General features: G+C 39.5%; 1 long non-coding RNA gene across 2 annotated transcripts; it reads right to left on the minus strand.

The window, feature by feature from the left end:
- Window positions 1–9510: 9510 nt before the first annotated feature.
- Window positions 9511–47682, minus strand: LOC126262782 (uncharacterized). 2 transcript variants are annotated; one of them, XR_007546759.1, is made up of 3 exons: window positions 47434–47682; window positions 23179–23225; window positions 9511–9780 (listed from the first exon to the last, which is right to left on the minus strand). It is a non-coding gene; the product is annotated as an uncharacterized LOC126262782 (long non-coding RNA). The 2 variants fall into 2 exon arrangements; XR_007546758.1 differs by lacking the exon at window positions 9511–9780 and adding an exon at window positions 21866–22515.
- Between the last annotated feature and the right edge of the window lie 24407 nt (window positions 47683–72089).

Genomic DNA, 72089 nt, shown 5'->3' on the forward strand with positions numbered 1-72089 from the left:
ATTTTATCCAGTTCCAGACAACCCACAAAAACCCAAAAGAAATAGTTATCACACAGAATGATCAGATGATAAAGCAAGTGTACTTATCAAAATTACTAGGCGTTTACGTGGACAGTAGGCTGAACTGGGAACATCACGTTCTGCAAACACTAAAACGGCTGACGTCGGCAACATTTGCTTTACGAATTTTGTCACGCTTCAATGACATTACCATCTCAAAGTCAGCTTACTTTGGCTATTTTCATTCAGTCATGTGTTATGGAATCATCTTCTGGGGCAATACACCTGCCGCAAAGAAAATCCTCACAGCACAAAAAAGAGCAATAAGAATCATTTGTGGTGTACCCCCACGAACCTCATGTCGAAATCTTTTTAAACGACTTGAAATACTGACAGCAACATCTCAGTACATATATTCACTGATGTGCTTCATAATAAATAACCCCACTCTGTATGAAACGAATTGCCTACATCATGAACATAACACCAGAAGAAAAGAGGATTTCCACTGTGAGTTAAAGAACTTGACACTTATTCAGAACGGGGTAAAGTACGCTGGAACGAAAATTTTCAATTCCCTACCCAACAGCATCAAAAGTATAAGGAGTAGTACATCAGTATTTAAACGTAGCTTGAAAAATTATTTACTTGAGACCTCACTTTATTCACTAGAGGAATTCTTTCAGAGAAATAAGTAAAACCCAGATTGGAAAGATGTTTTTAAATTTTTTGACACTGTTTACTGTTAAACTAATGTAATAATGCCCTAATGTAAAAATTCCTGTTTTTCTCATTTCCATTTTTGGGTCACTTTTAAACCCAAAGTGGGAAGTTTTGATTACTGTTCAAGGTTAAAATAGATGCAATAATGCCCTAAATATGAAACTGCTATCTTCACATTTATGTTGACTAGTTTTTAAGCTAATAAGTATGACTTTTGTGCACTGTTATTAATACTATAACAATGTCTTTATTCTATGTATTTTATTATGTACATTGACACGTTCCACATCTGAGTGACTTGCTCACATGTACAGATCTATGGAACAAGTATATAAATAAATAATAAATACCAGTTTCCATGTTGCAGGAGATGGAAAACCCGCAGGTTTTAAAAATAGTGTTTTAATGGTATAAAATTAATATTAAATTTGTACATAACATCCAGTAGAGTCGTATTAAGGGATCAGTTGTGTTCTCGGCTTGTTACAGGGTGAAGAGGTTGGGAGTGGAGGGTAGAAACAAGAGGGAAGATAGTCGTCAGATAGTGGTCGTGCACTTCCCTCCTTCGTAGATCTGCAAACTGAAGAGTGAGTAGGTGGTTCTCCACTATCTATCCCATTTCGTCACAAGAAGCAACTACAAAGTGTTTCACAAAGTTATACCGACACTCCGCAGCAATTCTTATCAATCACTTGTGCCGCACTATGGACAGGTCCAGAGCGGGGGTTATTTTCTACAAAGTGCATTGACACTACGTGCTGTGCAGGTTCAGTAATAATACTATTCCATGAAAGGCACATGGGCAGAAGCTACATAAATATCTGTAGGGATGGGCTATGATTGCGCTCGAGAAACGTGCGACGCGAAGGCAATTTCTCGAGTGCGCTCGAGAAGTTGAAAGTGCTGCGTTCGCTGAGAAATTGCGCAAACCTTCAGTACACGAAGCACTGAGTCGCAGCGGTCGTACTCGTCATACGTACGTGCACGGAAAACTTTGAAATTCTATGATTGACATCAACTGTACTACCGTTATTAATGTGTACTGAAGTATTAGTATGTGTCTCACAAGACAAAAATCATAGAATTGTTGTTTAAAACAAAGCACAGAAGCTTTATTCTACAAAATAAATTACGTTGTACATTCTGCATGCATGCTTAAAAGTAAAAGAGAAGTGCTATAGCCATTTATATACAGAAACTGCATACATGCGTTTACTTACTGAAGAAAGAAAGGAAACAAAAGTTGTTCAGCAGAAGGCATTTTTACATCCCATCGCTGCACTGCCGTCGATTTTTGTTTAGAAATATGATTTTAATAATCAATTGGCCTTTTAGTCTGCTTCTTTGTTTGTTTATAAGTAGTCCTGTTTTCGAAAATATTCTTTCACTGGGAACAGAAGTTGCAAGTATTGCAAGATATTTTTTTGCCACGACAGCTAGACCTGGGTAACTGTTTTCATTTTTTTTTTTTTTTTTTTTCCGGTAGTGTAAAGTATTATCCGTGCGTTGTAGGTACGGTTATTCCAAACATTGTTGTACCTCCAGATCTATGCTATCACAACCGCTTTTCATTAGATTTTTATTGGAAACCTCTTCATCGAAAGAAGCCCATAAGGAACTACTGGCGTTTTGTACGAAATGGTACTCGTGGCTAGTGTCGTTAGCAGCCGAATGAGTAGATCGTACGGTCTCTACCACGTTTGTGCACTCTGCAGTTAGGCTTACAACGGCATGTTTTGAATGAATGGGATTCGTAAATGGTAACGTTCTGAATCTTGGGTTGAGAACTGTGGCAACGGCATGTACTTTGTTTGTTTCTATTAAACCTAGCCGGGATATTAGTGAGTTGTGCAGATGTTGCTGTAGCTCTTGCGCTGTCATGGTAGCCCACTTCCCATTGCATACGGTTAGGATTAGCTGTCTGATTATTAGAATAGATTTCGAAAGAGAGGTATAGTTTTCAGTTGAGATTTCACTTGTTACCACTTCAAATGGCTCCAGCACACATAAACATTCGCTCAAAATTCGCCACTCGTCAGATGTGAGGTTCTCTACACCTGAATACAAAGATGATGAATAGGCTGCAATGCATTCCTTTCGCTCCACTAGACGTTGTAGCACATAAAACGTACTATTCCATCGGTTATCGGTTTCCTGACTCAGTTTATGAACAGGTTTTTTCATTAGATCCTGGATCTCATTGAGTTTTTCATTAGCGTTGCAACTTGTTTTAAAATAGCTAACAATTTTTCTGGCCTTTTCCCGGATTTTGCAGAGCTCACTGTTGCTTTTCAAAGAACTTTTCACAACTTAACTGATGGTGTGCACTAAACAAGCCACGTGTTACATATCTATGTTGCCACTGTGAATAAGTTGTACTGCTGCCGTCATGTTACTGGCGTCGTCAGTTATGATGCTTACAACTTGGTTTTCAATGTTCCATTTTGAAATCACGTTATCTAACGCCTCACTAATATTTAGCGCTGTATGCTTTTCCGGGAAACGGAATGCCTCGAGAGCTAAAGCTTTCAGGCACCAATTAGTGTTAATGAAATGACCAGTTACAGCAATATATGCCTCACTATTGAGTGAGGTCCAAATATCGGTCGTCAAAGAAACAGAAGTAGAGTCTTCCGCGGCCAAGTTTACAGCCTCTTTCTGTTTATGGTAATCGTCCTCGTCCCCAATCATGATGCGCAACTTTTTTCGATTTGGTATCGAGTATTGTGGGTCCAACAAAACGTCGAAAACCAGTGTCCTCGACGATTGAAAGCGGTTGAAAATCGTCTGTTATCATGGCCACTAGTGCTTCATCAAGCTGTTGTTGCCGTTTACTTCCCTCTATGAAGAGAAACATAAGATTTAGATCAGTGCTTCTGCAAGGGGGATACGTTAGGCTCGACAACTAGTCCAATACAATTACATATCGTATCGTGCAAAAGCTAGGATGGTATATGTTTGATTTTGGGGTATGTTGTATGTTATCGGAGTGCGATTAAAAAAATCAATGTTTTTTAAGCGTGGCGGACCGCTTCGGACACTACCCGAGCTTTTGCATGGAATTCACCTTTTGTACCATACGTACCTGGATATTTTGTCTGCCTCGCACTATTGGAAGAATGAGCCTCTGTATCCACGAACGTCGCTGTTTTATTGCTCGATAAATTGCGCAGTTTAAGGTGTCTAATCATGCCTGTTGTATTTTTTGATACATTACGGAAATTTTTACGACAAATGATGCAAGTAACGTTATCTCCATCCTCCGTAAAGTATTGCCAGCACCATGATGTTCGTTCTCGAGTGTCCACATTGATTTGAACAACAATTTTACTCGAATGAGACCTGAGACATACTAGTTGCGAGCGTGTTTGTCTAGCGGCGGCATTCAATTCATAAAACAACAGCGGCGAGGCGTATGTTGTCGCAGCAAACTGGCGCGCAGCGGCACACGCCGCCGAGCCGTTTCTCGTGAGCTTCTCGAGAATTGCTTGAGAACTAGAGGCTCGAGGAATTCTCGGTGCGCTCGAGTCGCCGCGCCTCGCCATCCCATCATTAAATATCTGCACACTTTCGTGCACTGCTACAAGAGAATTGATTCTGACTCGTCCTATACAGCAGCCACAGTGTTCTTTCAGCATTTCCCTCACCACTGGTGCTCCTCGCGTTTTGGTTTGCAGACAGATTATTGCTCCCCAGCATTTCCTGTTCAGTTGGTTCAAATGGCTCTGAGCACTATGGGACTTAATATCTATGGTCATCAGTACCGTAGAACTTAGAACTACTTAAACCTAACTAACCTAAGGACAGCACACAACACCCAGTCATCACGAGGCAGAGAAAATCCCTGACCCCGCTGGGAATTGAACCCGGGCGTGGGAAGCGAGAACGCTACCGCACGACCACGAGCTGCGGACTCCTGGTCAGGACTCTTATGTTAGCAGACGAAATAATTTCACAGAATTCTTACTTATGTAGCTGAGTTATTTTCAGTATAATAAATCACTAGTTATTTCCAGTAGTTTACTGTATAATTTGTACATGTGATGTTGTCCGTGACCTTTTAATGTAGATAAATGTGGTATCTTCCTACTATCTATCATTGACAGCATATTGTAAAGCCCTGCAATTGTTTTGTAGTCACATGGTGGTGAATTAATGAATGACCACTAAGTTACTGCACTTCTCTCACCATTTATTGTGTTACTGGTTGTTGTTGTTGTGGTCTTCAGTCCTGAGACTGATTTGATGCAGCTCTCCATGCTACTCTATCCTGTGCAAGCTCCTTCATCTCCCAGTACCCACTGCAACCTACATCCTTCTGAATCTGCCAAGTGTATTCATCTCTTGGTCTCCCTCTACAATTTTTACCCTCCACGCTGCCCTACAATGCTAAATTTGTGATCCCCTGATGCCTCAGAACATGTCCTACCAACCAATCCCTTCTTCTAGGCAAGTTGTACCACAAACTTCTCTTCTTTCCAATCCTATTCAATACCTCCTCATTAGTTACGTGATCTACCCACCTAATCTTCAACATTCCTCTGCAGCACCACATTTCGAAAGCTTCTACTCTCTTCTTGTCCAAACTATTTATTGTCCATGTTTCACTTCCATACATGGCTACACTCCATACAAATACTTTCAGAAACGACTTCCTGACACTTAAATCTATACTCGATGTTAACAAATTTCTCTTCTTCAGAAACGCCTTCCTTGCCATTGCCAGTCTACATTTTATATCCTCTCTACTTTGACCACCATCAGTTATTTTGCTCCCCAAATAGCAAAACTCCTTTACTACTTTAAGTGTCTCATTTCCTAATCTAATTCCCTCAGCATCACCCGACTTAACTCGACTACATTCCATTATCCTCGTTTTGCTTTTGTTGATGTTCATCTTATATCCTCCTTTCAAGATGCCATCCATTCCGTTCAACTGCTCTTCCAAGTCCTTTGCTGTCTCTGACAGAATTACAATGTCATTGGCGAACCTCAAGGTTTTTATTTCTTCTCCTTTACTGCTTGCTCAATATACAGATTGAATAACATCGGGGAGAGGCTACAACCCTGTCTCACTCCCTTCCCAACCACTGCTTCCCTTTCATGCCCCTCAACTCTTATAACTGCCGTTTGGTTTCAGTACAAATTGTAAATAGCCTTTTGCTCTCTGTATTTTACCCCTGCCACCTTCAGAATCTGAAAGAGAGTATTCCAGTCAACATTGTCAAAAGCTTTCTCTAAGTCTACAAATGCTAGAAACGTATGTTTGCCTTTCCTTAATCTAACTTCCAAGATAAGTCGTAGGGTCAGTATTGCCTCACGTGTTCCAATATTTCTACGGAATCCTTACTTATCTTCCCCGAGGTCGGCTTCTACTAGTTTTTCCATTCGTCTGTAAAGAATTCGCGTTAGTATTTTGCAGCCGTGACTTATTAAACTGATAGTTCGGTAATTTTCACATCTGTCAACACCTGCTTTCTTTGGGATTGGAATTATTATATTCTTCTAGAATTCTGAGGGTATTTCGCCTGTCTCATACATCTTGCTCACCAGATGGTAGAGTTTTGTCAGGACTGGCTCTCCCAAGGCTGTCATTAGTTCTAATGGGATGTTGGTTACTCCCGGGGCCTTGTTTCGACTTAGGTCTTTCAGTGCTCTGTCAAACTCTTCACGCAGTATCGTATCTCCCATTTCATCTTCATCTGCATCCTCTTCCATTTCCATAATATTGTCCTCAAGTACATCGCCCTTGTATAGACCCTCTATATACTCCTTCCACCTATCTACTTTCCCTTCTTTGCTTAGAACTGGGTTTCCATCTGAGCTCTTGATATTCATACAAGTGGTTCTCTTTTCTCCAAAGGTCTCTTTAATTTTGCTGTAGGCAGTATCTATCTTACCCCTAGTGAGATAAGCCTCTACATCCTTACATTTGTCCTCTAGCCATGCCTGCTTAGCCATTTTGCACTTCCTGTCGATCTCATTTTTGAGACGTTTGTATTCCTTTTTGCTTGCTTCATTTACTGCATTTTTATATTTTCTCCTTTCATCAATTAAATTCAATATTTCTTCTGTTACCCAAGGATTTCTACTAGCCCTCATCTTTTTACCTACTGGATCCTCCGCTGCCTTCACTACTTCATCCCTCAAAGCTACCCATTCTTCTTCTACTGTATTTCTTTCCCCCATTCCTGTCTATCGTTCCCTTATGCTCTCCCTGAAACTCTCTACAACCTCTGGTTTAGTCAGTTTATCCATGTCCCATCTCCTTAAATTCCCACCTTTTTGCAGTTTCTTCAGTTTTAATCTATAGTTCATAACCAATAGAATGTGGTCAGAGTCCACATCTGCCCCTGGAAATGTCTTACAATTTAAAACCTGGTTCCTAAATCTCTGTCTTACCATTATATAATCTATCTGATACCTTTTAGTATCTGGTAGATTGTGTAAATCTCTCCTATTCACTAAGGTGTGTATGTTTGACTGAATGGGACTGATCACATTCATTTCTAGAATAGTAATCTGCTGTAATACATTACTTGACTTATGTTGAAATATCTGAAGTTTCGTAATAGCTAGTGACTTACTTCTGTTGAAGAGGAAGTAAATTAAGCCTCTGGGCCTCTTCAGATGTTGGGAGAGCTGAGACTGGGATAACCGTCATCCCGTGAAAAAGTATTTAAATAGTCAGCGATAGTGGACAGAATGAAGTTGACATTGTTGAATACATATTGATTGCATGTTCCACTTGGGGCAGGCTCTTCAGTACAGTAAACAGCTGACAGTTAGATGAACTTTTTTACATAGTAGCCCACTTAATAACTGCAAATAATTATTTTTTTAATATACTGAAAATTACTATGTAATTATGAGCTGAGTGAAGTTATTTGTGTGTTAACATAAGAGAAATAGACAGGAAACACTAGGAAGGAATAGGCTACCTCTAAAGTGAAAAGCTAGAAGTGCTCATGGTGAACCAGTAGAGTGCTACAGCTGCCATTCAGGGCAACCAAGAATCCATTATCCCTCTATCAACATGGAAAAGTATGCAGAGATTTACATCATTAGTGATTCATAAGGTGCACTTACGATGGTCAGTATAATTTTGTGATGACCATGTAGTTGCTCCTTGTTATCTAGTGGGATAGATAGAGTGAGGAACCATCTGTACGCTCTTCAGTTTGCAGATCTGTGAAGGAGGGAAGTGCACGGCCACAATCTGATGACTACTTCCCCTTGTATTTCTACTCTCCACTCCCAACCCCTGCAACTTGTTAAACCTCAGAACTCAATATCCCTTAATGTGGTTCTACTACACACAATTTAAAAGGTAACATTAATTTGATATCATTAAAAGACTATTTTTAATACCCTATGACTTTTCCATCCCTTGCAAAGCAGAAACTATTAGTCCCAGAGAATAAAATGAATAGGACCTTCTTTGTAGGTGATGTAATGTAGTTTGATTTTGTGCTAGGAAACATTTTTGATAAACACCATGATTTTCGAATTATTCAAGAAAAATGTAAAAATGGTGACATTTAAATGCCCCACCACTAGCCCCCTCCCCCACTCTCACACCACACTAGTCACGATTTTTATGTTGTTCATGACATTGCTTCCTACCACAGTACAAAAATTTGTGACTACACCATTTCTTCACTTACTCGACCTTTTTTGGTCTTCAATGACTGGACTAGTTGTAAAGGAGTGATATGGAACAAATTTGGTTCTGTATTATTTGCCAGAAACTCCCTCAATACTTTTTCAAAATATGCTCATATCTGTTACAACTGGAACTAAGCTACTCACAGTGATATAATTATTGAACTTATTTATGGACTAATGTATTAGGAGCACACAAACTGCTTTAAAAAATACACTGTTAAATCTACAAAAGTTGCTTTTATACTACATTAGTCATATTTCATGGAGAGTAGTCTGGGATGTGGAAAGAACTCAAAGATGGACATTTAATTTAAGTGGAAGTTACATTTCTGTTTTACAGTGCTAATTCTAATTATACATTAATGTAAAACATTAAATTTGAGTGTTTCTGTGAAGATATTCTTCAGTAGAGTAGAAGAAGATGCCCTATAGAAAGTTCTTTAATTCCTTATTGAACTTCACTACATTATCTGTATGGTATTTAAGGAAGGTACTCTTAGTGTTCACTTATGCCGAATGGATTGCTTCCCTCATTTGGGCTACACTGCCTGATAAGATAACAAGGTATGATAGTATGGAAATTAAACCAGCACTCTGATATGTAAGTCAGCATAGTTAGCAGCACTACATAATTTCATCTCAGATATTACCATCCTTCCTACCTGAACCTGTCAAATTAAATACTCACAGCTTTTAAGAAAAATCAAGTGTCAGATTGGTGAAGGAATGTACAGTGTAACTTTTTGTATGGATGGCTGGATTTAATTTTTGGTGCTAAACACAGAGATCATCAGCATCTGAAACTTACTACCTATGGAAATAATCTGAATTAAATTTGGTCTTTTATTTAAGTATCATACTGAGAAGTATGATAACCTTGAACTCTGTGTGTTTGAGTCATGGGAATAATTACATTGTTTTTCTGTAAAAAAAAAAAGAAGTTCCTGTAGAATCCTCCTTGTTATCTTTGCTTCCTTCTTGCTTTCTTCTGTCTTGATGAATATAAGAATGCTGTTTTTTGTAGCTTTAAGATAACAGTGAATAATAAGATTACTATTAGTTAAAATTACTTTCTGTGTTATTGAATATGTATCTTAATCACTATTTTCTGTACAGGTTTGTTTTATGTTTAGCAGCTTAATTCCTCTTGGAAGCAAAAGTTTGACAGTAAAACTATTACACGCCATCAGTGTGCTTTCGTATGCATATTTGCATCCTTTGTCGTAGAACCTACAGTCTAAATCATTTGTTATACAAAGTCTGATTACCCTTGCTGCACACCGTGATGTACATTATGTGGTTTTGCTGCACTTTAATACGGTCAGCCATCACTCAACTTATCACTCTCCTACAGTGATCACTGTGCCTGGTTTCAGTGTAACAGGAAATCTGAAAGGTAACAAAAGTGCAGATTCAGGTTCACGAGAGAGCTTTGCTTAAATCCTATCTTAAGTATAGACTAAACGTGATCGTTTTCACTCTCGCTTTACCTTTTGTGGTCCTTTTCATCTCACAGTAAGCAATAAACTTCAATCTAGCATTCCAGCTTTATCCTGATCACCACATCTTTTTAAAGAGCCACAATAAGTCATTACTTTTAATAGTGTTGCATATTATTATTATTATTTCTTCCCTTTCTCAGATGTTATGTCTGGTTAGAAATGGAAAGTGACGCGGACCTTGATCAAGTGTGACTTCCTTTTAACTGTACGGTATATGTTACATTGTATTTAGGAACTTTCGGGTAATTGAACATGTATCAATAATTACAGATTTCTGTAGCTGTATATATACGTTTGGATGTAGCTGTATTGCGTTGAGGTACTGGTGGATATTGTGTGGTATGACTCCTGTAGTTGATAGTATAATTGGTATAATGTCAACTTTAACCTGATGCCACATGTCCTTGACTTCCTCAGCCAGTTGGTTGTATTTTTCAATTTTTTCTCCTGTTTTCTTCTGTATATTTGTTGTATTGGGTATGGATATTTCGATCAGTTGTGTTAATTTCTTCTTTTTATTGGTGAGTATGATGTCAGGTTTGTTATGTGGTGTTGTTTTATCTGTTATAATGGTTCTGTTCCAGTATAATTTGTATTCATCATTCTCCAGTACATTTTGTGGTGCATATTTGTATGTGGGAGCGTGTTGTTTTATTAGTTTATGTTGTATGGCAAGCTGTTGATGTATTATTTTTGCTGCATTGTCATGTCTTCTGGTGTATTCTGTATTTGCTAGTATTGTACATCCGCTTGTGATGTGATCTACTGTTTCTATTTGTTGTTTGCAAAGTCTGCATTTATCTGTTGTGGTATTGGGATCTTTAATAATATGCTTGCTGTAATATCTGGTGTTTATTGTTTGATCCTGTATTGCTATCATGAATCCTTCCATCTCACTGTATATATTGCCTTTTCTTAGCCATTTGTTGGATGCGTCTTGATCGATGTGTGGCTGTGTTAGATGATATGGGTGCTTGCCATGTAGTGTTTTCTTTTTCTGATTTACTTTCCTCGTATCTGTTGATGTTATGTGATCTAAAGGGATGTAGAACTGGTTATGAAATTGCAATGGTGTAGCCGATGTATTTATATGAGTGATTGCTTTGTGTATTTTGCTAGTTTCTGCTCGTTCTATAAAGAATTTTCTTAAATTGTCTACCTGTTCATAAGGTAGGTTTTTTTATGTCGATAAATCCCCTTCCTCCTTCCTTTCTGCTTAATGTGAATCTTTCTGTTGCTGAATGTATGTGATGTATTCTATATTTGTGGCATTGTGATTGTGTAAGTGTATTGAGTGCTTCTAGGTCTGTGTTACTCCATTTCATACTCCAAATGAGTAGGTCAATATTGGTATAGCATAAGTATTTATAGCTTTTGTCTTGTTTCTTGCTGTCAATTCTGTTTTCACTATTTTTGTTAGTCTTTGTCTATATTTTTCTTTTAGTTCTTCTTTAATATTTGTATTGTCTATTCCTATTTTTTGTCTGTATCCTAGATATTTATAGGCAACTGTTTTTTCCATCACTTCTATGCAGTCGCTGTGGTTATCCAATATGTAATCTTCTTGTTTAGTGTGTTTTCCCTTGACTATGCTATTTTTCTTACATTTGTCTGTTCCAAAAGCCATATTTATATCATTGTTTAATACTTCTGTTATCTTTAGTAATTGGTTGAGTTGTTGATTTGTTGCTGCCAGTAGTTTTAGATCATCCATGTATAGCAAATGTGTGATTTTGTGTTGGTATGTTCCAGTAATATTATATCCATAATTTGTATTATTTAGCATGTTGGATAATGGGTTCAGAGCAAGGCAGAACCAGAAAGGGCTTAATGAGTCTCCTTGGTATATTCCACGCTTAATCTGTATTGGCTGTGATGTGATATTATTTGAATTTGTTTGGATATTAAGTGTGGTTTTCCAATTTTTAATTACTATGTTTATGAACTGTATCAATTTAGGATCTACTTTGTATATTTCCAATATTTGTAGTAACCATGAGTGAGGTACACTATCAAAAGCTTTTTGGTAATCAATGTATGCATAGTGCAGTGACCTTTGTTTAGTTTTAGCTTGGTATGTCACCTCTGCATCTATTATCAGTTGCTCTTTACACCATCGTGCTCCTTTGCAACAGCCTTTTTGATCTTCATTTATAATTTTGTTCTGTGTTGGATGTGTCATTAATTTCTGTGTAATGACTAACGTTAATATTTTGTATATTGTTGGTAGGCATGTTATGGGGCGATATTTAGCTGGGTTTGCTGTGTCTGCTTGATCTTTAGGTTTCAGATAAGTTATTCCATGTGTAAGTGTATCAGGGAATGTGTATGGGTCTGCAATATAACTGTTAAATAATTTAAACAAACACAAACATACACACAAAATTCTAGCTTTCGCAACCAACGGTTGCCTCATCAGGAAAGAGGGAAGGAGAGGGAAAGATGAAAGGATGTGGGTTTTAAGGGAGAGGGTAAGGAGTCATTCCAATCCCGGGAGCGGAAAGACTTACCTTAGGGGGAAAAAAGGACAGGTATGCACTCGCACACACACACATATCCATCCACACATACAGACACAAGCAGACATATTTAAAGACAAAGAGTTTGGGCAGAGATGTCAGTCGAGGTGGAGGTGTAGAGGCAAAGAAGTTGTTGAAAGACAGGTGAGGTGTGAGTGGCGGCAACTTGAAATTAAAAATTAGCGGAGATTGAGGCCTGGCGGATAACGAGAGGAGAGGATATACTGAAGGGCAAGTTCCCATCTCCGGAGTTCGGATAGGTTGGTGTTGGTGGGAAGTATCCAGATAACCCAGACGGTGTATGACCAGCAACAAACTGTCCATTCGCATGAATGGACACAGGCAGACAGTGTTTGTTGGTAATGAGGATCACCCAGTGGCTAAACATGCCTTGGTGCACAGCCAGTACATCTTGGCACAGTGTTACACCGTCCGGGTTATCTGGATACTTCCCACCAACACCAACCTATCTGAACTCCGGAGATGGGAACTTGCCCTTCAGTATATCCTCTCCTCTCGTTATCCGCCAGGCCTCAATCTCCGCTAATTTTTAATTTCAAGTTGCCGCCACTCATACCTCACCTGTCTTTCAACAACTTCTTTGCCTCTACACGTCCACCTCGACTGACATCTCTGCCCAAACTCTTTGTCTTTAAATATGTCTGCTTGTGTCTGTATGTGTGGATGGATATGTGTGTGTGTGCGAGTGTATACCTGTCCTTTTTTCCCCCTAAGGTAAGTCTTTCCGCTCCCGGGATTGGAATGACTCCTTACCCTCTCCCTTAAAACCCACATCCTTTCATCTTTCCCTCTCCTTCCCTCTTTCCTGATGAGGCAACCGTTGGTTGTGAAAGCTAGAATTTTGTGTGTATGTTTGTGTTTGTTTGTATGTCTATCGACCTGCCAGCTCTTTCGTTCGGTAAGTCACCTCATCTTTGTTTTTATATATAATTTTTCCCACGTGGAATGTTTCCCTCTATTATATTGTTAAATAATTTAGTTAGATGTGAATGTGTTGAGGTGAACTTCTTTCGCCAGAAATTTGCTATTTTATCTTTTCCAGGGGCTTTCCAATTGTGCATAGAATTAATTGCTCGGGTGACTTCATGTTGCAAAATTATCACTTCAGGCATTTGTGGTATCATCTTATATGTGTCTGTTTCTGCTTATATCCACCGTGCATGTCTGTTATGTTGTACCGGGTTTGACCATATGTTGCTCCAAAAGTGTTCCATGTCTGTTATGTTTGGTGGATTGTCTATTTTAATGTGTGTTATCTACTGTCTGGTAAAATTTCTTTTGGTTTGTGTTGAATGTTTGGTTTTGCTTCCTTCTGTTTTCACTTTTTTTGTATCTTCTAAGTCATTTGGCCAATGTTTGTAATTTCTGCTTCTTTTCATCTAATTGCTCTATCGCTTCTTGTTGTGAGATTTTACCTAACCTTTTTCATTTTTTGTCTGATATTTCTTTTCTTATAAACTGTGTTAGCTGTCCGATGTCTTTTCTCAGTTTTTCTATTCTGATCTGTAGTCTGTGTTGCCATGCTGGTTTTGTGGGTTTCTTCTGTGTGTTGGTTGGTTCTGACCTCTGCCTAGTGTGTATATTTAGTGTAGTGAGTGCTCCTATATAAACCAGTAGTTGTAACTCTTCCATCATTGTGTTTTCATTTATCTTGTTGAGTATTATTGTGTTTATAGTTTTTATTGTTGTTTCGACTTGTGGGTTATTTGGCAGTCTATGCAAGAATGGTCTAATGTCTGTATTTGTGTCTTTATATTCTGTATATGTCAGCTGAAGTTTTTCTACTAAATCTAACATGTGTGTCACTTCATGTTCTATTTGTGCTTGTTCTGGTTGCTGTCTTAAGATTTCATTTTCCTCTGATTGTTTAATTGATGCATGTTGTTCTTTGTTTGTTTGCTCTGGGATGTTTGAGTCCATTACTGTATTTTCCTCTTCTTCTGATTGCACATTATTTTGTTCCAGTATTTGCTGTACTTGTTGTTTGATGTTTTCTAATTCTGACTGGGGTATCCTGTTATTTTTTATTATTACACGGATCTGATCAGCCAGTCGTTGTTCTGTTAAAAATTTATTATTATTAATATTATTATGATTATTATTATTATTGGCAACTGAACTGCATGTTTTGGTGTTAACAACTGAGAAACATTTTCAGCTTTACAAAAAAATTCTGTTAACTAGTCATGTTTAATAACACACACATTACACCTCTCAACTTCGTGTTGATGTACTGTCTCTCTAGTACCAGGAGTGCAGATGTGCAAAAATGGAGATTATGACTTACATGCTTTGCAGAGTTGCATATTTTATGTTCTTTGTTATAGTGAAACGTCTTGCTGTGGTAGTACCAAAGAAAACACTCTGTTCATTATAATGAAAGTTGAAAATAATAATAATAATAATAATAATAATAATAATCTACTTCATAATGCCACATGTCGACTTTTTCTTGTTCAGCCAAACAGCAAATGTGCAACATTTGTGCATCCATTTAGTGCCCTCAAGTTACCATGCAAGCATGGCTGGGGTATTATTATACGTCCTGACTACTTCATTAAAATTGTAAGACTGACCAGCTGTCCGGTACTTACCTTGAGGGAAACCAGCATTGCTGCTAACAGTCACATAAGAAAGTACACAAAACGATCCTAGCTTTCAGAACTAATGATTTCTTCTTTGAGGAGGAGAGAGTGATAGGTCGCGAAGGCTAAAATGGAATGGCAGGTTACTCAAACTCCAGGGTGAGAGGACACAGGGAGACCAATTCATCATTATTCGCATCACTACATATTTCATCTACTCATTATAGATAGAATTATTGTTGCAAAATAACAAAGCTCAGCTGTATAGCCAGAAATAATTCTGCTTCCCAAAGAAGCCACATGGCTAAACAACACGGAATACAGAAAACAGTAAATGGTATCTCACTTTTACTCTCTCACAGTAAAAGAGCAAAAAAGACATGTTCTTCAAATAAGACAGATGTTATGGTGAGAAGTGCTCCTGTAAAATACTGAGAACATTTTTGATCATTACAATGTGGCAAAAACAAACCACATTAACAAAGTGCTGATCATTTAAGGCAGCAAAGTCATTAAGAATGTATCTTAATTCAACTCTGAATATTACAGTAATATTTCATGAATGCAGAACAAAATTTAAAGAGGAAAATTCCTAGGCATCATGCCTTTCAAAATACAGACTAGCTCTTTACAACTGCAATTTACATTTCTTTAGACTGAAGAAAGGTGGGTATTATAAATAAGCCATATTTAATATTCTGACAGAGTGGGAAATACTGAAGCAAGGCAGTTATAACAAAATTTACAGAGAAGAGGTCTGGCTCTAAAGAATAGTAACGGCGACAAATTAGATGTACATAATGACTTACTTTGAATATAATAGAGGGAAAGATTCCACGTGGGAAAAATATATCTAAAAACAAATAAGATGTGACTTACCAAACGAAAGCGCTGGCAGGTTCATAGACACACAAACAAACACAAACATACACACAAAATTCAAGCTTTCGCAACCAATGGTTGCTTCATCAGGAAAGAGGGAAGGAGAGGGAAATACGAAAGGATGTGGGTTTTAAGGGAGAGGGTAAGAAGTCATTCCAATCCCGGGAGCGGAAAGACTTACCTTAGGGGGAAAAAAGGACAGGTATACACTCGCATACACACACATATTCATCCGCACATACACAGACACAAGCAGACATGTCAAACAAAGAAGATGTGACTTACCAAACGAAAGCGCTGGCAGGTTGATAGACACACAAGCAAACACAAACATACACACAAAATTCAATCTTTCGCAACCAACAGACATGCCTGCTTGTGTCTGTGTATGTGCGGATGGATATGTGTGTGTATGCGAGTGTATACCTGTCCTTTTTTCCCCCTAAGGTAAGTCTTTCCACTCCCGGAATTGGAATGACTTCTTACCCTCTCCCTTAAAACCCACATCCTTTCGTCTTTCCCTCTCCTTCCCTCTTTCCTGATGAAGCAACCGTTGGTTGCGAAAGCTTGAATTTTGTGTGTATGTTTGTGTTTGTTTGTGTGTCTATTAACCTGCCAGCGCATTTGTTTGGTAAGTCACATCTTCTTTGTTTTTAGATATAATGACTTACTTTTTTTTAGTTAATATTCTGATCTGCAATCTGTGTTGAACACTTTGGTATGACACTGTGGCCAAATCTTCTACACTTGATGATCATCTATGTAAGATTGAAACACTCATAATGTGGCCAATAAGGACAGTACTTTATACTCAGCTAATGGGATGGACACTAAAAGATGGTCAGTTAAAGTCAGCACATATGTTTATATGACCTTCCAGTGTGCTGGATTAATTGCATGATGGCAGTTTGTGTTAAACAGTTGAACTTAGAAACAGCCAGAGTTGCAAGATTCACCTTTTATTAAATTGTTGATTATTTTCATCTTACCTGAACCCATTGTCAAATTAGCATGTGAGATGGAAAGTTAAAATTACAACTTATCCAATAAACTGTTACAAAAATTATTAAGTGCAAAGAACAAGATACAGTATCATATCAGGATATATGTACTAGACAGACAAGACAGTATTTTGCAAAACAGTGTACAAAACATTTCCTTGATGGTTGGAAGTTGTAATAACGACATTCCCCACGTCCTAATAGGGTGCCCCCGAACTGAAGTTTCGTTGTGACTACGAAGGATGTAGACCGTCAGTTATATGTTGTTCCGTCACTGTTCATGGTTAAACTTGACTTTGTTATAAGTATATGCATAATCTTGATATGGTTTATATGCTATTTCATAAAAAACAGTTTCGTGTGTCTGATGCATGTATCCTGGTAAGATATGTTCTATGTCTTGTTATGTGCATTCAATAATTTTTTGTAACAATTTACTGGATAAACTGTAATTTTAATTTTCCATCTCACAGGACAATTTGAAAATGGATTCAAGTAACACAAAACTAGTCATAAATTAAATAAAAAGTGAATCTTGCAAGTTTGGCTTTTTCTGTGCTGAACATATGTTTGTCAAAATCATGATGCCACCAGATTAGTCATCACACAAATGATAGATGGATGGAGGAGTCCACAGAATAATTCTGTTTATTTATAAGCTTATTGCCCTGTGAAAATTTGATGTCTACTGAGACCCATTTTGAAGAAGGTTGCACAGAAATGGAGGATGACTACTCATTCCAAGATGGAGAATAAAAGAAAGAACATATATGTGTACCTCTCTCAAGGATGGACACATATCATTAAACTATGCTGGAGGAATCTTTGTCCTTTCAATGTCTGCACTATGCCATGCAATGAGGCTCTAAAATTTTAAAGTAACCAGAAGAACAGCCACAAAATTCCCATCCACAATACTTTTGCCCTCGATAATCAAATAAACAAATCTCTTCCATCTTTTTACAAAGAATTTGATGGGACCTGTACTGAAATAGCATTGAACAGAGAGGGCAGGCTTTTGGCATACACAAAAACTTTCATTTGCATCAGCAACATTTCAAGATCATCTCACTATGTGTGAGAATCGGGAGACTCCTATGGAATGTCATTAATATTACTGCAGTTCATTGAGCAATGGAACTGTGCATAATGCGTTGTGTGAACCAGTTTACAGTTTAAATAATAACACAATCTTAGGTTTGTTGTCTCACTCAACATTTCACTCGTTAAAGGTATTCTGAAGCAATAAAATTGGAACTGGCACCCAGTATTTTGATTTACTTGTAGCACCAACGTAAAAATCAAATTGAGAGGGGTATGATAATCAGTCGTTTTTTTGTAGCATATTAACAATATATGACATGCAATATTATTCTTTAAACTTGCATAGTTGATTTTTAAGACACTGCAAAACACTCCTCTTGTGACGTTCACCTGCTTTGTCCCTTCATTGATAGTTCTCGGTGTCAACTTTCCACATTGTTATACTGGCAGAAAAAAAGGGGGGGGAGGGGTGGAAGTTCAACTCTGACTACTGTAAATGATGGAGCCGACGGTTGCACAATTGTGTCTCACAGTTCTTTACTTTCACTGTTCACAACCCCCTAATATTACACAATTATATGGGCACTTCACTGTTGGTAAAAGTTTGTAAGCCTCATTAATAGGTTGCAGGCAACATCAGCATATTGCAACAATAGTTTGCTGTTGAACATCTACGATCAGTAAAAACCTAACCACACAGTTCTTACAGAATAGTATGGTACATGTGACACTATTTTTCAAATAAACAGACATTGTCATTAATTGTTCTAACACACAGCCTATTTGTGTTACACTTATTCCACTGTTAAGTTGATGCATTGTTGTTATTCTAACCAATATTTGTCTCAAGTCTGAAAATCTGCCATGGACCGACTGTCTCAGGACCAAACATTGGTCCTTTACATATCCTCACAATAATAGGCACTGAAACTCTACATTTTTCGATGTTTAAGTTACAGAAATTACAATTAAAACATAACTCATTCAATTTACTGAATACATCGAAAAATTCCTTCTTTGTAACAATGCCTTCTACCACAAAGGTTAGACCAAATTATTTGTTCAAATAATAAAATTAACAGATATAGTTATGCAAACAATACTTTTGACAAATCTGGTAATTATTTTGGAATTAAGGGCTGGCTTTGCTAATATGTTTTTGAATAGAGCCAAACAAGTCCTTTAAGAATCCTAGTAGTATATCTTCCAAATGTTTATAATTAGTACAGAATTTATATTTGTTTATAAGTCAACAATAGAATCTAAATCACTAAACAATTACTGATTTCACCCTATAACAAAAGTATTAACTAGGAATGGGCAAAATAAATTGGGAAATTAATTGAATACACAAAACTAAGCACAAAAGTAGACCTAGTGCTATATTCCTTAAAACTGAGTCCCCAACCTTTCTCTTTTATGGAAATGCAGATTATACTCATGCATGTTAATGATAATAAGGCAAAAATGGAAATCAAATGAATTTAAAGAGGCAAAACAAGAGAGAAAGTAAAGAGATCCCAGCTTGCTTTGTCACACTCTACCTGTACCTCAAAACTAGTAAAATGCACATTCATTGCTTTCACATAAAAGGGCTGATATACTCCAACTCCAGGTACCTAATGCAGCTGTGATCTGATTCATTGTGACACATTAACTATCAATGAGAAAAATGTGAAAGCAGCTTTAACAGTGGGAGGTCTAACCCTAAGATTCCTTCATGTTTACCAGCAACACAATCATGAAGCAGAGTGTACCTTTCTCCTTTTTTATCTACTTCCAATACCCTCATGATTCCACAGACTGAAATAGGTTAGACATACTCAGAGGCTTCAGAAACGAAATGCTGCATTCACCTGGCACAGAATCATATCTTGTGCATGTGATAGTGCAGCTTCAACATCAGCATCCTTTTATATACCACACTACAGCTTCTGTATTGTGCCAGTGCAGATCTGTCTCCTAAACTCCAGAGACTATGTCTTACTTCCCCTATATTCAACTGTCATTTTACAAGTGTAGTTCAAAACCTCATACAAACCCAAAGTAGTACAGACATCAGTCATAACATCACATTGAATTCCAAAACTATGTTTTTGTATCCTGTAACAGTACATGAGGTAGAGAATGCCATCAGCAAACTAAAAAATAAATTATCCTGTGGCACCGATGGCATTCCAGACAAAATCATTAAACACAGCAGATATATTTCTCTTCTTCTTGTAGATATAATTAATGCATCTTTCAGTACTGGCACTTTCCCTAGAAAGCTGAAACAATCAATTATAAAACCATTATACAAAAATGGGGATCATTATGATGTAAAAAACTACAGGCCTTTATCAATGTTATCTTGTTTTTCAAAAATTATAGAAAGAGTAATGTATGGAAGACTCTCTACTTTCCTAAAAAAAAGTGGAATATTGGTCGATGAACAAAATGGCTTTCGAAAGAATAGATCAACTGAAACAGCTATATACAACTTTCTAAAACTTGTCCTAAATTCCATTGATAATAATGAAGTAAATTGTGGGGTCTTTTTAGATTTATCAAAGGCCTTTGACGTTATTGATCATAAACTACTGCTCGAAAAACTTAATTGCTATGGACTCCGTGGTACTGCTCATGCATGGTTTAAGTCATATTTATCTGGCAGATCCCAGAAAGTAGAAATAGTTCATGATGGAAAGTCATACTTTTCTGGTTATAAGGAAGTTAGTTATGGGGTGCCTCAAGGTTCGGTGTTGGGACCCCTGTTGTTCTTGATCTTTATAAATGACTTGCCAAACTATTTAACACAAGCTGATTGTGTACTTTTTGCTGATGATACAAGTCTCTTTATTAAAGCTCAGAATGAGACTGACCTTAACAGCAAAATTGAAACAACAGCAGTTGAAGCAAGTAAATGGTTCAGGGACAACAGTTTATTTGTGAATGAGGGGAAAACATTATGGATGAATTACAGACATGTTTCAAATAATATGAAGCCCAATATAACTGCGAAGCTAGGCCAACAGAATATACTACAAACGCCAAATACAAAATTCTTAGGAATTTGGTTAGATGAGCATCTAAAATGGGACAAGCATATAGATGTGCTCAATAAAAAGTTAAGTAAATGTTGCTATGTATTTAGAATGCTCAAAAATTGCTGCAGTGATCAAACAGTATTGTGTACATATTATGCATTTATGCATAGTCTTTTGCGATATGGTGTCATATTTTGGGGCAATTCAAGTCAGGCAAAATGCTCCTTTATTATTCAAAAACGAGTGATAAGAATCATAAAAGGAGCTGCATCTAGAGATCCATGTAGGGAAATTTTCAAGGAATATAAAATCATGACTCTTCCATCCATTTACATCTATGAAAGTATATGCTTTCTGAAGTCTCACCCCCAGTTTTCTTCTTTAAACAGTGAGTTCCATGACTATACAACAAGACAGAGTAATGAATTTCACAGAGAAGTGCATAAGAAAGCCCAATACAACAAGAGTGCAATATACCACCCAAAAATTCTCTATAGTGCTCTTCCCTTAAAAATAAAAAGGATTAAGCAGCTGAGCAGTTTTAAAAGTGAACTCAAAAGAATGTTAATCAGTAATAGTTTTTACAGTGTTAGTGGATATATGAATTCTTCAGAAAGATAGCGTGCCTTCACCTATCTTATAAGTTACTCATATACAAACTTGTGTCGTGGGGTAGACACTTTTATGTACACAAAAATTAATTAATCTGTCAATATAGAGTGTTATAATCATTGTTTCTTGTTGCTGTCAATTATACACAGAATATATGTAACTTATTTGTGTCCTATATTGTTACAAATTTATATCATGTAAGCTATAATTGTTTTGCCCATATATTTAATTCAGATTATTCACTGATAGTTTTTACATAATATGTTGTTATTCATATTTTTTCTGTATGTAACATATGACAAATCCCACATCATTGTACATGATAAAACGGGTGCTCAATAAACTGAAACTGGATTTCAGCAACTTCTCTGTTGTCAGCTAGGGGTACCTGTCACAACTCATACTGTGGTAGTCTTTTATGTTTAATAATTACATACAAAACATCTCTGCTAGACTAGTTAAGGCAGTCAGCTCCTGACTATGAGGGAACTGACTGAAAGCTCATTATCTCTGTCTCTTGACATGGCAAGGAAACCGAAAATTTTATTTGAGAATTCTGTCACAAAAGAAGGGTTTACATACTGGAAAACTGTGTTTTAATGCAGTATGTTATCATACAATTACTAGCATTTCAGGTCAGTGTATGTCACACTACTATGTATCACAAATATTTATCTCCTACATGTTATGGTTAAAATATAACAGCAGTTTGTTTTACGTCTTGACATCTGTTTCCTAATTATCACCTCATATTAATAAACATATGCATTAGGATTGAACCCCAGACCTTGGGTCTGTAGTCTGGCACTTCACTAAGTCCCACAATTTGCTCAGAGGGTCATGGATTGAAACATGTGCCTGTCATTCTGAGCAGTGGTCCAGCTGCTTACACCATTAGTGGACAGCATTGTGAGCATTCTTGGGGATATCTGTTTTTAGTGTAAGAAAGATGTAAAATGAGATTAACAAGAATTACAATCAACAATTTGTTTTATAGGAGACCAGTAACAAAATAATGAGTAGGTGGAGTATACAATTGTAAATCTAAATACACTTATTATAAAGAAAAACAAAATCCTGCAAGCTGAGATGGATAAGAAATTTATAAAATGTGACTGTAATGAAAATACAACATTATTAATGCTTGTGATAATTAACATTTCAACAACATACTAAATACGAACAACCTGTGAATTCTCTGCCAAAACAGCTTTGACAGTTGTATTACAAACAAGTGTTAGACCACAGTGAATGCTGAGATAAAAATTGCTGAAGTAACAAGTATTCAAACAAGATAATAAAGAAATGAAATATGCAGTTCTGTCAAATACACAACATGCAGTTAGATTATGGATTCTTATTTTGTTGTGGAAACATATAAATGCTACTGCAGCAACAACTTTACTGTTTAATGCAGTAATGATGTTCATTCAAACTTGGCTCAAGTGGTAACCACCACATAGTTACCACTACATCAATAATAATTAGCTTCTGATGTGACAAAGAAATAATTTGCAATTTTCTGTCCATTGACTAGACCATTATCGTCACTGTTGCTATGCTTACTGTCATTGCATTTAATCATTACTCACATAATGTAACTGTGTTTTCCGTGGTTGGGTGATGTATTACAGCAGTCCTAAAAAGTAAGAGGAACAAATGAACAGTGGAGCAACTGAGCAAGCACATTTTCAAAACATATAGAAAATTTTGAGAGCATTACAGAAAATGTGAATCTTTATCTCACAATGTTTAAAACAGAAAACTCATAAATTAAAAAAAATAGGACTTTTACAAGCACAGCTATGTGCCTATTCAGATAATACAAAGACATAACATAAGCATAAAAAGATATATGAGTTGTGCCCACACAGCTGCTGATGGATAGACAAAAATTGTTTAGCTAAAGTCACTCTATGTACTGAATGGTACTTCATTTGTAACCAAGTGAAACAGCAAATTGTCACACCAGTAACACACTATTAAAGATATAGTGAATCAAGGCCACAGAATGATGATGCTCCCTCCAGTATGGCATAGTTGGCATGTTTCTTGATGTTCACTTAATTGTTCTGGAAACCCTGACACAGATTCTAACACTGAAGTCCAGGGCACTTATGCATTGTCTGTAGTGCCACTAGTTTAGGAGCAGAGTCTGCACAGTGTAGCCAAAATATATGCTACATGAGAAAGGTTTTGAGGCACATCCAGATTCACATTCTTCAGCTCCTAAGTCTCAAGTTGTAACTCATGACATTTTTCCCTACTAAGCTGAAGGACTGTAGTGCTGATACTTTAGGGTTGTGGTCAGGGTACATGTGCCTGGTACCAATTTCCTCTTAGTGAGGAAGATGAGGTATCTTTTTTGGTAACAAAATCCCCCTGTCTGCTCCTGCAGTGGGAGGTACAAATGGTAGCATGTGGCAGACAGTACATCGCCCCAGCAACATTGAGATGAGAAAGTGGAGTCTGTGTGTCTGAGAAATCAGAAATGTCCAGTCCTGCTATGAACAGAATGACAAGCTGGTGGCTGCACACCACACAGAAGAAATTCTGAGAAAATTTTCACAGTTATCTTGACCCTCAGGAACTGAAGACTTCACACTGTTGTGGCAGTCTCTATGTGATGCATCCAGCAGCATTATGAAAACACAAAGAAATAGCTCTCCTGGTGTTTGAGGCCTGGGTCCTCAGTGGCTGTAGAAGCTGTGAAGTGAAGTTGAGGCTATCATGTGTGTCCATTTTGTTCCCACTATAATAACTGCTGAGCCATTCGAGGATAGTTCAATGGTATCTAACAGCACATGACATCTTGTAGGTGTGATGTTGTGATGTGTTTTCGACCAGCCCTACCACATATTCTGGTGGTCATGTCCTCATGGACATGTGGCAGCACACCTCCTGTATGGTGTATTCTGGGTCCTGACCATCATATCATCTGCCTGAAGAGTGAGGCTTAGCCCAGTTCAGTTTTGATGCATGCAGTTTCTGCTGCCAACTGTAGGTGACACTTCCGTAACAGACTCGTGTGTTAATGTCACACAAACTCACTCACAGGCTCTTGGAATACATATTACTTTCATTAGCACAAGCAGTATAACAGATTTTAGGAATTTGAGATGGAATCTTGATGGTACAGTTTACTGCACAGATTGGCTGACGCAACTAAGCTTGCTGGTAAGCGCTTCACTTCCCATTAATATGTCTTCTGGAATGCAGAGAGAATTACAAAAACATTAACTGCATAGCATTCATAACAAGGACACAGCACCCAGAAAACATCGCAAATCATAGACAATAACAAAATTCCAGAATGAGATTTTCACTCTGCAGCAGAGTTGCAAAAAATAAAAATATAACTTAAAAAACTAAAACTAAAACAAATTCCAGCAAAAACATAATTAGAACCAAACTTATAAACACATCACTTACTTATAACAGTAGCTATGTAAACATGTAGCATCACTGACATCCAAGCTGTCAAGAAACAAATTGCATACATAAAGATGTATTAAAGTCAGACACATGCTTCCAATGTACATCTAAGGAGAAACCAGAGGGAAACATTCCGCATGGGAAAAATATATCTAAAAACAAAGTTGATGTAACTTACCAAACGAAAGCGTTGGTACGTTGATAGAGACACTAACAAACACAAACACAAAATTCAAGCTTTCGCAACCCATGGTTGCTTCATCAGGAAAGAGGGATGGAGAGGAAAAGATGAAAGGATATGGGTTTTAAGGGAGAGGGTAAGGAGTCATTCCAATCCCGGGAGCAGAAAGACTTACCTTAGGGGGAAAAAGGGACAGATATACACTCGCACACACACACATATCCATCCGCACATATACAGACACAAGCAGACATATGTTGTGTTTGTGTTTGTTAGTGTCTCTATCAACATACCAACGCTTTCGTTTGGTAAGTTACATCAACTTCAGTTTTCAGATAAAAATTGCGTAGACAAACATTATTTTCAATTTCCCTACACTATACACATATAAAAACAATATGATCACTAACATATTGTATCAAGTTGTAAACCAGTACAAAAATACACATTTCCACAACTCCACAGATTTTATTAGGAATTTATCCCAAAACTGTCTACAGCTTAAGAAGGCTTTCAATAGTCATTAACAAGGTTACTGCAATGTCAGCCAACTAACTGACAGAACATGATATGATAAATCTCAGTAGTGCCAAAGGGTTAAAATGAACATGATGTGAATAAGGACTATGCAACAAAGTAAACTTACATACTTACATTGACAAATAATGTCATTTGATTGCAATGTACTTATTATAGTTTCTACATTCATTCAGTACTGATACAATGAATAACCTCTGTATACACAGTTCACTCTTTTGAACACAAAAAATTATTTACTTTTGATCTGATTTGCCCTGTATTATGCACATGCATATACAGCAACAGAATGAAACGGAATCTAAAAAAGACAGCAGTTACAACATTTATAAGTGCCTAATAAGTAAAATGTCCAAGTGGATATGTCAGTACAAAGTGAGAAAGGAAAGAGTATCTTTAAACATTAATTGTATTGCTATGAACTTTACATTTCATTTTGGATGAAATTTTCAGATAAACAGTGCAAAAACTGTTTTAACACTATTAGTACTAGACTTAGCTGTACTCTTGAAGTACCATGTTGGTCATTTCTGCCCCACAGTACCAAACCACCACTTTATTGGTATTTGAGAGGGTTTTTTGATGTTGCCATGTTAACAATATGTTCAGGAAGACTGTAAAGTGTAACCAAAGAATAATTTTGTCCCTAAAATTAATGAATTTTACACTGTCAGAAATAACTGTTTTTTTTTTTAATTTATTTTAAATTTTTCAGAAGAAATTTCTCGGTCTTTCATCAAACCCTATTAAAGCAAGTAAGTAAAATAATGTTACAGGGTTTTTCTTTATAAAAGGATTGAAACAGAGTCAAACATACTGTTTTTTATGAGTATAATAATGTTTTTACTTTTGCAGACAAATAAGGTAAATACCAACTATTCGTAAAAGATTCTAAAATGCAGCATGTGACTAAAGGGCTCTGCATGTTTTCTTGCTTATTGCAATCACAGAACAAAAATATAAATAGAAACTATTTCACTCTACAATTATAAACATTTGGGAATATTAAGGAACAAAGGAGTGGACAGGATTGTCTAAGATGGGATAGACTCGCAGTTTACACATTCAAAGAGAAATTGTACACATGCTTGTTGCAGTTGAACCATCTGTGAAATGTTTTAGTCACCTTTTCTTTTATGCAGGAAACCTCAATCTGACAACACTTACTATTTCCAAGTTGGCCAGCACTGGTACTGAGCTTCTGCAAGATGATATTGGGTTTTCTCTGCACTTGTCTCACTACCAGGTTCGTCACTCGATTACATCGGGCAGGCCGCTGTGGCTGAGCAGTTCTAGGCACTTCAGTCCAGAACCAAGCTGCTGCTATGGTCGTGGATTCGAATCCTTCCTTGGGCACGGATGTGTGAGATGTCCTTAGGTTAGTTAGGTTTAAGTAGTTCTAACGAAGTCTAGGGGACTGATGACCTCAGATGTTAAGTTCCATAGTGCTTATAGCCCTTTGAACCATTTTTGATTTCATTGATGAAACATTCTGCAGATTGTAGAGAATCTCAGCCCCCACAAAGCCGTGTTGCCTTGCCATCATCATATCTATGATATGAACTTGCTAAACTAAACTGTAAGCCCAAGAGCTTGATGCAGTGTCCTGCGCGACAAAGACTGACAGTACTTCATATCATGGCAATTTTTGGCCCCTACAGACTGGCAACATCCAGACTAATGAAGTGAAGTGGAGAAGCCACAGAGTAACATATAACAACTACTCTGCACTACATCACTGCCATCTAGACTGCCTCAGCCCGCTTGGCTTAACCTCAGACAAGGATATACAGACAAGAAACCTCCATAGGGGTGACTTGCCTGATATCTGCTATCATCTAATGCAACTATGAGCAAAGCCCCAGACAGTCCTGAAAACAGATAGGCACCTGAAGATGGGCACGACAGCCTGAAACTGATAATGGCAATAGGATAGGCCTACAGCTTTTTAAGAGTACTTGTGTATGTTGCATTCTTCATCAACAGTCCTTAACAGCCATGGAATTCAATGTGATACAACACATATAAAGTAACATGATATGCTTAGCTGACAACAGCCAGTTGATATAAACAGCATAGTTATAAAAAGAAATTCCACCTATAGAGCTATTTTGAAGCATTTATGTCTGTGAAATATGGCAAACTGAACAGTACATAACACCATTTGGCTATCCAGGCCCACCATGTTCCCATAATAATTTGAAATTCCCAGCCTTTTCCACTCTGGCCCACAGGACCATGCGGTTTTGGTTTTAGATTTACCATGGCTCAACTACATGACTTTTGTGTGGCTCTCTGGACTGCTATGATTGTGAGAGTTCCCAGATTGCAATTTTCAGATGTTTTGTTTCATACTGTGATCACCAGAGAGCAGCAGGTCATTTCAAACTTCAATTAGAAGGCAAAGCCATGTATCCCTGAGGTAGGTACAATATATTATTTCTAAATTTCATTAGTTTAAGGTAATGCTGCATTATTTTATTCTGCGAATGTTTAATTTATTGTTTATAAGGTATCTAAAAATGCAGTAAGTGGTTAGTAGGAGTTTAAAAATATTTATTTGTTTTTGGACTGGCACGGTCGTGTGTGTCAGGTATTAATGATGTCAATCAAGCTCACTTTTATATGCATGCAGTGGAGTCAATATTCGCACCAGATTCTACTTGTAAATAAAATATACTTTTGTCTTTTATAGTTAACAGATGAAGAAACAGTACAGCTTATATTAAAGAACACCAATTTACGTGATTTCTCCAGTGAAGACGATAGTAATTTTCAGCCGAGACCTCATCATGCAATGTTGTGGGTGACAGTGATGATTCTGATGCTCAGGATTATAACAACAGAAAGGAGGAAGAACAGGAAGTACAACACAAATACCTGTTCCAGTTCCAGGCAGGAGGCTTCTGTTCTGCAAATGAAAGTTACTCAAAACCACATTCTCCTCCATTGGATTACACCTCAATTCAGTTTAATGTCACTAACAATTCAATGTCATAACATGCCCAAAATAGGAACTGAGGCAATAGTCACCATCATGATGAATCAAATAAAAGATGTGAACTCAAGAGAAGGAAAAGTTGAAAGGGGTTAGCGTCTTGAGTATGTCCATTCTGGTGTTGCCCTAGTTGTAGCGGAATAGAAAGACAACCAGAAAAAAGGTGGTGCAAAAAAAAAGCATTATTATGTAAAAACTGACTGTCCGTATGTTGTAAAGTATTATGACTAACACATGGGAGAGGTTAATATATGATCAACAGATGGAGTGTCATAAAACATGGACCAAAACAAGGAAATTAACTCTACAGTTAATAAGTCACTTTCTGACTTGAGTACTGTCAGTATTTGGTTGCAGCACAGAGAAGACTGCAGAAAAAAAACAAAATCCAAAAAGGAGTATCCTTTGCAGAAAAGCAGAGAATAATTGCTTTCATTGTTAGAAAATAATTCCTGGTGTGCAAGCCAGTTTTCAAAAACATCACTGTACTATAGATCCCCTAGTAAGAATTTGCAGCAACAGTGTAAAAGCAATGAACATCACAGACTGTGTCTTAGCCCTTTATCTAGATACAGAAAGAGCTTTTGATGGCACATGTAATTCTGGGCTATGCTGCAAACTAATTGCTTTCTGCAGTGACCTCCAAATCGTACAGGTACTCAGTACTATTGTGGACAACAGATCTACAAGTCACAGTGGACAGCATACATACTGAAGCTGGAGTACAACAGTGTGCCATCTTACACCTCGCTTCACTCACTGGAAAGAAATGCTTAGCATTATTTGCTGATGACACTGTCTTTGGTGCCACAAAAAGACATGAGGAGACCTATAGTGCATGAACATGCACTATATCAACAAACTGGAAAAATGGCTCACCTTGTGACAAACACTCAAAAATGTCAACTCGTCATCTTCAGCCACAAAAATTTTGCAAGTAATAAAAGACAAACACTAAAAGATGTGAAACTAAAACTATGGGGACAAGACACAATGCCAAAACTGAATGCTAGCTATCTTGGACTAACTATGGCTGTTCCAGAAGCTTCACATACACAGCATCATCACAAAAGCAAGAAAATGACTAGGACTCCTAGAAAATAATTAAGGAATGCAGAGATGCAGTTCAAATGACACATTACTATACACCTACATACATTTGTATTATATATATTGGTCACGACATCTTGGTAGATGATTGTTTCAATGTCTGTGTGTTTATGGGTTGCATTTTTTCATATGGCTTGTCAAGCCAATGGCAGCATGGCATCTCTTGCCGCAATTGTCACAAGTGTATCTGGCTGCTGAGGCAGGAGCAGTGGTAGCATTGCGAGGTTTTTTCTGCCTTAATCTGTCTAACAAGCTTCGACATTCCAGATGATATATCATCATGCCACTCTGGTCTCATGCTAGCCCGTGCCTCCCATCTGTTAGTGTTGATTCCAAAGCTCTCCATATCTCATTTGCAGTGCTCCTTGAATCCCAATACAGGACATCCTACAGGCCTTTTGGCTATAGAGATCTCTCCAAGCATCACCTCACACGGTAATCTGTCAGGATCCATACGGTGGATGTGTCCCGGCCAGCAGAGTCGTCTCTGCTTCAAGATAGCTGAAATACTGTTGCAGTTAGTTTTAGATAGCATTGCTTCGTTGGTCACTCGGTCCTTCCACATTACTCCGAGGATGGATCTCAGGCACCGCATGTGGAAAGCATTAAGGCGACGTTCTTGTTTGGCATAGGTAGTCCATGTTTCCGATGCATACAAAAGGATGCTGAGGACGCAAGTTTGATATACAAGAATTTTGGTGGTCAAAGAGAGTTTGTTGTGTTTCCAAACACGTTTGGAGAGTTTGCCAAAAGTTGTTGCAGCTCTTCCAATGCGAGCATCAATTTCCTTGTCAACAGACATGTTTGATTCTATAGTAGATCCAAGATAGCAGAAGTTATCTACGACTTGCAGAATAGTACCATCTAGTGTGATATTCGGCTTTGTGTTAGGACCTTGAACCATAATTATGGTCTTACTGCTGTTTACACTCATCAAGAATAGGTGGCATGTGTGACTAAATCTTGACACTAGCTCTTGCAGCTCTTCTGCGGAGTTCACAACAATTGCAGCATCATCAGCATACAGGAGTTCACAAGCGACTATCCAAAAATTCCAAAAAGTGTAGGTGCCAACACACAACCTTGTCTTACAGCTATTAATTCCAAGTAAAGTATTTTCAGTGAATAGTATCATTTAAATAGATATTAGTTTCAATTGATGGATGAAGTTGAATTATGCTACCACAATATGAAGTTTGTGTTCCACAGTGAATTTCAATGATAACGCAGAGAAAAAGCAAATGACAAGCAAGAGTAACTAGTTTCTTGAGAAAATGATTACTGATATGAAGATAAACTGTATAACACAGAATATCTTTCAGAAATACGTGGGTATCTACACATTATCAGATGAAACTTGAAGCTAAGATTCAACGTTCAGTGAGAATGAGGAAGCACATTAAGTGGAGGTCATAAAATACTGCAAAGCTCCCCACATCAAGCTATGTACATATCAACTCACTGGAGGATGTGGCAGTTTTCTTTCTTACGAGGTAGACTTTCACAGCAGGCATTTACTTCAGTTAAATCTGCTGGACTGAGAGGCTGTGATCAATATATGAAATTATTACCTGATGTTTCGTCACCAGCTGTGGGAGCCATCTCTACTGGTTGCTATTTCACTCCAAAAGATATTTCCCACAGTCGGAGACAGAAGTCTGGGGACAGTTTCCTGTACTGACCACAGCCTCTCTGCCTGAAAGTTTTAATTGAACAAGTGTTCTTGATCTTCCAATACTCCACACCCAGGTGAACCAACTGAGCAGTCTGGGGATTTTAGGCAAGTTAAGTCATTCTCTTGATCTGAGCTTGAGAACACCTGTTTGCATCACAGATTATTATTGAGTATGAAGAAACTCTATTCTGTCCCAGCTGCTCTGTATAGCAGCCCCTACACAGATTGCTGCATGTTCCTGATCTGATGTTACAGCCCTCATCATACACTACTGGCCATTAAAATTGCTACACCAAGAAGAAATGCAGATGGTAAATGGGTATGCATTGGACAAATATATTGTACTACAACTGATATGTGATTACATTTTCACGCAATTTGGGTGCATAAATCCTGAGAAATCAGTACCCAGAACAACCACCTCTGGCCGTAATAACGGCCTTGATACGCCTGGGCATTGAGTCAAACAGAGCTTGGATGGCTGCCCATGCAGCTTCAACACAATACCACAGTTCATCAAGAATAGTGACTGATGTATTGTGACGAGCCAGTTGCTCGACCACCATTGACCAGACGTTTTCAATTGGTGAGAGATCTGGAGAATGTGCTGGCCGGGGCAGCAGTCGAACATTTTCTGTATCCAGAAAGGCCCGTACAGGACCTGTGACATGCGGTCATGCATTATCCTGCTAAAATGTAGGGTTACGCAGGCATCGAATGAAGGATAGAGCCACAGGTCGTAACACATCTGAACTGTAACGTCCACTGTTCAAAGTGCCGTCAATGCGAACAAGAGGTGACCGAGACGTGTAACCAATGGCACCCCATACCATCACGCCGGGTGATACGCCAGTATGGTGATGCCGGTTACACTCTTCCAATGTGCGTTCACCGCGATGTTGCCAAACACGGATGCGACCATCATTATGCTGTAAACAGAACCTGGATTCATCCAAAAAAATGACGTTTTGCCATTTGTGCACCCAGGTTCGTCATTGAGTACACCATCGCAGGTGCTCCTGTCCGTGATGCAGCGTCAAGTGTAACCACAGCCATGGTCTCCAAGCTGATAGTCCATGCTGCTGCAAACGTCGTCGAACTGTTCGTGCAGATGGTTGTTGTCTTGCAAACGCCCTCATCTGTTGACTTAGGGATCGATACGTGGCTGCACGATCTGTTACAGCCATGCAGATAAGATGCCTGTCATCTCGACTGCTAGTGATACGATGCCATTGGGATCCAGCACGGTGTTTTGTATTACCCTCCTGAACCCACCGATTCTATATTCCGCTAACAGTCATTGGATCTCGACCAACGCGAGCAGCAATGTCGTGATACGATAAACCTCTATCATGATAGGCTACAGTCCAACCTTTATCAAAGTCGGAAACATAATTGTACGCATTTCTCTTCCTTACACGAGGCATCACAACAATGTTTCACCAGGCAACGCCGGTCAACTGCTGTTTGTGTATGAGAAATCAGTTGGAAACTTCCCTCTTGTCAGCACGTTGTAGGTGTCGCCACCTGCGCCAAAATTGTGTGAATGCTCTGGAAAGCTAATCACTAGCATATCACAGCATCTTCTTTCTGTCAGTTAAATTTCGCGTCTGTAGCACGTCATCTGCGTGGCGTAGCAATTTTAATGGCCAGTAGTGTAATTCTGTAAAAGAAGATCGGGAGCGCCTAGCCAAACCAGGCATACCAAAATTTTTTAAGGAGCTCCTACTCTTGCATGGCTCCCTTTTATCCTGCTGCTTGCAACAGACAAGCATAGCTTCTGAAAGGAATTGAGTTTCAACAGTTAAAACTGAATTCACACTTCCTGTAACAGAAAAAAAGATTAGAAATGGAGAAAGTATTGATCAAACCAGTGGTGTCATTTTAAGCACAACTTAAGAAATGTGTGCTCATGTTTTCTTATTCTTAAGCTAAATATTTTTTGGCTTTTTAAACAAAACAATATTTTTTCAGCATTTGCTGTTGACAAACTGTTTATTAAATATTCACGATCTACAATGGAGCCTCGCATAGCGAGCATAATTCAATATATGATGCAACCCAGCATTTTCGTTAAGTAAACTTGTAGCGTGTGTAGCCACTGCTTTATTAGGGTGATGATTTTCAATGCATGATGCAACACACTTCCATGCTTTCAGCTTTTCTCTTATTGTGCCAGAAGATTGCTGCTTTGCTGTTACCACCTTCTCCTACTCCTCTGAAGAATTCCTCTCCACATCTTCCTGCTGTGAAATATCCTGCACTTCTTGAGCTCTTCATTGGTTATTTCTTGGCTGTGATCTTTCACAAGCTCATTGATATCATTGTTATCAACTTCTAGTCGTATGCTCTGGACCAAAGACACAGTGTTGTTGACTACAGGCTCCACAGGCACCAATTCAGATGCATCAGAGTCACACTTGGCAATGCATTCTAGCCAAAGCTTCTTCCAAGCAAAAGTGAGAAATCATTTGGTAACTCCTTCCCACGCCTTATCAATCATTTTGATGCAGGCAATGATGTTGAAGTGATATTTCCAAACCTCTCTTAGAGTGATGGTGGTAGCTTCAGTCAACTCAAAGCATTGCTCAAAGAGTGCTTTAGTGCAGAGCTTCTTGAACTTAGAATGAATCTGCTGCTGCTGGTCCACAGGCTGGAATAACAGAGTGGTGTTGGGAGGCAGAGATTGGATCTTGATGAATAGAAACTCTTCAAGGAGGTGGCCTTGTAGACCTGGAAAATGGGCAGGAGTGTTGTCCATAACAAGCAAGACACGGAGTGGCAGAGTCATCTCAAGCAAATAGTTTTTCACTGAAGCACCAAACTCTTCATTGCTCCAATCACAAAAAAGATCATGCACCACCCAACCCTTGTTGTTGGACCTCCACATCACATTTAACCTGCTCTTCTGGACTTTACACTTCTTGATGCTTCATGGAGTTTCTGGATAGTGAACAAGCAACAGTTTAATTTTCAAATCGCCGCTTGCATTGTGGCAGAGTAACAGTGTGAGACGGTCTTTCATTGGTTTGTGACGGGGCAATGCTCTTTTTCTTTGCTGCTGTAAAGGCATGCTGCAGCAGCTTTTTCCAGCGTAGACCCATCTCATCATAATTAAAAACCTGTTAAGGTGGATAACCCTCAGAATCCACGAGCATCTTGAAGTTGCTGATGAAGATCTCTGCTGCCTTTGTGGCTGGCTGCTCCACAATGCCTCACAACGCTGTGGATGCCAGTTCTTCTCTTTAAACTTCCAGAACTGCCCACAGCTTCCCTTAAACAATTCTTCGGCTGCTAATGATCTTGGCGTCTTCTTAATGAGGTCAGCGAAAATCATTCTCGCCTTCTCACAAATGACATTCTTTTTATTAGTGTCACCTTGCCGTTGCTTTTCATTTATCCGTATTAGGAGAAAGCTTTTGACATCGTCCATAATATGAAACCATTATTTAGATGCTCTTGTCACTCCCTTTGAAGCATCTATTCCCTTAAATATTGCCCTTGTTCTTGAGGATAGGGCAAATAATTGATACAGAACGATTGTATGTGCATACTAAATTAGCATCATTCACACCACGTTCGTATTTATCAATAATTTTACACTTCATTTCTATGGTCATTGCGGTGGTCTCGCGGTTCTAGGCGCGCAGTCCGGAACCGTGCGACCGCTACGGTCGCAGGTTCGAATCCTGCCTCGGGCATGGATGTGTGTGATGTCCTTAGGTTAGTTAGGTTTAAGTAGTTCTAAGTTCTAGGGGACTTATGACCACAGCAGTTGAGTCCCATAGTGCTCAGAGCCATTTGAACCATTTGAATCTATGGTCATTGCGCAAACTGCAAAGGGAGCTACCCAGCCAATTTCAAAGTGTTCGAAAATTACCAGAAGCGACTAAAACCGTTCAGACCAGCCCAAGAACAAAACATGACCCGGCAAGAATACACAACAATGGAACTACAGAAAAACCAGCACAGGGATACAACTAGAACCACATACAGAAGACAACAGACAGAAGCAAATGTCACCACCACAAGAGGCATGCAGACAACTGACCGCACGTATGCCAATGTAACATCACCCACTCAGCAGTACCCAGAACTCGACTGAACTCTGACCCCAGGCACTCCATCACAACAACAACCGGGCACTCCGTCACAACAACCACCAGCAGACCACAGGCCCTCTGAACTAGGAGCAGCATTGGCTGAAATACTGTCCGTACTGCAACTATTTAAAAAACAAAATCTCGTAGCAACAATCATAACAACGACCAACAACCTCCGTACAGTACAAGACAAAACAGCAAAAGCAGTAATCCCGGTGGAAGCACCCATAATGCTAATGGACTAAAAATGGTGGGCCACAGAAGACAAAAATGAACCTTAACAGCTTGCGTCTGGAATGCAAATGGCATCAAACACAAAAAGGCCGAAACACAACCGTTCATTACCGACAAGGACATCGGTATCATGTTAGTCACAGAATCCCGCCTGGAGCCATCAAATACCTTCCGATTCCGAAAATGACCTGCTACAGATCAGACCGACGAAACCAATGAGGTGGAGGCACTCAGATTATCTCCCAATTCTTTTATATAGATAAGGAACAGCAGAGGGCCTATAACACTACCTTGGGAACTCCAGAAATAACTTCTGTTTTACTCGATGACTTTCTGTCGGTTACTATGAACTGTGACAGGAAGTCACAAATCCAGTGACATAAGTGAGACGATAAGCATGCAATTTCACTATAAGCCACTTTTGTGGTACAGTGTCAAAAGCCTTCTGGAAATCCAGAAATACATAATCGATCTGAAATCCCGTGTCAATAGCACTCAACACTTCATGCGAATAAAGAGCTAGTTGTGTTTCACAAGAACGATGTTCTCTAAACCCATACTGACTGTGTGTCAATAGACCATTTTCTCCGAAGTAGTTCATAATGTTCGAACACAATATATGTTCCAGAATCCTGCTGCATATCGACGTTAATGATATGTGCCTGTAATTAAGTGGATTACTCCTACTACCTTTCTTGAATATTGGTATGACCTGTGAAACTTTCCAGTCTTGGGGTATGGATCTTTCGTCTAGCAAATGGTTGTATATGATTGTCAAGTATGGAGCTAATGCATCAGCATACTCTGAAAGGAACCTAATTGGTATATAGTCTTAACCATAAGACTTGCTTTTATTAGGTGATTTAAGTTGCTTCACTACTCCGAGGATATTTACTTCTACGTTACTCATGTTGGCAGCTGTTCTTGATTCTAATTCTGGAATATTTACTTCGTCTTCTTTTGTGAAGGCATTTCGGAAGGCTGTATTTAGTAACTGTGCTTTGGCAGCACTGTCTTCGATGGTATCTCCATTGCTATCGCGCAGAGAAGGCATTGATTGTTGCTTTCCGCTAACATACTTTACATGCGACCAGAATATCTTTGGATTTTCTACCAGGTTTCGGGACAAAGTTTCGTTGTGGAAACTGTTATAAGCATCACGCATTGAAGTCCGCTCTTAATTTCGAGCTTCTGTAAAAGATCGCCAATCTGGGGGATTTTGCGTCTGCTAAAATTTGGCATATTTGTTTCGTTGTTTCTGCAACATTGTTCTGACTCGTTTTGTGTACCTAGGTGGTCACCTCCAGCGGTTGTTAATTTATTTCGTATAAATCTCTCAATTGCAGCTTCTACTGTTTCTGTGAATTCAAGGCACATTTGGTCTACACTTATATCATTAATTTTGAAGTAGTGGAAATTGTTTCTCAGGAAGGCTTTAAGTGAATTTTTTCTGCTTTTTGAATATGTATATTTTTCTTTTATTTTTGGAGGATTTGGGGGTTACAATATTCAATCTCGCTATGGCAACCCTGTGTTCACTAATCCCTGTATTAGACGAGAAACCGAAGCACTCAGGAACACAGTACCAGACACACCACCAGAACTAGCGACACCCTATGAAGTGAGAAAAGAGATATGTAAGAGAAGTGGCAAAACAGCACCAGACCTCAACAAAATCATGCATATGCACCTTAAAAACCTCCCCAGGAAGCCCCTCGTCCTCCTGACCACAATAATAAACCGATGTCTGCAACTAAACTGCTTCCCCACAACATGGAAGAAAGTGGATCTTATCACAATCCCGAAGGCAGGCAAAAACCCCAGCCTACCAGCCAACAATCGACCAATAAGCCTGTTACAGACCATGGAGAAAATCCTAGAGGGGCTCATACTAAGCTCTATACAAAAAGCCCTTACTGAAGAAAACACCATTCGCGTAGACAGTTTGGCTTTCAAAGGAAAGTCTCTGCTGAGCTCCAAGTGCTTTGGATAACAGAGCACATCTCTCAAAACATGAACTATGAAATTTCAACAGCTGCCATGTTCCTTGACTGGGAAAAGGTGTTTGATAAGGTGTGGCATCAGAATCTGATATGGAATCTCCTGAGACAGACAACCGTCCCAGCCATTTACGTCAAGGTCATAGGCAGCTTCTTGTCCAACAGACACTGTGTGGTCGAATTTGACAGAAAATACTCGTCCATACGGCCACTAAGTGCAGTGATACCTCAGGGGTCAGTTCTATCACCAACGCTATTTAGCATCTACGCCAATGATATTCCTCTGATTCCTCTAAGCCCAGTTCGCCGACGACACGTCCTTTTTTACAAGCGGAAAACGTCATCTCACCAACATCAAAAGGCTACGGTGGAAAGTGTCCTTAGTGGAATTATGGTGTCGCCTAAATAAACTGCAGGGAAATCGGCTGCAGTCTACTTCACGAGGAAGAGACCTATCCTTGAGGAAAACCCAAGACTAAATGCGCAGAAGCTACCCTGGAGGGATGAAGTGAAGTACTTGGGCATCACGTTTGACAAGAAGCTGCTCTGCCACCAGCACATCAAGGAAAAGAAAAAGAAAGCTCAAAAGCTAGCTAAGGCCCTCTTCCCCATATTCAAAAATAGAAACATCAAACAAGAAATGAAGTGAACACTATACAAAACTACAATCCTGCCTATGATAACATATGGCTGCACCTTATGGGGCACCGCAAGTAGAACCAACAGACACCAGGTGCAGATCGCCCAAAAGAAAGTGCTGCACTGGATCCTAGGCATCGCACCATGGGCACGCATCAGGGACCTCCACAAGATCACGGAGATGGACATGTTAGAGGAAACAATTAGAAAACTAGCAACACGGATCTACAACAAATTAGATGTCATAACAGACAACTGCAGACAGCTGACTAATGTAGGCACCAGTAAACCAAAGCACTGGCACAAACAACGAGTACGGCGTAGCATAATCAAAGAGCCAGCGGACTGAAGTAACACCAAGTAGATCAGATTAAACATATAAAGCCATAGATAGATTAGATTATTACCCATCTCTGTAAATCACCCGGTAGAAAGTTCATAGTTCAATAGAATAAGTACCAGGACTCTAATAATACTTACTAAAATAAATTACGACTCCAATTTTGACACTCCAAACTAGGAAAACAGGAAACAAAACAAGGTACGACAACCCAGTGGCGAAACACCAGGGAAAACTAAGAAGACAACGAGAACATCCAACAACCTAACTCCAAGGAAGAAGAGCAAACCATCATCCAAGGAGGCGGGCTGGCAGATGGAAGTCCGATAACAATAACATTCCTGCACCCAAAGCTAAATAAAGAGTGCCACCATAGTAGAACCATCAAACACACACAAAAGTACACAGCGAATCAGCAAAGCCGATGGGCCTTTCTTCAACAATTGACACAACTCAAAAAAAAAAAAAAAAGGTTGCGTTGGAGTTCTATGAGAAGCTTCAAGACTACCAACCTAAACAGAAGCGTCAAAGCTCATTACTTTGCTCGTACATTCTATGTAGCTCAAACCTGGAATTGTTATGCTGAAGAAACTCGATTATTTCGTCTGTCGCCCTTTACTTGCGACACATCTCTGTAATATTGAAAATGAAGTAATGCCATTTACTTTTTTGTAATAAAACTTATTAATACGATTTGCTTGAATTGTTGTCTTGCGATCCGAGAAAGCAGGTCTCCTAGACATCCATATTTACTGGCTAGGCAGGATTTAACACATATGTCACTGCTGACAATGATACATGTTCATATTGTTGAACGTTTCCCCCACCGTGTGTGAATGGCTGGTGACAAGACAATGAACCATTGTCACTCGTTATGCGAAACATTGCTTATTAAGTGACTCATTTTCTTACAATTTGTTTTGCTCATTATGTTAATTGTGGATTACAGGAGGTGTGCGTTAAGTGAGGTTCCTGTGTATAATGAAAATTTTGAGGACTCTGTTCACAAGTTAAACAAAACAAGTGGCTCCAAAATTGCAGACAGTATGTTGTATCTTTGAGCTCCAACACACGTAGTTCCATTGACGAGCTCAGAGGTATGACGGACTCTACATTAATCCATATACAAACAATATTGCTTAGAAGAAAGGTAGCTGAACAATTCTATCCCATACCGCAGCAGATATGTAGTTATTAGCATATTTTATAATCATGGAAATCTGTGCTTCATTTCAGATGGAAGAAAGACAATCTAATATGCCTAAGATTAACATGGACATCAATATGGGAAAAAAAAAAAGATTAGCTAGATAGTGAAACTGCTATCAGGTTCATCCAAGAGAGAAAGATAACTACTGGTGATGTATCAAGACACTTTAAGTACAAGAAGCCTATTCTGATTTTCCATCTCAAGAAACTCAAACAGCTGGGCTATCAGGTGAATTTATATTCTTCTCTGATGTTTGGCAGCATCAGCTAATACACAGTACAGCCTCACAGGGTCAAGTAATGTGCTTGGCTAACGTCCTATAAAGACCAGTTCTTAAACCATGGGTGCAACTCAGATTACTAACATAAATGGAAGAAAACAGCGAGCAAGAAATATCTGCTAAACCTAACACTATCAGGTGCCCTAACATAAAGCTCAGGAAACAAGTTTGGCTCAGGATACAGCATTCGGCAAAGAAATATTCTAGCTGTCTCTATTTATCCAGCCCATGACAGATTATATGGTGTACCATACACCAGGCCACTTGCTTCTACAGCATGGACTACATATATAACATTTCTTACAAGAACTGATATGTGGTCAACACCATGAACTAAAAACGTCTGCATATTGTTGAAAATAGTTGCAGTATAATGAATATTTTACCATCTTTTTAGTGTAATACATAAGAATATCTGATCAACCCTGAAGTTTAGCCTAAGTAATATTGTATAGTACCTCAGTGTTGGAAGAATTTGTAAAAAAACTGCTAAAACAAAATTACGAAGAATTATATTCCCCTGTGGAATTGATGGATCCCCATTTGATGCCTTCCCGTGTAGTGGTTAGGGAAAAGCTCTCCAGATATGGATGGTACTGGGGAAATAAAACACCCAAGGAGGACCAAATAGCAGGTAGGAGAGAGCAGCTATAAAGGCAGGTGAAGGTCGAATGTGCAGAAGCATCTGGAAATGTACCACGTGAATCACAGCCAATCGCACATCACTGACATTCTTGTCTTCGTTCTGTGTGGGTGATGCTTTATTCTTAAGGTTACTGTCCAATTCAGTCTTAGTGTACCATGCCAAGTGATTATTTTGCACTCATTGTGTTCAGTATTAGTGATGATAAGCAGTTTTTTTGTCTAGGAATCCTGCATACTCGGTTCGCTAGACAAACAATCAAACATTAATGAGTTTTATTACAAATAAGACAATTACAATAGTTAACTCTGATAGATGTGTTGCAAGAAAAAGGCACCATACAAAATAAACAGTCTTCTTCAGAATAGGCAAAACACAAGTCTGTGCTACGTAGAGAGATCTAATGAAGTGGCTAACGTTGAAGCTGCTATCGAAGCGGTCTCCCACCAGTCTGGTGCAGAACTTATGTCGTCTTCACGTAGGGGCCGCTGCAGTCGCATTGTTGTCCTGGAGGGAGGTCAGTCAGCATGTGATTGACTGAGTTTTGCTCATAGCCTTTCCTTCCCTGTTGTTCCAGATAGGCATGCTGGTGCTGCCTTTATGCCATAAAAGCAATCATCCTAAGTGTTGTACAAACAAGTAAAAGGAATATTGATCCATGTGTGTCAGTGCTTTAAAAGACAGTCTATGCTGAATCCACACCGACACAAGGAACACGCTGTGCCACTTATAAAATAAATAAAAATAAAATTTTGGAATAGAATATTAATGATTAATTATTCTGTATGTATGATGATTGGTTGTAATTGGTATTTGCTTATCTGGAACGTGGACGTTTAATTATTCGGTATCAGACGCTTGACAATGGCTATTTGGAAAAGGCAATGTAACTCGTAGTTGACCGTGAAATAAAACTGAAATAATCGGACTTCGTAATTAAATCGTTTCCAAAGACTGCTGCGGTAGGTACGGACTCATGATCTAATCTCAATATTACAATGATTTGCCAGCCATGCCAATACGTCGTACAGAGGTGATTGTCTACTAAACATAAAAAAGTTACACAGTTAGTTAAATCAGATATATTCAATGAAATAGCCTACAGTTCATAATCCTACTTACTTTTATAAATATAAATTCATTACAGAATCGAGTGCCTAGTGTGGTTGCAACTCGCAGTATTCTTCTATAACATGAAAATATGGCGGTGTGCCAGACAATAAAATAAAATACGTGCTTCTCGCACCACTTCTACCTGAGCTCTCCTCTCTCTTAATCAAACATAAGAGTAACGTAATTATTCTTTTGTCTTTATCAGCGACACAGCGCTGCAGTTGTGTGCCATAGGCTTTATTTATTAGTCACTGATTATTTATTTAATTAATATTTCGCGTTTCCGCGGAAACTCACGCTCGACATGCAAATGTGCCTTTATACACTGCCATATTCTGGGAGCAAACAGCTGAAGCCTGTGGTACTGGTTTGAAGGCCGTTTTGAGAACAATGCAGGAGATCAGACAAGCTGGCACATTTTCATTTTTCATTTTATAGTATGATGAAATTTTTGTCAATCAAAACCATGCAAGGACTATGTGCTGTAAAATGAGCAACAGGTATGGTGGGTTAAAAGTTCCAGTTCCTAAGTAAGGGTAGTAGAATTTTAGTGTTTCGCATCGGATCAACAGAAACTGGCTTTATTCCTCGGACTCGGAGTAAACTGATTTTAAGGTGTCAGAGGTCAAGGATCCTGAAAATCACCATTCTGGAATAAAGTACAGTGTTTTCAAATGGTGGTTTACATCCGCTTTCCAAGATGGCGGCGAGTGTACAAATGTGTGATTCTAACTTGAGAAATAATGGTAGTTATGCGGTTAGAAAGGGAGTTTGTAAGAATATTGTAATGCTGAAATAACAGCGTTAAAAGAACGAACTGCAAGCTTACAAGCAAGAAAATCTGGATCTACGATCGAAGCCAACATCAAGTGCAGTGATGCAAGTCAAAAGTAAAAGATCGTCTGAGTGGATAAATGTGTCGTATAAAGATAGTTTTCCTACTGCAAAACGTACAGCAAACTCTGCTAAAACTGTTACGTTTTCCGATAAAATCAAATATGACGTTTTGCAAACAAACGACTGCGATAACGACTCTCCGAATGATCGTGAACTAAAAATCAGTGAGCTGAAAATGAATAGAGTTTTTGCAAAATATGTCAACAACAAACACAGATCATCAGGGAAAAAGAGTAATGTACTATTACTAACAGACACTCATGGCAGAAATATGTCCAACATGCTCTGTGAGAAAAATCGCGACATAGCAGTGATTAGTGTAGAGAAACCAAGGGCAGGATGTAGAAATGTTGTAGACACAAACTCTCGGACGAAATTAATGCAGGAAAATGACTTTACCGTCTGTATAATGGGATCAAACGATGCAAAAAAAGAAGCAGAGGCTTGCGGGGAAACGTAGCAGAATTTTTTACAAGGTAAAGAATGCAAAAACACAGTAGTTGCCACACTCTTCATAGGCACGATCTGATTCGTGTGTAAACAAAGAAATTCGGAAAACAAACATTAAAATAAGAAAACTGTGTTCACAATACGCTAAGTGCGATGTACTGCATGTAAGCAAGGTGCATCGAAATCTGCACACGATGCATGGAATGCATTTGAACTATGAAGGGGAAAGGTTTTTTGTGATTGTGTTATTGAAATAATTAAAAAAAGTCTTTTAAGGAATAGAACAATACATCAGCTTCGTGTATATCCTTCCAGCAAAAGCGAGTAAAACAAAATGAATAAGAAAGAAGAACGAAAATATAACGCTACTGACGATCATAATTTAAACTCATGGTATGTGATGCTGTAAATATGATTCCCAATCACTAAATCGTGAATACACCCGGTCTAAAAATTTATCACCATAATGTGCAATCCCTGATTAATAAGATCGATGAAATCAACATACTGTTAGCAGATGAAATTAAAGATATCTCAGTGTTATGCATTTCTGAGCAGTGGCTTAACCTAGAATTAATCCAGAATATGAAAATAAACAGATTCATTTTGGCTTCTTACCAGTACAGGAAAAACAGCGGGCCGGTCGCGGTGGTCTAGCGGTTCTAGGCGCTCAGTCCGGAACCGCGCGACTGCTACGGTCGCAGGTTAGAATCCTGCCTCGGGCATGGATGTTTGTGATGTCCTTAGGTTAGTTAGGTTTAAGTAGTTCTAAGTTCTAGGGGACTGATGACCACAGATGTTAAGTCCCATAGTGCTCAGAGCCATTGAACCATGTTTTTGAAAAACAACGAGCATGGTGGGGTGGCAATTTACACAAAGGAAATTGTAGAATTTATTACCCTATCTGACTTAACTAGAACAAATGTCGAAAAGGATTATGAAATTGCAGCTATAAAAATTATTCAGTTCGACCTGGTTATTGCTACAGTTTACCGATCACCATCCGGAAATTTTGAACTTTCCTTAAGCAAAATGGAGTGATTGCTAAATAAAGTAAATAAAATGGATTGTTAATTGATGATCTGTGGTGACATCAATATTGATTTCCTCACAGATAATGGAAATAGACAGATCCTTTTGAAACTTGAAACATCATATAATTTAAAGGCTGAAGTAAAAGCTGCTATCTGAGTAGGCCTAACAGAAACTTGACAAACAGCTCTAGACCAACTTCTAGCCAAGAAGAGTCTACACAACACTTCACTAAAAATTTTCAATGCAGTTTTTAGTGACTGTCTTGCTCAAATATTAAGCATAAAAGCAAAAGGCAGTATTGTTAACAACATGTCTTTAAGAACCTAACGTATAAGCAATAATCAGGATAATGTTAACTACTTCAACAGCTTATTACAGAAAGAAAAATGGTCAAAACTGTATAAAATGAACGATATAAATGAAAAATTCAACACCTTCATTTGTACATTAACACATTTCTTTCAAATTGCGTTCCCACTAAAAACTGTAACCATATGGGGGAACCCTACAACAAACAGCTGGATCACAAGGGAAATGAGGGTTTCATGCCAGAAGAAAAGACCACTTCATGAAACATGTAACTCAAAAAATTCATCACCTGATGTATGTGCATCTATAAAAATACTCCAAAATGTTAAGAAAAGTAATGAAATCAGCAAAAATGATGCATAATGATGATTACATTATAATTTAGCAAATAAATCAAAGGCTATGTGGAGTGTTATAAAAAAAGAAGCTGGAGAATTCAGACAATCGTGCAAAAATATAACACTATTACAAAAAAATAAAAAGTAACAAACCCCTTAGAAGTAGCCAACACATTTAACATTTTTTCACAGATATTGCTGGTAGTATGCTACAATCAAACTTATATAAGAGCACCCAGTTAAATGAATATAAAAGAAGTGCATGTAGAGGATCAATGTACATCAGTTCCATTTCACAAGATTTAGTAGCTAAAGAAATGAAAGGACTAAACAATTGGTGGTGTACCTGAAACAATATTAAAGAAGAGTGCATCAAACCTAATTGAAATACTGACACATTTATGTAATAGATCACTTCAGGTAGACACTTTCCCTGATTTATTGAAAAAAGTGAGAAAGATAATGTAAATAACTACAGACCCATCAAAATTTCCTCATGCATCTCAAAAGTATTAGAAAAAGCTATATATGGCAAACTTATGAAATTTATAAGTAAAAACAACATCCTGTGTAATGAACAACTTGGATTCAGAAATAAGAGGTCAACAACAACTGCCATTTATGAGTGCATCAATTCCATCCTAAAGCTGATGGACAAAAAACAAGAATCAAAACGAGTATTTATTGACCTGTCAAAAGCTCTTGACATGGTGGATCATAAAATTCTGCTATCAAAGCTTGAAAGATATGGTATTCGAGATCTGTCCAACAACTGGATCTTTTCCTTCATTACTAATCGTAAGCAGACAGTGTGCATCAAGCACACAAATGTCAAACTAAAAACTGTATCCGAACATTCATCTGACTATGAACAAATTAAATGCGGTGCACCCCAAGGATCAGTAATGTAACCGTTTCTTTTTCTTCTGTACACAAAAGATCTAAACTTAAATGTTGATGCACATAAAACAGTCATATTTGCAGAAGACACCAGAATGCTACTAAAAGGAGACAGCAATGAACAGTTACAGCAGTCAGCAAACATAGTCACGAAACAATTTATCAATTGGGCACAGAATAATCAGCTTTAATAAACAGTAAAAAAAACCATTGCACTAAAATTCTGCAATGCTCCTCACAACCATGTGTTTATTCCATTGGTCTCTATCAATGACTGAAACCAAATTTTAAGGTCTTTAGCTGCAGAGCAACGAAAAATGGAATAAACATATTGAATATCTCAATGCCGAACTGTGAAATACATGTTGTCTTCTTTTCCCACTAAAATCATGCTGTAGTGAGAAAGCAGTAACAAGTGCCTATCATACCTACTTTCATTTTCTCCTTAGATATGGGGTCAGTTTCTCGGGAAACTAAAACAGCTAATAACACTTTTAAACAACATACAAGGGCCATTAGAATCTTGTTTGGGTGCAAACCTAGAGACACATGTAAACTCCTCTTCAAGAAACCTGGTATCCCTCCATTAGCATGTGTATATATTATGGATACTCATTTATTCTCTAAAATAAATGTAATAGGTAAGGGCTGCAGACTGCAAAAAGACAGTGATATACGTGATCACTTCACCATACAAAACAAAACGTACATATAACCCAAATCAGCACAGTTCTGTGCTAAAAAAGTACTTTTCACATGGGAGTTAAGCTTTACCACAAACTTCCTAAAAACGTAAAAGCTATACTGTGGTCAGTACCTTTGGAAAATCTCTAAAGTCATATTTACAGCATCACTGCTTTTACTCCATTGAAGAATATTTAAATTTATGAAATGTGTCATATAAATACTTATGTATAAATTGTATTAATATAACCTTCAATAAATGTGCCTATAAATGACTTTCAGCTGTGTGCTTATTACTTGACTTGTCGAATGTCTTATGAATAAGCTGCTTTGTAGACAACAGGACCAATAAATAGAATACGAAAACAATTGTTACCATATATCCCTATGTGTTCAGTTATTCTCATGGATAACGTTAGCATCTACTCAGTGGAAATGTACGTAAGTATAACTATAAATTCCAAAAAGGTGGACATTGTTGCATGTTTTCATCTAATGGAATACCTTATGGTTCGCCACATACCAGAGCAGAATTGCTGGTTCTTGTCAATGGTCACAAGCCTGCATATAGAACTTATGAGATAGATGAAACTGCAAAACAGTATGGACAGTGCATTGTTAGATTACCCCCATAATATTGCCATTACCACCCAACTGAGCTGGTATTGACTCAATTGAAAGCATATATAATGGAAAAGTACAATAAATTTAATATTGCAGATGTTGAGGCACTTACACATAAGGCAGCAGACAGCATCTCAGCACCTGCAAGATGATGGTTATGACAGGGAAACTGGCAGGGATATGATTGTTGAACTTTTCATTATAAATCTTGCTGAATGTGAGTCATCTAGTTGTGTGTTCTTGTTCCAAAGAATGCACTTCTCTATGGAACAATATATATGCTGGTTCATTGTCAGCTATCACACTGCATGAACTGACAGAAGAATATTGGCAGTGTTGCAACAAATTGTCCCTCTCTCTCTGTGCTGAATGTGCACTGCACCTACCTTCATAACTGTTTCCTCTCTAACACAGGATTAAACCAATTAGCATCTGTTCTGACATTCAGCAGCTAGTGGCCAGCACCTGTTCATTAAACTGGTGCAGCTGCTACAAATATGTCTTGATGGCAGCCGTTAAATCCTTAACTGTTGGTATCTCGAACAGAGAGCATCACAATCACTTTCATTTTCAAATAATCATAATGGATCAACAGGAAAGATATCTACTGCCCCAGCTCCCAGCAAATGTGTCGGATGCTCCTGATCAGAAGGTTCTTGGGCAACAAGGAAGAGCATAAAGAGGAGAAAAGTCAGAGATTCTCAAAACCTCTTCAGAAACACGATAATGGCATAATTGGTACAAATACACTCGTCATACTACACAAACTTTAACACTTAATGGATACCTTGGAAAAGTTCCACATGGAAATCCTTGCATTACCACTTTAACACAGAAAACTACAGTATATACAAATGAAAACCTATCTTAAGAGGAACACCAACAATGTGTCATAAAGGATTTGCAGGACATGAATCAGTCACAGACAACACCTTATATATCAATTCAGTATGAGAAAGGATGTTCAGAATACGTTTCAAACCAGGAAACAAAAGATTCATAATGACCAATGCACATTCACTGACAAACAATCACAACAGAAAGAAACAGCAGGAAGTCTAGGACTTTTAGGAAGGCATGGAAGAAATAACAAACAAAATACTAGAAATACCTATTCAAATTGTATTAGGAGTCTTCACAGCAGCACTAGGCAAAGAGAAAAAGCAAGCAAATCACAGGCCCATGCACATGCAAATGCACAAACAAGAATAGGGAACATCTCATTCATTAATGTCAAAAATTTAACATAAAAATTATATACATACAATTTCAAAAACCAAGACAGAAACTCATAGCATGGAGAACACCCAAACACATATGGGGAAAATTTTAAGTAGATACTGTAGCCAAAACAAACAAATATACAACAGAAACTCTGAGTGCGAGAATACACAATAATTCTACAAGTCCTGCGATCTCTTGCAGCAAGAAAGGATTAGATCAATACCAAAAAACTGAAAAAAACATTGGACAAAATTATAACACTGGATGCAGTATACTTGAAGACAAATAAAGTCAACATTATTGAAGGAATTAATTGAAATACGAAACAAAATTGTGACAGGCCTCACAATGACTGTTCAGAAGGCAATGAGTTCAGGTCAACATCCCAGGAAATGCAGACATAGATGGTAGAACGCAACTTTGTTGTGACAATTGCACAAAGAATCCAGGTGTGAAAGACTTTCAGCGGTAATATAATAACTGATACATGCCAGGATTACCATACAGTCCCGAAAAAACCTTCGAGAAAGATATTAGAAGAGAGAAAAGGCGATATGATAAAAATAGATAAAATTAAATCTAAGAAGAATTCTAAAGAAATAACTTGAGGAATTCGAATAGAATATTCAGGGAAAATATAAATGATTATCAGCCTCAAAAAATTACTTCAAAAATATAAACAGATCTCTAGAAACAAATACAAATGAATTGTAAAATTCTTAAAACGTGCTTTGATAAACTCCTCAATTTCAAGAAGTGCTAAAGAAAAACTGAACTTGACAAAAATGATACCATATTAAGATTCGAAACAGCCTACAATAGCAGAGGTAGAGGAGATAATAAAACAACTAAAAACCAGAACAGCCCCTAGAGAATATAGCATTATCACCGAGATTTGGAAACTCATATACCAAAATGTCACAAAGAAAATTCACAGAAAATACAGAGGTATCTCATTACTACTGGCCACTACAAAATTCTCTACAGGCTAGAATCTCGAACTGATGTGATGATAGCTGAATACCAAGCAGGCTTTAGGAAAGAAGATGATGTATTGAACAGATTTTGAATCTGCTAACACTCATGAAGGTCAGAGAGCCAAAAAACACTGTAGACATATTTGTGGACTTTAAGAAGGCCTACAACTCCACTGACAGGCAAACTCTCTTTGACACATTTCAGGAATATGGGACAGACAGGGAAACTAAGGTAATCACATGACAAACATTCACCAACACCATATCCGAAACAAACTGTATGGAATAAATCTCAGAATCATTTGAGATACACATAGAGGTTGGACAAGGAGATGGACTCTCTCCACTTTTATTCAGTATGGTCTTAGACAAAGTTATCAGACAATGGGAAGAAAAAGCAACAGAGATTCTATTAAAAAGTACAAGTGCCAAGAAAACAGTCATAAAATGCCTGTCATTTCAAGGTGATCCGGAAATACGCAGCAACAATACACAAGTTGTACAACAAGTGCTGGAATACTTACATGAAGTCTATACCAAAACTGGTCTACAGGTGTCACTTGAGAAACGACAATATACAGAAAGAAACAACAACAGAGAAGCCATCCACACAAAATGTGGGAAGATAACAAGAGCAGAAAAATTCAAGTATCCAGGGGACAATGTACAAATAGGAGGATTAAAAAACCATCCAGCATAGAAAGAAATGAAAAACTCCAGAAACCACATGAATACAATGACCCACTACAATAAAACATACAAATTAAGACCGGTCATACTCAGAAACTACAATACAGTTGTACTGCCAGAAGCACTCTATCCATCACAAAGAAACACAATCAGAGCATGAGATATCACAGAGACAGCAAAAAATAGAATGTATAACCCCCAAAAAAATTTTACAGATGAAGAGAGCAGCCAAAGAATTATACGAACACATAGACAGACTCACATATATGATCAGAAAATGTCATCTAATGTTCTATGGACACACAAACATAGAATGAATAACAGACTCATGAAGATGGTTTCTGATGTAGTAAAGAGATAAAAAGAACCAATTGGTTTCAAGAAACAGAAGAAGATTGAAAAAGCAGCAATCAAGAGAGAAATGAAAGCTGAAAGAGACAAATTCAGAATCAAAAAATGAACATAAAATTTGGAAGAAAATGAAAAATAAAGGAAACGGGCACATAGGTTAGAAAATTTAGAAAGGGAAATGGAAAGGTTAAAGTTAGATATAGTGGGAATTACTGAAGTTCGGTGGCAGGAGAAACAAGACTTTTGGTCAGGTGGATATAGGGCTATAAATACAAAACCAAATAGGGCTAATGCAGGAGTAGGTTTAATAATGAATAAAAAAATAGGAGTAAGGGTAAGCTACTAAAAACAGCACAGTGAACGCATTATTGTTACCAAGATACACACGAAGCCCATGCCTACTACAGTAGTACAAGTTTATATGCCAATTAGCTCTGCAGATGATGAAGAAATTGATGAAATGTATGATGAGATAAAAGAAATTATTCAGGTAGTGAAAGGAGACGAAAATTTAATAGTCATGGGTGACTGGAATTCGAGAGTAGGAAAAGGGAGAGAAGGAAACATAGTGGGTGAATATGGATTGGGGGATAGAAATGAAAGAGCAAGCCGTCTGGTAGAATTTTGCACGGAGCATAACTTATTTGTAGCTAACACTTGGTTCAAGAATCATAAAAGAAGGTTGTATACATGGAAGAATCCTGGAGATACTAGAAGGTATCAGATAGATTATATAATGGTAAGACAGAGACTTAGGAACCAGGTTTTAAATTGTAAGACATTTCCAGGGGCAGATGTGGACTCTGACCACAATCTATTGGTTATGAACTTTAGATTAAAACTGAAGAAACTGCAAAAAGGTGGGAAATTGAGGAGATGGGACCTGGATAAACTAATTAAACCAGAGGTTGTACACAGTTTCAAGGAGAGCATAAGGGAACAATTGACAGGAATGGGAGAAACAAATACAGTAGAAGAAGAATGGGTAGCTTTGAGGGATGAAATAGTGAAGGCAGCAGAGGATCAAGTAGGTGAAAAATCGAGGGCGAGTAGAAATCCTTGGGTAACAGAAGAAATATTGAATTTAATTGATGAAAGGAGAAAATATAAAAATGCAGTAAATGAAGCAGGCAAAAAGGAATACAAACATCTCAAAAATGAGATCGACAGGAAGCGCAAAATGGCTAAACAGGCCTGGCTAGAGGACAAATGTAAGGATCTAGAGGCTTATCTCACTAGGGGTGAGATAGATACTGCCTACAGGAAAATTAAAGAGACCTTTGGAGAAAAGAGAGCCACTTGTATAAATATCAAGAGCTCAGATGGAAACCCAGTTCTAAGCAAAGAAGGGAAAGCAGAAAGATGGAAGAAGTATATAGAGGGTTTATACAAGGGGGGTGTACTTGAGCACAATATTATGGAAATGGAAGAGGATGTAGATGAAGATGAAATGGGAGATATGATAATGCATGAAGAGTCTGACAGAGCACTGAAGGATTTGAGATGAAACAAGGCCCCGAGAGTAGACAACATTCCATTAGAAGTACTGACAGCCTTGGGAGAGCCAGCCCTGACAAAACTTTACCACCTGGTGAGCAAAATGTATGAGACAGGCAAAATACCCTCAGACTTCTAGAAGAATATAATGATTCCAATCCCAAAGAAAGCAGGTGTTGACAAATGTGAAAATTACCAGACTATCAGTTTAAAAAGTCACAGCTGCAAAATATTAACGCGAATTCTTTACAGACGAATGGGAAAACTGGTAGAAGCCGACCTTGGGAAAGATCAGTTTGGATTCCATAGAAATATTGGAACACGTGAGGCAATACTGACCCTACGACTTATCTTAGAAGAAAGATTAAGGAAAGGCAAACCTACGTTCCTAGCACTTGTAGACTTAGAGAAAGCTTTTGACAATGTTGACTGGAATATTCTCTTTCAAATTCTAAATTTGGCAGGGGTAAAATACAGGGAGCGAAAGGCTATTTACAATTTGTACAGATACCAGATGGCAGTTATAAGAGTCGAGGGGCATGAAAGGGAAGCAGTGGTTGGGAAGGGTGTGAGACAGGGTTGTAGCCTCTCCCCGATGTTATTCTATCTGTATATTGAGCAAGCAGTAAAGGAAACAAAAGAAAAATTCGGAGTAGATATTAAAATTTGTGGAGAAGATATAAAAACTTTGAGGTTCGCCGATGACATTGTAATTCTGTCACAGACAGCAAAGTACTTGGAAGAGCAGTTGAATGGAATTGGTAGTGTCTTGAAAGGAGGATATAAGATGAACATCAACAAAATCAAAACGAGGATAATGGAATGTAGTTGAGTTAACTCGGGCGATTCTGAGGGAATTAGATCAGGAAATGAGACACTTAAAGTAGTAAAGGAGTTTTGCTATTTGGTGAGCAAAATAACTGATGATGGTCGAAGTAGAGAGGATATAAAATGTAGACTGGCAATAGCAAGGAAAGCGTTTCTGAAGAAGAGAAATTTGTTAACATCGAGTATAGATTTAAGTGTCAGGAAGTCGTTTCTGAAAGTATTTGTATGGAGTGTAGCCATGTATGGAAGTGAAACATGAACGATAAACAGTTTGGACACGAAGAGAATAGAAGCTTTTGAAATGTGGTGCTACAGAAGAATGCTGAAGATTAGATGGGTAGATCACATAACTAATGAGGAGGTTTTGAATAGAATTGGGGAGAAGAGGAGTTTGTGGCATAACTTGACAAGAAGGAGGGACCAGTTGGTAGGACATGTGCTGAGGCATGAAGGGATCACAAATTTAGCATTGGAGGGCAGCGTGGAGGGTAAAAATCGTAGAGGGAGACCATGAGATGAATACACTAGGCAGATTCAGAAGGATGTAGGTTTCAGTAAGTACTGGGAGATGAAGAAGCTTGCACAGGATAGAGTAGCATGGAGAGCATGTGGAGATAGTGACAACTCGTTGCAGAAACCACTCAGTAAGCAGACTCTACCAGAAACAGTGCTGTTAGCGGTCGCCTTTGTGCCAGAGTAACCAGCCCAGCCTTTCTACACCAGTTTGGACAGTGTCCACTGTCCACAGAAGGCGCCCCGATCATGCATCAGACCAGGGAGAGTGAGGACAGTTCCCTCTTGACACCTGTCCATGGTGGATGACCAACCTCGTGGGCGATATCTAGCAGTGCAACCATGGTGTGCATGTGCTTCCGGTTTTTGGGATCTGTGTGTCTTCGTAGCATATGTAGGAGTATCTGGCGGTCGATAGCTACATGCAGGATGTGGAAGTGATGATTTTGTATGATGCAGAATACGAATTGTGTTTAGTACAGCGACGTAGCGAATTGGTATGGTGGTATCATCGTTTGTGGTAATACAACCTGGTTTGACACCGAAAAATTATAGCTTTTCTCGACAGTAGCAGAACAGTGTAATTGACTAAGAGTCTTTGGCAATAGTTTCCATATTTCATGATCTGTAGAAGATGATTGTGATGATTTGAGGTGAGGACCCTCAACACCATGATCATCAGCGCCCTGACGAAAAGTCAGCATGCCAGTCTCATTGGTGGTCCCACGTGCAGAGCAGTTGATAATACATCAAAGTGTGCCTCCATTCCCCACCAATTTAGGGATGAGGGCTGACTGTTCACAAAATTTCACCACTCTTGTAACACTGGAATCAGTATCAGTGAGGATGGTGAGCAGATCTCCATTGAGACTGAGAGCTGCAAATGGCTCTGAGCACTATGCGACTCAACTTCTGAGGTCATTAGTCGCCTAGAACTTAGAACTAATTAAACCTAACTAACCTAAGGACATCACACACATCCATGCCCGAGGCAGGATTCGAACCTGCGACCGTAGCGGTCGCTCGGTTCCAGACTGTAGCGCCCAGAACCGCACGGCCACTCCGGCCGGCGACTGAGAGCTGCCTGAACGTCAGTATATAGGACACACACTGGCAAAATATGCATAACTGAAAGTGGCACACTGCAAACCTCACAGAGTGGTGTATCCTCCCACTGGAGGAGGAAACCGTGTATTAAAGGGCTATGTCCACAGTGCAGCCTCGTAAGCAGAACCTCTTTCCAATGGTGAGGCTGACATGAAGTCCGCCATGCCACTGTGGTCGATTTGAGCAACCACAATTTGTTTTCTGTCACCTGCAACCGTTCAGTCTCCCACTGAGGCATGTTGCGTCTGTCAGAAAATGAGATGATGGCGTACAATGTGATAGGACATTGACAGACAACACCATCCCGATATGCTTCCTTGGCTGCTTTGTCAGCCATGTTGTTTCCCTGTATCCCGATGTGGCCAGGTGCCATGGTGTTGAGGTTACTGTAAGGAGTCATGGATGAACTGAATCAGTTGGCCTATTGGATACATTTGATGAAGTGCTTGTAGTGCACTAAGCGAATGGGAACAGATAAGAAACCTTATACAGTGACGTCTGTGGATCCTCTCCAAGGCCATCGCAATGTCGTATAACTCCACAGCATAATTTTTAAATTATTCTGGAAAACGCGTTTTGAAAACCCTATCATGGAAAACAGTGGAACAATCGAGGACATTCTCTTGCTGGAATCCATCTATCCATCTGTATAATCAACGATAAAACTGTGGTATCCACTTAAAATGAAAGAAAGCAAAGTTATAAAAACGTAATCTGGAGTACAAGCTTTTCGTACTGTGCCTTGCTTAAAATCACTTTGGGCCTCTGAAGACACCAAGGTGGCAACGTGTTCCACCCCTAGCTGCGTATTTGGTGGTCTGCTAGATCCAGATGCTTGAGTCAGTCAGTAGCATGTATCCCGAATGGCCTGGTCGCATGAGGCCGATTTGTGAACAGCCAGTCAAAGTTAGAGAGATCGGTCGTATTTTGTCGTGAGGGTTGCAGGGGTTACGTCCCCTGGGGAGGTGGGCGGCTTGTCTACTTGTTCTCGCTGTATTACAGTTGTACTTCATTAATTTCTTATCTTTAAATTAAATTATGTATCTTTTAAGTTTGATTGTGGTGGTTAATGGTCGCGCCAGACCGCTCGTGAATTTTTTTTTTTAATGAATTAAAAGAAGTTAACATCTTGCAGAAAACTAACTTCGTGCTTTTAATGAGCGCTTTTTAATGAGTCATGTCGGTACGGCATGACTGTCTGCTCGCTGCGGCTGCCTCGAGTCGAATGAGCCTGCAGCTGCCTCAGTACCGGATGACGCCACTGATAAGACGTCACCGCGCTATCGCTGTAGTTGTGCAATCAGCAACACCTGGGTTTTTCTGCAACACGGTCCTAGTAAAACTAGGGACCGTGTTGCGCAACGGCCTCGTTCTGCGGCTAAGTCCCGCTCAAGGTCACCCGCCTTACACAGCGGCATACGGTGAACGCACACAGCCAAAAAGATATTTCTCCATATCCGGAGTGATGGTTCACCAACACACAGAATCTGAACTGGTCTGGTCCAAAAATCTCCAGTCGATATCCAAATGCCCTCATGGTGGACAGCGTCTAACATCATAAGATAGGAAATGTGGGATGATCCATAGTTCCATGCTGCCATTATCTAACGTCATCGAACAAATGCCCTATAAAACTGCAGGAGGCGGCATATGTCAGCTCGCAATGCTTAACCGCTAATGCATTTCAAAATATTCAGTGACTGGAAGCTCTTTGTTCATAGGTCTTTCAAGTGTGGGAGCCAAGTTAATTTAGAGTCCAATAATAACCCCAAAAAACACACAGTTTCCTGAGAACGTTAAGCATTGACCCCCATTGTGAGCACTGGTTTGTTAAAACTTAGACGAGTGTGGTTAATGTTTTCCTGATTCCTAATCGTCAGTTATAGCTGCCTCGTCGATACTGTAAGATTGGAGGAAGAGTAGAGCAGTTCGAAGTCATCCAAAAGCAAAGAGCATTTGACAGGGCTCCTGACTGTGGAGGAAATGTCATAGATATCAGTGGCAAACAATGTGACACTGAGTACACTGCCTTGGAGGCCACATTCTTTTGAACACAGCAATCAGACAAGGCATCGCCAACGCGATGTCGAAAAGCTGGTCCTCGAGAAAGGATTGGATAAGAAGTGGCAGACATCCACATTGTCGTCATTCATGAAGTTAGTGAATGATGTACCTTCAAGTAGTGTCATATGCTTCTTTGAGGGCTAAAAACACACAAACCAAATGGTTTCAGAGTAATAAGGACTCGTGTTTCGTCGTCTCCAATAGAATTAAGTTGTCAAGTGTGGAATGGTAATACCTGAAACTGCACTGGGAGCAGCTCAGGTAACTTCAGAATTCGAGCAGCCAGGCGAACTGGCAGTTGACCATGCATTCAAGACTTTTACCCATGCAACTGGTAAGGGCTAAACTCTGGTAACTGTTAGGGGCGCTAGAGTCCTTGCCTCGTTTCCAATATGGAATTAATGTCTCCTTCCAAGTCGTGGTGTAGTGTCCATCAAACCAGATCTCATTGAAATAATAGAGGAACTATCCTTTCCCTTCGGGCACAGATGACGCAGCATGGCATAATGAGTCTCATCAGATTCTGGACCAGTGTTTCTAACCATAGACAGAGCTGATTCCAGTTCACAGTTTCAGAATGGAAGATTGTAGACCGCCTCATTATGCAAGAAGAAATGGAACTTTTTCATCTCCGCAGCCCTATGGAACACCTGAGACACAGGAGCTTGTCTAGATGATACAGTGACTGTAAAAAAGTTTTCACTTAAAACCTGAGCTACGTCTTCAGGCATGTCTTCCAAGACCCAATTTCTTGACAAGGCAGTAAGGAGACGTTTACTGCCCTTGCCTGAAATCCGCCTTACTGGTTCCCAAACTTGCACAGTGGAAGTGGAACGATTAACGGAAGTCATGAATTCCTTCCAGGAATCCCTCTTCCGTTCTTTTATCACTTGCCTCTCATGTGCTCTCGCAGATCTGAAGGCATGAAGGTTTTCTGTAGTTGGATGGTGTTTGAAGTTCCACAGAGCTGTTCGTTTGGCTTTGATTGCCAGGCGACAGTCGTCATTCCACCAAGGAACAGGCTGTCATTTGAGGTGGTTACTAGACCAATAGACAGACTCTGCGGCAGGCGATAAGGGGCGCCATGTCCAATACACAGTCTTCTTGTTCAAAAACAGCCTGTCGACTGTACTGTAGCCATTTACCCCTTTGAAGCATCCACCTTTGTGGTCTCCTGTTAACCGCCATTCAAGTCGGCAGGCAGATCCACACTGGGAAGCGATCACTAGAATGTAAATCTGTAGTATATTCCCACTGAACTGATTCTGCAATAGCTGGGAAGCAGAAACAAAGGTCAATGATTCCACACAGAGAATGGAATGACACCATTAATAAATATAGACTTCGATCAGAAATCGGTAGCTAAGGTAGAATATTCAAAATTTCTAGGTGTATGCATTGATGAGGGGTTGAAATGGAAAACACACACTGAGGATCTGCTGAAACATTTGAATTCAGCTACTTATGCTATTAGGGTCATTGCAAATTTTGACAATGTACGTCTCAGTAAATTAGCTTACCACGCGTATTTTCATTCTCTGCTTTCGTATGGCATCATATTCTGGGGTAGCTCATCATTGAGTAAAAGAGTGTTAATTGCACAAAAGTGTGTAATCAGAATAATTGCTGGAGCTCATCCAAAATCATCCTGCAGACACTTATTTAAAGAGATTCACTGTAGCCTCACACACACACACACACACATACACACACACACACACACACACAGATATATATATATATATATATATATATATATATATATATATATATATATATATATATATATATATATATATTTCACTGAACGAATTCAAAAGTAATAGCAGTGTACATGGCTACAACACTAGGAGAAAGGATGATCTTCAGTACTCAAGGTTAAATCTAACTTTGGCTCAGAAGAAGGTAAATTTTGCTGCCACAAAAGTCTTTGGTCACTTACCTAATAGCATCAAAAGTCTGACAGATAGCCATATAGCATTTAAAAGGAAATTAAAAGAATTTCTTAATGGCAGCTCCTTCTACCCATTAGTGAATTTTTGGATATAGTATGTGGGTAATTTCCCCAACCCCCACAAAAAAAAATTAAAAATATCAAGTGTCATGTAATATTTTGTGTAATGTAATATCTTGTGTAGACACCTTTTATTAACCTGACACATTCCACATCATTACGAAGTATCGTATTCATGACCCATGGGACAAGTACTAATCTAATCTAATCTGGTTCAAGTGTAGTGTTTCCCCCACAGGTGCACCGACAGGTGCATGTGCTCGTACTTGAATCTATTGTCTGAGTTTGTGTGGAGGCATCACATTTGGTGATTGGCTTCTTAAGGGCCGATGCAAAAGAAGTAGCAAAAACTGGAGGTTACATAGCTTTGAAAGGTTTTTTAGCTCCACCATATGGTATACATCTTGTGACTTTCAACTCCCGAATTTTCTTCTCCTCATTGTAAACCTAAAGCTTTCTGCTCCATACTGGGTGATTCCTGGAGCAGTTTATACAATTTGGAGGAAGTGTATAAGAATTGCCAGGTTCGTGAGCTGAACCTCCACAATTGCCACACGTAACCCTCCCATTACATCCCAAAGTGGTATGGCCCAATCTTTGACATTTGAAGCGTCACATTGGGTTAGGAATGAACAGATGAACCTTAATACGGATATAGCTTGCAAGGACGTATTCAGGTGATTCTGGAGTACCAAATGTAAGAAGAAATTTTACAGATTTTTCCATTGTGGCACTGACTCTCCTCATAAGTTCTGCATTGCCACAACCCCCTTATTTTTTCATTCTTTGAAACAGAAAGTGTTGTCCTGTTCCATATTTTTCTCAATAAATTCCGGTACAGGAGAATTATTGCGAGAGTGCTTTTATTCTGCAGAAGTAAGCCTGTGAGTAACAAGCAGAGGAGAATGGACCAAGCGGTGTTTATTTATTTATTGATTTTTTATTTCGTGTGTGCCACATTTCCTTGCATCCTTTCCCTTATGCGGCCTTGGACTGTATGAATGAGATACTGTGTGGAGTAATAAAGCTTTGGTCAGAGGTAGAAGCACTGCATGAGTAGAGTGGTTCTGTGGTAGGACAGTACCAACCCCTAAACGCGAACAAGTATGGTATAGATAGCGTGCAAGTCAGGTCAGAGAGGTCGCGTAGGCACGAGTATTGGCTCTGTCAAGTTTGCAAACCACCCCCTCCACCACGTTTTGAACGAACAATGGTTAGGTGAGGTGTTCGCAGGTCCGCTTGTCCCTGGAAAGATGGAAAGATGTGGAGACGCAACTCTCGATTTTGGTAATGATTACAAAGGTATCAGAATGTCTCAAAACTGCTAATAATAAAGTCCAGATGTTGAAATCAGGTATGAGATTACCACCAAACCCCCCATAAGGGAGTTTAATTTCATAATTTAGTCAAATTTCAGTAAGAGTTTTGCATTTGTGCCTTGGTCAGGCCACGTGCCATGGGCCTTAAGCTCATGGTCGTATTATTGCTCTGTGTTTAACGTAAGTGCACTCATTTAATGTATTTTAATGTGGTCTTTCTTTTACAGTAATATTTTGAGGGATTTTTATTTATTTTTCATATGTTCTCTTTGTGTACTTGTTTCCCGCCATGTGGTTGGTTGGAGCAACCGCCACATTGGTAAAGTGCAGTTTCGGTCTGAAAGTGTATAGTAGACGAGTGAATAACCATACAGTAGTGGGCAAGTGTAAGATAAGGAAGGAATAATCTCGTGTGTCCCTATTTTTTGCATTTCTGTTGGCTAGCGAAACTTGGCCAAGTGTGTGGAATAGTATTAATGTGATAGTTAGTTAATGTTTCTTGTGCCCCCACAACTATTTGATTTGGTGGAAATGTTGCATGTTACATAAAATATATGGGTTAAACTCTTGTATCCAGTAAAGTTCGGATTCTAATGCCTATTGATGGAATAAAGACTTGCAAAGTTTTCCCGCCATTTGATAGTAAATGTTCTCCCCCCAAGCTCAGTAACGTGGTGTTGTTTCTCATAGCAAGGTTCATTCATAGTTAGGTGCACCACTTGCTACCCATTCTTCAGCATATGTATTAACGAAAGTTGAAATATGCAGGCAAATATTCTTCCGCCCTAACCGAGTTCGCTTGCAGTGTCTTTGCTGAACTTGTTCTGCGTGACTTTTAGTAATAGGTTGTAATAAGCATGGGTCTGGGTATAACTGTGTGCCCACATAAAGTTACATTGAAGCCAGGTCTGTGTTCTCTTCTCACTTTCCACAATTGCGAGGTGAAAGTAAATCACGTTAACTAGAGAGATCAATTGTGATTATGTATAATCCAACAAACACACAGCTAGTTATTCAAATGCCATCGGTAAAGAATTAATATCAATTAACCTATACCCTGTGACTGATTATTTCCTCCCTTCATCATAAAGAATAGGTGAAAGTCAGTACCATAGTTCAATGCTGCATCATGAAAGTAAACAATGGCTCTATGCTCCCTATTAAGGGCTGCATAGGTGCCTTCTGTAGTGGTTCCAAAAAAAATTGCGTTAACCATGGCATTCAAATTTTTACTGGTTGGTTAAACCCACCCGCTAGAAATTATTTATACGCTAGCAGTAACTCGCAGGGGCTTCGTGGACCACACGAATTTGTTTAACCATTACTACAGAGGGTAGCTTGCAGGAGCTGTAGGACATGACAAGCGACGGTAATCTTCATACCAGGTTGAGTTCTAACTTTAACTATACCACCACCAGTACATATGTTGCATTGCATCTTCATATAACTCTGCGGGTTCCAGAAGCAGATAACCATGCCTTTACTAAAATTAAGGGTGTTATGCAACTCAGCCTCGACTGGGTAGTCACCTAAGGCCTTACATCCCAGAAGTTTATATACTTTATTTCAATTAGCAGTTTCAACTAGACGTGTTCCTTTACCAAATCGTTTGACAAGTTTTAGGGACTCAGCAACACTATACAACGCCTTGTGAATATAGAAAGGGGAGACCTTCTCAAAGGTTCCCCTGTTCTCTTAATTATAGTGAAAGTGTTATAGCACTGTTACTATGATTCTGAGACTTCTTCTCAGGAGCACTGACTAATCGAGCTCTCTTTGATAAGTGGGTGTAGGTACTACATGACGGTACACCCATCCCACCAGGAGTAGCAGTTTGATTAGACCGTTTCATGGGAATCCAACATGGCATTAGGGAAACAAATGTTGAGTCCTGCATGCCCGAACAAGCCTTACACAGCTGGGTGGGGAGAGGGGTGGCAGGTGCCCCAGAGCTTACCTGCTAGAGACTTTTTTACCTCAACCACAATTCACCTTACTTTGAGGTTGAGAGGTTCTTCATAGATGTTCGTACCCTCTTGCAGTCCAGGCGGCAAAGCCAAGGCCCCCATTCCCCACAACACAGAATATTTCACAGCTGTGTCACATGGTGGTCACTGAAGCTTGCCTGGGATTTATAGTAACATAGGAGTGGTAGCAGTTACCAGTCCCCTGTTCAGGAACCCGGGGTCACCAAGCAAACGAAGCTGAACGCTTGGGGGGGGGGGGGGGGGGGCGGTGACCTGTAGACCACATGCATAGCTTAAATGTCAGTGCAATATGATTTCTGGACGTTTTTCGATCTGATCTCTAAAAAGACGTCTTCCTCTGAAATTCTCGTAATTTGTCCGCCTCTACATAGTGGCGAATAGTACTTCCACACCACTAGCATCTCTTTGGCAGTTAACTTCAGTAAAACAATGTGGATGCCCCATTTGCAGACAGTTCCATGGCGTCGGAGAGTGACAAGCCATCCTTTGTGTGTGTTGCACGGGGGGGGGGCTAAGAGTCTCTACAGACTGTTTCGAACAAGACAGGGGCAGAACAAGGCATCTACGGAAAGTTCCGTGACGTCATAGAGTCAAGTGATGTCTTCTTTGTTCGAGTGTTCAGAGAAAAGTCCAGGAAAACCAACCTCCACTGGTTCGGACAAGTGGGATGCTGTCCCCCACCTGCCATTGTGGCTTTAGAGTATCTTCAGACCAGCAATTGCAGAATATCGAAAATTCGCCGGAAATTCCATCCATTTTTGTAGGACGAATCCTAGGAAAATCTTTTGGACATCTGATATGATGTGTCTGTATTTTTTTCCTGGTATGTTGCGGGGTTTCGAAATAAGTATGAACTTTTAGGTACATAATTGTTCAGATATTCCCATCTGTATTTAGACACCAATATGAGTTTCCGATTGTAGAACTCTGCTTCAAAAAGTGAGGAAAATAAATAAGTGTCTTAACATACCTGACTCCAGCGGCGAAAATACATCATTAATGCATGACAGATTCAATCCTCCAAGACAGGCAAATTTGTCCCGATCTTCAGAGTCATATCAAACAACCAGCAGTGCATAGATCACATGCTGGAAAACAGTGTAGACATTTTCCTTGCACACAACAGCGTTGAACCCTCAAAGCCCCCAATCCACAGCTGGTCTAATGCCAAAGGTGCCAGACATTCAACCAACATATGGATAAATGCACCACCACACAAAAATGTAGCCGCTGTGGAGAAGACCATCACCTCACCCAATGCAAACTAGATGCACAATCCACTAATATCTGCAGAGGACTACACCTGGCAAAGGTCTTTCAAATGCAAGGACCGCTCACAATCAACACAAAACAGCCTGCTACAAGACCCCCTACAGCTTGCAGACACTTCCACACTTCAAGATGAACATCGAAACATCAACGAATTCCTGACCTGACTACTACAATGACGCAAAATAGGATAAAAAACAGAATCAAGCAGGCGTCCTAGCGCTTCTTCTACATTGATCTCATGTACAATCAGATCAGTCAACAGGTAACGATAATCGTCACTGAATGTTCCTACTGTCAAGCACTAAGGATCAACCTCCCCCCCCCCCCTACACACACCACACACACAGACCATAACAGCACTCCCACAAGCAGACACCACCAACCTCCTGTTCGAAAATGCAGGAGGTATTATATCAATAAAACCCCCACTGAAGGACATAATGAGTAGACATGACATTCCATTGGAATAGCCAAGAGCTGGACAAAGCCAACCCGTAACACGAACATCAACAGAGACAATGTCAGCTACGCAAAAAACCGACCAGATAGCAGGGCTGGATTTGCAATATATGCCAAAAACTCCATATCAGCACATGAAACTCCAGTCCTCATTCAATTCCAAAACATAGAAGCAGTCATGATTATAATTCCAAGACCCAGCCCATGATGACTACTAATCGTCTGTTTCTAAGGCACCCCCAACTCAGAAATACCTTGGGCATTTCTCAGGTATGTAGCCACATTCCATGAATATATGTTAATGGGCGATCTAAGCAGATGGCACGCTCTGCTAGTGGGCCTAAATGGAGAGGCTGTACTAAACTTTCTAACCATAGAAAACATGACAAGACTAGCAACAGCAACTTATACCTTCCTAGAGCACATTGTCAACTCCCTACCCGACCACATCCTAATACAGGGCTTCCCAACGTGTGGTCCGCGGACCCCTTAGGGGTCCGCCGGCTCTTTCTAGGGAGTCCACGGCCACCCTTCACCAAATTGTGTAAAATAATGAGTAAAATTATTGAATAAAAATGTGAAAATAAAATTCATCACTATTTTTTTCCGTGTGAAAAACGTGTACTTTTACTTCAGGTCGTATTCCCAAGCAGCCTTTGCGGTTCCTAAGTGAGAACGCATACACAGTTTAGTGCCAGATAATGCGGCTACTCTGATTGACTGTTTCCCAACAATACGGGGGTCGTTTGTGCGCCGGCTCACGGCGGTAGATGCACTGAAACCTATTACGCATGCGCGGAGCGAGGTTTGTCGACCAATTACAGCACTCGTTGGCACGTATGCGGCCCCAGGCATCATTAAATGTTAAACTTGCTTTGTCAGTGCACTACCTATTTCATAAGTCGATTTTTGACCTTCAAGTTGTTTTCATTCATCTCTAAACCAAAGATACTTCGGGTGGGGGGAGTCATTGGGAACATGGAACTTGCATTAAGAAGCTTTCAGTTCCCATGGGTTTCGCTCTGAAATTTAAAGTTACTGTGCTCTTGACTGACTAGGGGTTCGCCATGGATTTTCGACTGGAGAAGGGGTCCACCAGCTGAAAAGGTTGGGAAGCCCTATCCTAATAAGTCCCAGCCTGCCTGCGCCAAGACTGAAGCGAGGGGAGACAGAATTACGAGGCAGCACCTCCCCCATCCTCTTTGGCACAACCTCAATAAACCCTACATCACCTCCATAAAATCCCTGCACCATCCAACTATACACCAAAGCTGATTGGGACAAATACTAAGAGACGATCAACAACGAACACGAGCTCTCCTAACAATCACGAATTACATTGAGCTGAACATGATTAATGACAAAATCGAGAACATTCTAAAGACAGCCACCGACTACACCATCCCAACCAAAGCAGTCCAAAGCTGGAAACCACACCTACTACCAGACTACTAATCAGGCAAAAAAGACGATTACACACGGAAATAGCAATGACTAACATTTGAGAACTTAAACCCATATGGAACAGACTGAACGCAAAAATAAAATGACTAGTCTCAGAACACTGACAAAACCAATGGATCGAAACTCGTAAATAAATCGACTACAGACAAATACGTAAATTATGGACCAAATTCGCACTTACCGGAAAAAACACCACAGAAAATACAAAATGATAATTGACAGCGTACCAACCACCAAGCCAAAAGAAATAGTAGAAGCTTTCAGAGACGTACTTAGTGATGCACACAGCTTTCCACAAGACGTCCCTTTGTCGAGTACTTCTGGCAAACAATCTCTGATGAACTCCTCAACCTCCTCAACATGGCTTTAATGTACACAAACATGACCAAGAGCTGACCAGGGAAATAACGGAAGATGATGCTGCAGACACTATCATGACAGGCAAAAACACAGCTTTAGGGCAGAACGGTATCCAAAGGCTTCATCTGAGAAAATGCCCCGCACATATCATCAACCCCTCCTAACGCTACTGTTCAACTACTGTCTGATGAACAACACAATCCCTTCAATGTGAACAAAAATAAAACCATTATCATATCCAAATTAGGCAAAACAAAGACTGATCCCAAATCCTACTACCCCATTTCTGTAACACACGCACTCAGGAAAACCTTTGAAAGAATACTAACACACAGAGTAACTAACTCTGCGGACAAACTACAACTAATCCGTCATCTGTAGTCCAGCTTCTGTAAAAACCACTCTACTAATGGCCCACTCCTCAGACTCACCACTGCACAACCAAACACGTAAATCTGAGACAATGTAGGCTCACTGTCTTTCTGGACATGAGTGTGCATTCAATAATATATGGCATGACAGACTACTCTATAAACTACTAATGGTAAGGACTCCCTCCAAAAACAGTAAAACTTATAAAAGCACTATTACATGACAGAAATTGCCAAGTACTTGCGAATGACGAAACCTCCTCCCCAATTTCTTCCCATGTGGGAGTGCTCGGGGTGGAATAATTTCCTCACCACTGTACTCATTATACACCATAGATGTAACGACTAAGACAAGACTAAATGAACAATTACATGCCAATGATACAGCTTACTGGAATCCAGGACCTTCGCTGACCACCAACGACCAACAAAACACTACATATCGAACTAGACAATAGGACTGAATGTGTAAATGGTGCATCAAACCAAATGCAAACAAGACACAAGTTATACTATTTAAATCCCAAAACATTCCTATAGAGACAAAACAAAGGCCAGACATCATCTCGCTCATGCTGTGGAGAACCAGGCTTAATCTAACTCACAAGGCAAAATACCTGGGACTGACCTTGGATGAACACCTCACCCTACACAAGAACATAAAACGGACACTAAACAAAGCCAGACAGAGACAACATATAATAATACAGATGCAAGGAAAGTTCAATGGTTGCAGCAATAAGACTGCAATCAATATCTACAGAATATTCGCTAGACCACTTTTCGAATATGCAGGTGCTCACTAGCTGGAAAGACTCACACAAAGACCAAATGACTACCAAACAGAAAGAAGACAAATACACAACCTACTAAGACTGCCCCCCACCATTCCCAGAAGCAAAGGACACATCCTACAGACCAGACTTTTAGAACTCCATGTTATGGCTGATGAGTACAGGCAAGCCGTCCAGTCCTAGCACTCATCTTCACAACCAACCCCAGACACAAAAACAAACCAAAATACAGACTCTCTTTCCCACGATGAACAATCGTACGCAATACACCCAGGCACAGTAATGAATCACAGACAAGCAGCACAAATCTACATTTTAGCCCAAGACACAACAACACCGCCCCACCAAATGACATTTGATCAGGACCCTGATACGACATAAACCCAGAATAACTCCAGAGAAAACAAAAATCCTAAACTATCCAAGCTCCAAACACTGTTTACTTTCATATAATTAATATTTTTTAATTATTTAAACATTCATTTATTTTTTTATATATTTATACATTACCATCACAAAATGCCTCATTCTAAACAATTCCTTATATGCATCACTATAAAATGCAAGTTCAGATTATTCTTTTAGCATCATTATGTTACTTTATTATACATAAGTTATACAACAAGGAAACAAACCTCAAATGTCTTAATATATCCACATTGTGAAGAAATTAATGACATGAACAACACACGTAATAATAAAACTAAAGATTAGTTCGTCCTAAAAAATCTCACAATGTAATCAAGAGCCATAGTTAAAGTTGAATTTAGGGATTATAAGTAATGGAATATCAAATGAAGTGAAAGAATAAAAATAACCCTATTAATCTAAGGACCTAATAGAGCAAACACTCTCCATTGACCTACACATATCCCTCAGGAATGGGAATGAAAAGTATAAAAAAATTAAAAAACCACATTGTGTGGCCTACCACAGAGACCACAAGTACAGTCATGAGTGGTGCAGACGAATGCAAATAGGGGCATCACAGTGGCTTCCCAGGTAGAAGGCTGCACTCTACAACATCAAGAGATGCAGACTCTCCTACCAGACAGCCGCCAGGGTTGGCCTGAGATGACAAAGAAGAAGATAACCAAGAATACGGTTGTCAATAGAGCGCCACAGACGACGCCAGTCGTCGAGTACAGTCAATGACCAGATCAGTCTGACCAAGGTGTGCAGACCATAATAGTCATCTATGTAAGGAGGCTGATGATCATCCACGAGAGCTCCAAATATGAGGACAGTCTGAATGGACAGTGAGACAGCAAGGCCTACCGCAGATGGTAAGAGGCTGTCCAAAAGATGGAAACACCAAGACTTCTGGTTAGGGTTTTTTGGGGTTTCCCTGCAGCTGTAAGTCAAATGACAGAACAGACCCTTCCAATTCCTCTTACAGCTCCAATTGGGAGACACTAGTAACTATTCCCTCCCCCAAATACGCCTTCCAGACATGACTGCAATCACAATAAATATGCAAAACAGAACAACCTTAGCTTAAGACATTGGCTGATAAATTGCAAAAATGCATGCATTAGTAAGGAATGCCAGAAAAAAACCACACATCGTGGAAAAGCGTGGGTTGTACACAGCTGGATTGTGAGCTGATGTTTAAAAGCAAATTCTCATGTTAGAGTATGAGACTTGGAAAAATACCAACACATAACAGCTCACTGACAGCCTAACTGCACCCTGTGCAATGACCGTGCTAATAGCAAACCCTGCTGCTGCCAGCTTAGGCTTGCACCACCGAGTGATCCAGCCCACTCCTGTTACATCCACTGCCATTGCCAGCCAGCCTCTGACTGCAGCCAGTGCTGACAGCCAACTCTACCACCTGCAGTGCCATAGGATGATTACTCGCAGAATCACAGCTGCCATCTGGGCGCACTGCTGTTAGATGCTGCACATGACCCTACGAGGCGAAAACCATGCATCTAGTGGAACATCATCATTGCCACTGCAGCAGAGCTCCCTCTCTGCTCCCTCCAATCAAATTAGGGCTTATACTCCTTCAGGGCCGTGTCTCTGGCTGCATACTATTCGAAGATGCAATAGGAAAAACCAAGCTGCGGCACAGTAAAAACAGTACACGGAATGGTCTCGCTGGGAGATAGTAAAATAGCAGACCAGAGAGACTATTACCAACTAAGACACACCAAAGATGAGGAAGTGCATGACCCACAACAGATACAGTCCCAACAAACAAACTGACAACACTCCATAATCAATAGAGCTATGACATCAACACCCTCAGAGTCTTACTCACCTGAATCCTTCCCCCACCTCCTCACCACAGATGAGAGGTAACCACCTAAACACACAGTTCCTTCTCATTCTCCCAGAAGGATGCCACTCAAAAAGCTAATACTCAGCATCAGCAGTCAGATGAGAGATACAGACAGCAAAAGCATCGATGGGGAACGAATAGACAGCATTCCTAAAATGCCCAAATACACATGATCCCATGGCTCTGCAGTCCCAGTTCATGAAGTGCATAAGCCCTAATGTAATAGCCGAGACATAATACCAACGAAAACCTCGACTAAACTTACATGAAAGACGACCACTACCAGTCAATACAGTCATCTCAGAAGTCGAATTTGGCATCACCAAAGAAGATGTAATGGACATTGTAGAAAAGGAGGGGCAGAAGGCACACAAAACCTGGCACACCTGGTCTAGGAAAACAAACGCTGAAGCCCCAATCTTCCAAGTGCTAAGATCACATGACCAAAAAACCCTAGATTATATGCTCCAACATGGAGTTAAAATATTCCTGCACACACATAAAATGAAGCCACCATACTCCCCTTCAGTCAATCCAATCAGTGCAGGAGATACCAGTGTTTTAATCATCTTGAACACCACAATTCCAACCCCACTGTCAAATGCAGGAGATGTAGGGGTGATCACACATTAAAGAATGCCCCGCAGAAACCAGTGGATTAAGCTACACCAACTGCAAAGGCTCCCACGCTGCCCTATTCTTCAAATGGAAGGAACAGCCGACTGAAGCATCAGATTAAACAGTCCAAGTCCGCCCTCCACCTAATTCATGACCCAACTCTTCCAATGAGCACAATAGAAAATGTCACTGACGAATCCTTCAAACTCAATGAGTTCCTCAAAGCACTAACCTTCTCCCTCATCAGCCTCTATCAGTCAAGCAAAAAGGGCAGTAGTGGAAAGCATCTGACAAACAGCTTGTCAGTTCTATAGTCAAGACATTATACTCAATAGCATTGGCCAACAAACCCATTTAACAATTGTCAACAGCCAATGATCTCATGCACGAGCAGTTAGGGACCGCACTCCAGAAGACCCCTGCGGAAGAAGACCCCAAGACCCTGCAGCCTATGGCTCCACTCACCCGATTACTAAAGAAGACTGCATCATGAGTAAAGCTGGCACAAAGAGAGCTATGCACAACTACTCAAACCTAGAAAGTAAGGTGGCAGTACGTGCAGAGATAAATACTACTAAAATAATGTTTGCTAACAAGCAAGGACTGGAAAACAGAGCCAGCCAGAGTGGCCGTGTGGTTCTAGGCGCTTCAGTCTGGAATCGCGCGACTGCTACGGTCGCTGGTTCGAATCCTGCCTCGGGCATGGATGTACGTGATGTCCTTAGGTTAGTTAGGTTTAAGTAGTTCTAAGTCTAGGGGAATGATGACCTCGGATGTTAAGTCCCATAGTGCTCAGAGCCATTTGAACCATTTTTGGAAAACAGAAAGGCCATCCTACATTACACATTACATTGACAGAGCAGGCTTTGCAGAAACCTGGACAAAACGTGACAGTAACATCAACATTAGTCAATATGACTGCTCTTACAGACACAGACAAGACGGCCGAGTGGGTGTGGCAATCACACAAAATCAACACTTGCATCCATGATAGCTCCTATCCTGCCCCAATTTGAACAAATAGAAACAGTTTTGATTTGCATCCCCCGACCAAGCCAAAGACAACTGCTCAGTGCTGCATCTATGACGCCCTCTTTAAGATAGATATAACAACAAACTTCCTCAGTTACATCACCTCATGGGAGACTTGAATACAAGACATCAATTGCAAGGATGCACAGATATCAACAGTCAAGCACACACATTATAGATTTTCTGACGACTGAAAGCATAACAAGCAATCCCATCCCAAGCCCACTTTCATACGCCACCAGGGTAAATGCCTACCTGGTCGTATCCTCCACAGTCCAGGCCCGGAAGAACTTCTAGTAAAAACAGACGTAAGTGACGTGATCTCCAGCAACCACCTTCTCATCCTATGCGATACCATAGTTATCAACCCAACTCCTCCAAAACCCAACAGTGGAACAATCAAAAATTACGCCGCAGCACAGTGGAAAAAAAAAAAAACATATGACCACAATAAATGACGAACCCCTAGCCCCACTAATCATCACATACGGGCTGGCCAGTGTGGTCGAGCGATTCTAGGCGCTTCAGTCTGGAACCACGCAGCTTCTACAGTCCCAGGTTCGAATCCTGCCTCAGGTATGGATGTGTGTGATGCCTTTAGGTTAGTTAGGTTTAAGTAGTTCTAAGTCTAGGGGACTGATGACCTCAGATGTTAAGTCCCATAGTGCTTAGAGCCATTTGAGCCATCACATACGACACAGACATGGACCTAATGAACAACAGAATAGAAACAGGGCTACTCCCAGCCATTGACAAGCCAGTTCTCACAAAAACTATCCAGAACAGAAATCCGACCTTACCACAGGATGTATTATCCCTCATACAAGAAAAGAAACGAATGTACAACGCAGTAAGACGACATAAAAATCAAGAACAGAAACAATTATGAAATAGTTTCAACGCCTAAATGAAACGACGAGTATCAGAATACTGACAAGACAAATGGGGCAGTGCCTGACAACAATTAGACTATAAAGATGGACGAAAATTTTGGGCCACATTCAAGACTCTGATTGGACAAAACACCAAAACTGAACTAACTCCAAACCAATCCCCGACCGCAAATCGCAAAGAAATAGACGAGGTCTTCAAAATTGTCCTCATAGAAACTGACAGGTTCCCCCAAAACGACAGATGCGACGACCAATTCAGACAAAAGTTAGTAAACGAACTCTTACTCCTCTTTCACATGCACTCAGTCCTCACAGAAGATGAACACGAATTAACTAAGGAATTCACTGCGGAAGACATTTAGAAATCAATATCAGCAGGCAAGAATACAGCCCCCACACAAAATGGCATTAAAGAACTACATGTACGAAAGGCTCCACTGACGACAATAACCCAACTACTGGCACACCTTCTCAACTATTGCCTAAGAAATGACACCATCCTATCAGCGTGGAACCACACAAAAACTATCGTGATCCCCAAAGCAAGCAAATCAAGGACAGGCTCAAAAACCTACCGATATATATCCCTAACAAACGTAAGGAGAAAGACCTTTAAAAGGATACAGATATACAGACTAACACC

The sequence above is a fragment of the Schistocerca nitens genome, chromosome 6, assembly GCF_023898315.1.
Source record: "Schistocerca nitens isolate TAMUIC-IGC-003100 chromosome 6, iqSchNite1.1, whole genome shotgun sequence".
NCBI lineage: Eukaryota > Metazoa > Arthropoda > Insecta > Orthoptera > Acrididae > Schistocerca > Schistocerca nitens.